This window comes from Schistocerca cancellata, chromosome 6 (genome assembly GCF_023864275.1).
Source record: "Schistocerca cancellata isolate TAMUIC-IGC-003103 chromosome 6, iqSchCanc2.1, whole genome shotgun sequence".
Classification (NCBI taxonomy): domain Eukaryota; kingdom Metazoa; phylum Arthropoda; class Insecta; order Orthoptera; family Acrididae; genus Schistocerca; species Schistocerca cancellata.
Genome location: NC_064631.1, coordinates 627068261 through 627140349, shown reverse-complemented (window position 1 = coordinate 627140349; position 72089 = coordinate 627068261).

Sequence of the window (72089 nt, the reverse complement as noted above, 5' to 3'; positions counted from 1 at the left end):
CATATTCATTACTACGGAAATGCGATCATTCTCTGTAACTATTACTCTGCCATTGGTTGTCATACGTGTGGTGTCCGTTTCGGTCACGATTTACATTAAAAGAATAGCCTTGTCGTGTATTATTTCTGTCATCGCGGAATTGTGACGGATGTGATCTGTAATTGTTGTGCTCCTGTTTTCGCATTCCACGATTGTCAGTGTCAATTTCCAGTTCTTGTAACAGTCCCTGAAAAGCTTCAATGTCGTCTTTGCAACGTCCTGCCAAAATAATATGTCGTAAATGTTCAGGTAATTTGATTAAGCAAATGCGGATGAGTTCTTAGGGGCTGTATGGGTTTGACAGGTACTGATTCTTGTGCAACATGTCTTCAAAATATTTCACAAGACTGGAAAATTCAGATTGTTCAAAGTGTTTCATCATGATGATGCTATGTTTTACTCGGTCTTGTGTAGCTTGAGACCAATATGCTGAGAGGAACGCATGGTAAAATTCTCCTTCACTGTGACAATCGTGAATGACCGATCGCATTTTTTCAGCTGGTTCATTCTCTAAGTAGCCACACATAAATTCTAATCTGTGCTCTAACGGCAAGTTGGGAGGAAAACAATGAGAGAATTGGTGGAGCTATGCTTGTGGATGAATGTCGTTGCCAGAATTCTTAAATGTTTTGAATTTACGTGTAGTAATGAACAGCTTATAGTCAAAATCATCATGTCGGCGAGTCACATGTCGGTCATTGTTACGTCGTTTCGGCGGTTCCATCTCAAAATTCGGTGTGCCTTGCCAATTTATTTCATAATTTCCGAAGTGTCCTATGTTATTATTTCGTGGTTGTTCCGTATTTCTAAGTCCCTCTTCCCGTGTTGGAGCGCGAGTGTCCTCTGAAATACGTAATTTTTGTATTACTTGTGCCAACTGATCTTGCACTTCCCGGATTTCTCTTTTGTGTTGCGTATTAATTTGATTCTGATGTTGTTTGAATTTCTTAATTTGTTCATACTCTTCTGTATCAGTGATGGCTACAGGTCTTGTGTCATTCAGATCATCATCTACCTTTGTAGATAAGTTAGTGAACTGACCTGAAAGTTCGGCTACTTTATCCGTTAGTGAAATTATTTCCTTTGTGTGTTTTTCTGAACCAAGTTTCAGAGTGTCCATTTGTATTGAAACCGTATCTACTGTGTCCTTTAAGTTTTTCTGAGCTTTTACAAGTTGCATAACCGAATCGGTAGATGCAACTGAGTCAAGTTTAGATTGCCAGGTGTCGTGATTTTCATGAACAATAGTTTACAGTTCTTTCATGGCTGCTTCGTGATTCTGTAATGCATTTTCATGACGCGAAAAAATAGGTTGGAAATGCTCACAAATTTGTGTTTTTACGTCATTACAGACTTTTTGACATTTCGATTCGATTTTATGTAACTCAGTAGTTAAATCTTCACGTGTTTGTTCAATTGTGGTGTCTAACTTTTGAAGATTTTGTTCCATTGCGTCTAACTGTTGCTGTGTTTGTCTCTGGTGTTGTTCCATTGTGTCTAACGTTTGAAGCTTTTGCTGTGTTTGTCTCTGATTTTGTTCCATTTGTTGCATTATCTGTAATAACAATGCATTAGTGTCTGGAATCTGTTCCTCTACGCTTTTCGGCAGTGCATTTGCACCGGCAACATTCACATTTTGACAAGCAGAAAATGTGTCTTGACTTATTTGAGAAAATGGTGAGGATGCAAAACCTGAATCTACGGTATTTGCAAAATTGTGTCCTGTCACTTCGGATTCCTGAGGCGAGCTGTTGCCGAGCGATCGATCGATAATGCTTCCCCGTTCACTAATTGTTTCACTGCCTACGCCATTGTTTGCCGCCCGCTCCATTTCCCTATGCACAATTACCAAATTCCTATGTTGAACAAAAGTTACTTCATTACACGGTGGCGCTAACACACTGCTTTCGTCTTCACTGTCATTTCTCAGTTTACTTTGGAGCCTAGTATTACGTTTTTCACACGCAGTTATTGTCACAATATTTCACACGACAACACAGAAAAACACAATTTGAAGAGCAAAAATAAGGGAACACATTAACATAGCACTGAAAATAATATCTAGTTAATTGCAAGCGCAGCTGCGAAATACTTGGTGCAACTTTACATGCGTGCCACACCTGTTTTACTGTACAACGATGAAAAATTGCAACTACAAAGGAGATTCTCTCTACAATTACGCGCTAGCAATAAACAAAATCTACACTAATTACACAAACTACAAGAAAATATCAGAAGATTCCAGTGAGGTATCCTCGGCTAAGGGTCGACATATGAAACGTCCCATTTGAACAATTATACATGACTTTGCGTAAACTGACACAAAATACTTTTAGCGCAACGCAATCTGACTTTCAAAATCCCTACAAAAGAATGGCCCTGACTAACATTAACCTATACCTTTCAAAAATCACTTACCTCACAAAAATCTCCGTTACTCGAACTACTGCAATACGGCGAGCGCCACTACTGCCAGCTAAATAAAAGATTCAAACTACTGAAGGCACTAACTACTGATAGGGATAGTTACCAAATGAAAGATTTTAATAGAGAACAAACAATGTATTTACCTTAATAGTCATCAAAAGTCATAATATATACAGCAGTTCATGACATCCATTTTTACAAACTTTCAAAAATCTACCATCTCTCTCCCCACATCCACCTCTGCTGGCGGCTCACCTCCAACTGCTCAACGCTACGCGCTGTTCACATCCATCTGCCCAACACTACAATGGCAGACAACAATGCAAACTAGCCACAAACTGCACACAGCACAGCCAGTGATTTTCATACAGAGCACTACGTGGCGTTAGCAATATAAAAACCTAAACAGCCTACTTACACCATTAACAATAACACCAAGATAGCTTACGAAAGAATGCTACAAATTACTCTTGCATTCATAGAAGCAATGAATGAAATTTTTGTTTAGAGCAATTGATGGCAACGACGCTGTACAAGGGGTAGACAACAATAAGGAAACACCAGTAACATGACATATTACCATGTCTGATTCGGTGCAGGAAGACCATCAGCATTCAAGAAAGCATACAGTCCTCTCACAGCGGATGATTGCTACTACTGAATGGTTATCAGAGGACACTGAAACCAGTCCTCCTGCAAAACAGTGGCAACTTAGGTAACTTTCTCTCCAAGGTGGAACGCAGGGGCTCAATGATATTGAGATCTCCTGATTATGATGGCCAGGGCAGACGCGACAACTGATTCTCGTGCTCACAAAACCAGGCCTGCACGATACGACCTATGTGAACTTGTTCTGTCGTCTTAGAACACGCCATCACAATTAGGAAATGGATACTGTACCTTGGGATGAACGAGATCAGCCAAAATGATCACATAATCATTAGCAGTAATGTGACATTGCAGACTCATCACGAGACCCATGCAGTAGAAAGACACGGTTTGTCAAATCATCGCCAAACCCCCCATGTCATGTTTCACTCTTCTGTCAGAATTAGAAAACAATGTTGTCCTCTTACTTTTCGTCACAATCCTCTTCTGTTACCGTCAGTTTTGATCACTCAGCACACATTTTCTCCCGCGTTGTGACTCATCGGATGATGGTTTTTCAGTTTTCCTGCATCCAATATACATCTTCGATTCGGTGTCTCTAGAAACACAAACAACTTCGACTCCCTTGGTTACGAGACCATCCACCATACTAAAACCAACGATTTACCCACTTACGAATGCACTGAGCTCCGACATAGTGGACTCTCCACACGAAATACTCTTATGACCTTCAATGGCACTTTAAACGTATTGAGGATATTGGCCTGATGTCAAAGACAACAGTGCAACTTGCAGGCATTTGTGTTCAACCATGATTCTCTCGTCGTATTACCATTTCTTGGCCGCTCTTGCAGATAGCAGAGAACAGAGAAATAAACAGATGTGTGAAACTGGCCTAAACTCCATGTGATAACCTAAGAAGGATTTACAATACTGATCTTCTGGTATATCTACAAACTCCCTACCTATGTTAATTACCAGTTTCGTTTAAAGCATGAGACATGGCAAATGAATTAGAGAAATATAGTGTACAGGGTTAGCAATGGAGAGATGAGGGTTCAAAATTATCATGAGAGGCACAATACTCAGAGGGCCATAGTCACTGGTTCCCAGGTAGATGCCGTGTTTCTTGACTTCCGGAAGCCGATTGATACAGTTCCCCTTAGTCGTTTAATAAACAAAGCAAGAGCTTATGGACTATCAGACCAATTGTGTGACTGGACTGAAGAGTTCCTAGGTAACAGAACGCCGCATGTCATTCTCAAAGGAGAGAAGTCTTCTGAAGTAAGAGTAATTTCAAGTGTGCCGCAGGGGAGTGTCGTAGGACAGTAGCTATTCACTATATATATATATATATATATATATATATATATATATATATATATATATATATGACCTTCTGGATAACATCGAAAGTTCACTGAGGCTTTTAGTATGTCGAGAGGTTGTAACAATGGAAAACTGTATCTGCAACGAATTGACGCATGGTGCAGGGAATGGCAACTGAATTTCAAGGTAGACAAGTGTAATGTGCTGCGAATACACAAAAAGAAAGATCCTTTATCATTAGGTACAATACAGCAGGTCAGCAACTGGAAGGAGTTAATTCCATACATTATCTGGGAGTAGGCTTTAGGAATGATTTAAAATGGAATGATCATATAAAGTTGATCGTCGGTAAAGCAGATGCCAGACAGAGATTCATTGGAAATATCCTAAGGAAATGCAATCCCAAAACAAAGGAAGTAGGTTACTGTACACTTGCTCACCCACTGCATGAATATCGCTCACCAGTGTGGGATCCGTACCAAACAGGGTTGATAGAAGCGATAGAGAAGATCCAACGAAGAGCAGCGCGCTTCGTTACAGGATCATTTAGTAATCGGGATAGCGTTACGGAGATGATAGATAAACTCCAGTGGAAGACTCTGCAGAAGAGACGCTCAGTATCTCGGTACAGGCTTTTGTTGAAGTTCCGAGAACATACCTTCACCGAGGAGTCAAGCGGTATGTTGCTCCCTCCTACGTATATCACGCGAAGAGACCATGGGGATAAAATGAGAGAGAGTAGAGCCCACACAGTGGCATAGCGACAATCTTTTCTACCACGAACAATACGAGACTGGAATAGAAGGGAGAACCGAAAGAGGTACTCAAAGTACTCTCCGCCACACATCGTCAGGTGGATTTCCGAGTATGGATGTAGATGTAGATGAAGAGAGCAATGAAATCGTCGGTAACTGACAAGAGTAAGACGCCATTTGTTACCATGACGAAACTGTAACGCAGAGTAGATGACATCAGATAAGACGCAGACGCCATCAGACAAGACGCAGAGAGAACATGGAAACTTATAGCTGAAGGCCAACGAAACACGTTGAAGTCTGGAAGTTGATATGCAAAGCCAATTTAAACTGTATGCAGTACGTGTGTCCCGTCTGACAGCGCCCGTCCTCCGGAGGAAATGCGTGGTACGGAACGAATGAATATACGATTACAATAAACATTTGCACTGAAAAAATTATAACATGCTGAGCATCCACAGGTTAGTATTGCGACGGTCTCTGCCGAATTCAGAGAAGTTACCGCTTTCGCGTGTGTCCCGCCTCTCCACTAGGTGGCAGGAACGGCTGCACGAAGCCTGCAATAACGGTAGACGACAGTGTCAGCTGGCGACTGGCTTCCGGCTCGCGTGTGTGAGGTAGCGGAAATTACGTCGGTAGTCGGTCTTTGACTGTCAGATTGCTTGGTAAGAAGAGTTCCCTACATAACCCACAATGTAAGAGACATATCAGTGGATTTGTGGCAGTGTGCTTTTGGCCGTGAAGCAGAGTTGCGCCTTGGCTCGAAATACATATCAGAACTTGGGCTGAATGTGGAGGTAGACACGATATTTCAGCGGAGTGGGTGAAGCTTCGTAAAGTGTTATTCTGTGCAGTCGGAAGCACAAAATCGCCGCGACGAGCAAGGAGGTGCTGATCCTGTGTTTGAAATTTCCACACGGCTTTGTGGTAAATGGAAAGCTATCGGGGAACCAAAACTAAGAATTTCTTACGTAAATGGATTTTATGGTGAGCATCAGTTCTTGAAGTCTCACACGAAGCAATCAGCGACGCCTCTTTACTAGTAACTCTCAATGGCGCCAGTTGTTTAAATAGCGAGAACTGAGTTCTGTATTTTCAGTACATTTCTTAAAGACGCGTCGTCGTTGTTATAAATTGCTTTAAAGCAAAATCACTGTAATCTTCAGCGACGAAATTTCATATTTGTTACTCAGTACATAAGGTATCAAGCGAAAATTCCCTCTGTATTCATCTTTAAGAGTGCAGCTGTTCCTTTTCGACTTTATTTTAGTTTAGTACTTTTATTATTTTAATAAACAACGGCCAAGTTAGTCCGCCCCCCCTTTCTCTCTATTTTTAGACTAGTTGGTAAAATCAAATACATGTCATAAAGTTCGCTCGAGCGTTAAACTGATTTAAATATATCATGTTCTGTAACTTATGTACACTGAAGTACCAAAGAAAGTGGTACAGGCATGCATATTCCAATACTGGGATATGTAAACAGGCATAATACGGCACTAAATGGTTCAAATCGCTCTGAGCACTATGGAACTCAACATGTTAGGTCATAAGTCCCCTAGAGCTTAGAACTACTTAAACCTAACTAACCTAAGGACATCACACACATCCATGCCCGAGGCAGGATTCGAACCTGCGACCGTAGCAGACCCGCGGTTCCGGACTGCAGCGCCAGAACCGCTAGACCACCGCGGCCGGCTAATACGGCACTGTGGTAGGCAATTCCTGTACAGGGTCTTACAAAAAGGTACGGCCAAGCTTTCAGGAAACATTCCTTACACACAAACAAAGAAAATATGTTATGTGGACATGTGTCCGGAAACGCTTACTTTCCATGTTAGAGCTCATTTTATTACTTCTCTTCAAATCACATTAATCGTGGAATGGAAACAACAGCAACAGAACGTACCAGCGTGACTTCAAACACTTTGTTACAGGAAATGTTCAAAATGTCCTCCATTAGCGAGGATACATGCATCCACCCTCCGTCGCATTGAAGACCTGATGCGCTGATGCAGCCCTGGAGAATGGCGTATTGTATCACAGCCGTCCACAATACGAGCACGAAGAGTCTCTACATTTGGTACCGGGGTTGCGTAGACAAGAGCTTTCAAATACCTCCGTAAATGAAAGTCAAGAGGGTTGAGGTCAGGAGAGCATGATGGCCATGGAATTGGTCCGCCTCTACCAATCCATCGGTCACCGAACCTGTTGTTGAGAAGCGTACGAACACTTCGACTGAAATGTGCAGGAGCTCCATCGTGCATGAACCACATGTTGTGTCGTACTTGTAAAGGCACATGTTCTAGCAGCACTGGTAGAGTATCCCGTATGAAATCATGATAACGCGCTCCATTCAGCGTAGGCGGATAAACATGGGGCCCAATGAAGACATCACCAACAATGCCTGCCCAAACGTTCACAAAAATCTCTGTTGATGACGTGATTGCACAATTGCGTTCGGATTCTCGTCAGCCCACACATATTGATTGTGAAAATTTACAATTTGATCACGTTGGAATGAAGCCTCATCTGTAAAGAGAACATTTGCACTGAAACGAGGATTGACACATTGTTGGATGAACCATTCGCAGAAGTGTACTCGTGGAGGCCTATCAGCTGCTGATAGTGCCAGAACACGCTGTACATGGTACGGAAACAACTCGATCTCCCGTAGCACTCTCCATACAGTGACGTGGTCAATGTTACCTTGTACAGCAGCAACTTCTCTGCCGCTGACATTAGGGTTATCGTCAACTGCACGAAGAATTGCCTCGTCCATTGCAGGTGTCCTCGTCGTTCTAGGTCTTCCCCAGTCGCGAGTCATAGGCTGGAATGTTCCGTGCTCCCTAAGACGCCGATCAATTGCTTCGAACGTCTTCCTGTCGGGACACCTTCGTTGTGGAAATCTGTCTCGATACAAACGTACCGCACCACGGCTATTGTCCCGTGCTAATCCACACATCAAATGGGCATCTGCCAACTCCGCATTTGTAAACATTCCACTGACTGTAAAACCACGTTCGTGATGAACACTAACCTGTTGATGCTACGTACTGATGTGCCTGATGCTAGTACTGTAGATCAATGAGTCGCATGTCAACACAAGCACCGAAGTCAACATTACCTTCCTTCAATTGGGCCAACTTGCGGTGAATCGAGGAAGTACGGTACATTCTCACGAAACAAAAATCATCTCTAACATGGAAAGTAAGCGTTTCCGGACACATGTCCACATTACATCTTTTCTTTATTTGTGTGTGAGGAATGTTTCCTGAAAGTTTGGCCGTACCTTTTTGAAACACCCTGTATAAGAGACAAGTGTCTGGCGCAGTTCTTAGACGGTTACTGCTGCTACATTGGCAAGTTATCGAGACTAATGTGAGTGGTGTTATAGTCGGTGCATTAGCGATGGGAGACTGCATTTCCACAGTAGCGATGAAAATGGGGTTTTCCCGTAAGACTATTTCACAAATGTACCGTGTAAAACATCAAATCTCAGACATCCCTGCGGCCGGAAAATGATACTGCAAGATTGGGACCAATGACTACTTAAGAGAACCGTTCAGCTTGACAGAAGGCAAGCCTTCCGCAAATTGCTGCAGATTTCAGTGCCGGGTCATAAACAAAGGGCAGCGTGCGAACCATTCAACGAAACGTCGACGACATGGGCTTTCGGAGCGGAAGGGTCAATCATGTACCCTTGATGACGGCACGACACAAAGTTTTACGTCTCGCCTGGGTCGATCTGCACCGACATTGGACTGCTGATGACTGGAAACATTATGCCTGGTTGGACGAGTCTCGTTTCAAATTGTGTCGAGCGGATAGTTGAGTACGGGTACGCAGGAAGCTTCATCAATCTATGGACCCTACATGTCAGCAGGGGCCTGTTTAAGCCAGTGAAGACTTTGTAATGGTGTGGCGCGTGTGCAGCTGGAGTGATATGCGACCCCTGATACGTCCAGATACGACACTGACAGGTGACACGTACTTCAGAATCCTGTCTGACCACCTGCACCCATTGAAATTCATTTTGCATTTCGACGGAGTAGGGCAATTCCAGCAGGACAGAGCGACACCCCACAATTCCAGAATTGCTACAGAGTGGCTCCAGGAACACTCCTCAGCTGGCTACAAAACCCCCAAGTATGAAGATTATTGATCATATCTGGGAGACCTTGCAACGTGGTGTTCGGAAGACATCTTCGCCCCCTCGTTCGGATATGTCAGTTCCCTCCTGCACTACTTCAGACATTAGTCGAGTCCATGCCACGTCGTTTTGCAGCACTTCTGCGTGCTCCCGGGGGGCCTACACGATATTTGGAAGATGTACCAGTTTCTTTGGCTGTTCAGTATGTATGCAAAAGCGTAAATGTTGTACCGTTTCTGTCTTAGACTAATTGCTGTTTTAATGTTGTTCTAAAGTTAACTGCCCGAGGAGCGGCTTATGGCAGCCTCACGTTTGTGGGACTTGGGTAAACGGTCTTAATTAATGTGAAAATTTAATTTAATGTGAAAATTGGATTTAATGTGAAATTGAATTTAATGTGAAAATTGAATTTGAATTTTAGAATATTTTAACCCTATCTTGTAAATCTTCAGTTATAATAAAATATCAGTTTCTAAATTTAAGGGTCTACAGGGAACAGTTATATACTTAACTTGAACATAAATTGCCCTTCCTCCTGTTCTATTTTCTAATGTATCGTTGTGATGTTTAAATACTTGCTATCTGACATTTGGTTAGGAGAGTTTAAGATTTAGCGTTCGTGCTAGTAGAGTCAGACTGTTCAAGTATTTTCTCTCTCTCTCTCTCGCTCACACACACACACACACACACACACACACACACACACACACACAAGCACGCGCACGCTTGCTTGCGCGCGCACACACACACACACACACTTACACCTACACGCACACAAGTAGGCTCGCGCGTGCCCGCGCACTCACACAAAATTAAAACAGTGTCTGATGGATAAGATGGAGTCGTCAATTAAATATAATTTCAGTTGCTGTTTGAAGCCGATTTCATTACCTCTTAATTCTTCGTACTACTGGGTTAGCGGTCAAAGTTTTTAATCGCTGAATTCCACACACCGTCTTTGCCACACTTTAGTTAAGTAACGATTTGCCTAAGCTGATCGCCGGTTGTGCACCCCATACATGAACAAATCAAATTGACTGAGTAATGTTTCACTGTTGACTGAGAGACTGCTAAACGTAGGATTTCTGTTGCAATAGATTCACGATTGGCAGTTGTCTACAGTAGCCCACAGATATTTTCACAGTACCATCTCAGGGAATTTCAGGATGTAGTGCTGATTGTAGATTTCGTCTGAAGTCACCGGCAGTGCGTATTCTTCCCACACTTAAAATTTTAGAAAGTAATTGTTGGTAATGATATGAGACAAGAGTCAGTCAAGATTATTCGACATTCTTGCTTCTACTGCGGCCAGTGGTAGGATATACTGCAGATACTTAAACCTAACAAAATTAGAAGGAGATCGTATTAATGGAACGTATGTGAAGCACTTCAGTTTTGTTGAAGCAGTTTTACTGTTACCTCTAGTGCAGGGAACCTGTAACAAATATAATGCAAGAATTTCATAGCGAACGTCTGAAGATTAATTACAAAATACTAATACAGTGATAATTAAAATACTGAAAGTCATGTTACAAATTCGAAATAAGTCCATAGGACCAGAATTTAAACTGGGGCAATCGATGATAACGAATATGTGGATGGGGACGTAAACCGAATAGTATCAGTTGTCGTTTGTGAGTCTGGTAAAGCAAATAGTGTTTACAAAACAAACCCTTTGATTTACCTCAAACGGAGAGGTATTAATCAGTGTATATTAACATTTTCAGATATGGATTTGGCGTACGAGAAAAGTATAGAAATCTAATTTTCTCACAGGGAAATTGTAGAGATGCATTAAAATCGGATGGAGCTGGCAACATTTGTAGGTTGGGGAATGCGTGGTATATGGACCAAGGGAATTCTTTGGTTACCTTCTCAGAGACAATAAGATAGCCTTTCTTATATACAATGGAATTTGGACTGCTGGCGTCAGGTAAGACTGGAGAAATATATGGATGTATAAAACTGAATATTGTGGAATATTTATAATTCTGTAAGTAATTTGTATCCAGTAGCCGATATCTATTGGCTGATTTGGAAAATAATGATACTAAATTGTTGCATTAAATTTCAATAACACTTACCTTGATTTAAACGTGTTTTTTAGTAACACAAGGAAAAAAGAAATGATTGTGTGGGATTATCTCCAGGAAGACATGCTGTCTTCGGTTATTCTGCCATATGGTGCACGGCTGTCGATTTGATGTCACTTCGATGCAGCGTGTGACCATGAAGATGTATTAAAACGAGGGAACGATATCTTCGAACGAGGCCGAGAACTGAATCCAGGGCACCTAGATCTCGAGCTGCGAAAGAGAAATTAAAGGCTATACATTTAAATTAATAAAATTTACTTGGGCCGATATCCTTGACTGGTGACACGATAATTTGGATCTCGTTATCTGAGGTAGAACTCTTTATTTGATCACAGTTCTCCCTTTGATGTGTTAGAGCAATATTATACTGATTGTTACAATGAATGAACTCGATATAAAACCAAGACTTGAGGAGTTCTCAGGAGCACAAATATTTACTGGAAGTCGCGAGTGTTAGAGCTCATGAGGAATGCAACGAAACTCCTGTGACCTGAACTTTTAACCTGTTGCATCATTTACTAAACCCTTTCTCTGTCACGCAAGGAGAGGAAAGGGCACTTGTCATTGTTTTTTCTTCTTCCAAGAATCTGTATAGAGACGTAAGTTGATTGCAAATGGAAGTATAGCCCTTACAGTGTTCAGATATTTATTTCAGTTTTGTTCCTTTTCTTAGCGTTCAGTACTACTACGTTTCTACACAGAGGAAATAAATGAGGCAAGGAAGTATCATATTGTACTATGCCAACCTGTTAGCCGCGAAACACTTCCAGCTGCAGATCGCTGCAGTCTTCATTCAGGCGGGGTTAGTGAGTGTTAAATATACTTAGTTGCGTAATTACTACGTGGGTTACATACTCCACTAACGTGCTGTTTCCTCTAGCATTTCAAACACGATATATCAGTAACTTTTGATACAGTATGTAAATAATTCAAGACTCAGAAAAAATAACAATAACAATGCTTTTGTTTGCGGCATCCTGCTGACAGTTTTATATTGTTACATGTACTGAGACTGGCATGAGTGCATTCTACGAGTACTATTTAAATGTAGTGAAATTTAATAAAGCATACAGTATGTTCATCAGTACCAAAAGTATTCACGAATTTTTCCTGTACAGGCTTAATTTAAGACTGATTCAAGTATTAAATAAAGAATGGATACTAAATTAATCACATTAGATACTCACTGCAGCAAGTAAATCTTTCATACACAGCTAGGAACATTGCCCAGTAGGGAATATACATAGAGATAACCAAATTATACTCCAGTACATCTAGTTTAATACTCACAAAGAGAAGTCCCCATCGACTCTTTGAAACTATCTACATGGTGATATAGGTTAAGATACCTGGTATCACACAACGCAGCCATGCAGCATGGTGGTTCCCCATTTCGGGGTCACTGACGAGAAACATTCGAAATTTTGTGTGACACTCAACAACATTAAAAAAAATTTCATCATATTGTCTAGTTGCGTGGTGTGATGGTTGGAATGAAACTTAACTTGCTACAGGTTGTGGGTTCGAATCTCGTCAGGTGCCATAGGTTTTATTTTACTTTTAAATCTTTATCGAAATTACTTTGATCATCGTACTTTATTCATTTAATTGTTTTAAAGGTTTGATTTAAAATTTCACCTGTGCTATTTTTTCCATAATGAATAATTATTTAGGTTATATTTTAAATCTTTGAACGACGATTACCTTGCATGAAAAAGAAGAAAAAGAAATATCTGTTAAGAAATATGTATGTTTTTCACATCATTACCGGAATATAAATACACTCCTGGAAATTGAAATAAGAACACCGTGAATTCATTGTCCCAGGAAGGGGAAACTTTATTGACACATTCCTGGGGTCAGATACATCACATGATCACACTGACAGAACCACAGGCACATAGACACAGGCAACAGAGCATGCACAACGTCGGCACTAGTACAGTGTATATCCAGCTTTCACAGCAATGCAGGCTGCTATTCTCCCATGGAGACGATCGTGGAGATGCTGGAAGTAGTCCTATGGAACGGCTTGCCATGCCATTTCCACCTGGCGCCTCAGTTGGACCAGCCTTCGTGCTGGACGTGCAGACCGCGTGAGACGACGCTTCATCCAGTCCCAAACATGCTCAATGGGGACAGATCCGGAGATCTTGCTGGCCAGGGTAGTTGACTTACACCTTCTAGAGCACGTTGGGTGGCACGGGATACATGCGGACGTGCATTGTCCTGTTGGAACAGCAAGTTCGCTTGCCGGTCTAGGAATGGTAGAACGATGGGTTCGATGACGGTTTGGATGTACCGTGCACTATTCAGTGTCCCCTCGACGATCACCAGTGGTGTACGGTCAGTGTAGGAGATCGCTCCCCACACCATGATGCCGGGTGTTGGCCCTGTGAGCCTCGGTCGTATGCAGTCCTGATTGTGGCGCTCACCTGCACGGCGCCAGACACGCATACGACCATCATTGGCACCAAGGCAGAAGCGACTCTCATCGCTGAAGACGACACGTCTCCATTCGTCCCTCCATTCACGCCTGTCACGACACCACTGGAGGCGGGCTGCACGATGTTGGGGCGTGAGCGGAAGACGGCCTAACGGTGTGCGGGACCGTAGCCCAGCTTCATGGAGACGGTTGCGAATGGTCCTCGCCGATACCCCAGGAGCAACAGTGTCCCTAATTTGCTGGGAAGTGGCGGTGCGGTCCCCTACGGCACTGCGTAGGATCCTACGGTCTTGGCGTGCATCCGTGCGTCGCTGCGGTCCGGTCCCAGGTCGACGGGCACGTGCACCTTCCGCCGACCACTGGCGACAACATCGATGTACTGTGGAGACCTCACGCCCCACGTGTTGAGCAATTCGGCGGTACGTCCACCCGGCCTCCCGCATGCCCACTATACGCCCTCGCTCAAAGTCCGTCAACTGCACATACGGTTCACGTCCACGCTGTCGCGGCATGCTACCAGTGTTAAAGACTGCGATGGAGCTCCGTATGCCACGGCAAACTGGCTGACACTGACGGCGGCGGTGCACAAATGCTGCGCAGCTAGCGCCATTCGACGGCCAACACCGCGGTTCCTGGTGTGTCCACTGTGCCGTGCGTGTGATCATTTCTTGTACAGCCCTCTCGCAGTGTCCGGAGCAAGTATGGTGGGTCTGACACACCGGTGTCAATGTGTTCTTTTTTCCATTTCCAGGAGTGTAGATTATTTCAACTTTTGTTTTTTAACTGATAGTTGAGTGTTTTCAAATAAATGAATATTGTAATATATAAAAATAATTAAATTTATATTCACAAAAGAGAATGATACAAAGGAAAAAAGAAATCTAAAGGTTCGTACTGTGAAGTGACAAAAAAGTAAAAATAAAAAATTACATTTAAACCAATTAATTGAATATCAATCCTGATCGAACTAATTTCGATAATGAGTACTGCCCTGATGACATTCTAACCTACAACCTCCTGCGTGTAAAGCCACCAGCCTATACGTTACAGCACGCAACCAGACTGTGCGAAGTTTTCTTGTTTTTTTTTTTTTTGACGCTATTGAGTGCCATACAAAATTCCAAAGATTTTTGGTCAATTACTCGCAAACGAGGGTCCACCAAAGTGAATGGTTCCAGTGTGTGATACGGTATCTTTACCTAAATCACCGTACAGATACATTTAAAAAAGCCGATCGCATCGCCTAGGACCTCCATTTTTCAGTAAGGATGATATACACTTTTGCAGAACAAATACATACAGACTTTTAAGATTCTGGGGTACCACAAATGTATACGAATTGATCAAAATGTTGTTAGAGCTACTGGCTAGTGTTCGTTACGTGAGAGAAGTCACACACTTCTTCACACTTTCCATGATGTCCATCACAGATTTGCTTGCATCGTATACGGCGCTAACCCATATTACAATGACTAAGGTGGTAATCGAAAATTTGTATGATATTTACGATTTGTTGTATTTATGTTTTATGGAGATGATTCCTACATACTTCGTGATATGCTTTAGCACACTTCGTATGTATATGTGGAGCACATCAATCATCTTAGTAATGGTGATCAGGAAGTTGAAATTACAGTAGCTTTTTTCTTCACGTGTATTATCATCATATTCATCGAATTCATCGGTAAATATATTTGATGTCTATGAAACCTGTTATAAAAATTCCAATCCCAAAGAAGTCAGGTGCTGACAGATGTGTAAATTACCGAACTATCAGTTTAATAAGTCACGGCTGCAAAATACTAACACAAATTCTTCACAGACGAATGGAAAAACTGATAGAGGCCGACCTCGGGGAAGATCAGTTTGGATTCCGTAGAAATATTGGAACACGTGAGGCAATACTGACCCAACGGCTTATCTTACAAGCTAGATTAAGGAAAGGCAAACCTACGTTTCTAGCATTTGTAGACTTAGAGAAAGCTTTTGACAATGTTGACTGGAATACTCTCTTTCTAATTATGAAGGTGACAGGGGTAAAATATAGGGAGCGAAAGGCCATTTACAATTGGTATAGAAACCAAATGGCAGTTATAAGAGTTGAGGGGCATGAAAGGGAAGCAGTGGTTGGGAAGGGAGTGAGACAGGGTTGTAGCCTCTCCCCGACATTATTCAATCTGTATAGTGAGCAAGCAGTGAAGGAAACAAAAGAAAAATTCGGAGTAGGTACTAAAATCCATGGAGAAGAAATAAAAACTTTGAGGGTCGCCGATGACATTGCAATTCTGTCAGAGACAGCAAAGGACTTGGAAGAGCAGTTTAACGGAATGGATAGTGTCTTGAAAGAAGGATATAAGATGAACATCAACAAAAGCAAGACGAGGATTATGGAATGTAGTCGAACTAAGTCGGGTGATGTTGAGGGTATTAGATTAGGAAATGAGGCACTTAAAATAGTAAAGGAGTTTTGCTATTTGGGAAGCAAAATAACTGATGAAGGTCGAAGTAGAGAGTATATTATGTGTAGACTTGCAATGGCAAGGAAAGCGTTTCTCAAGAAGAGAAATTTGTTAACATCGACTATAGATTTAAGTGTCAGGAAGTCGTTTCTGAAAGTATTTGTATGGAGTGTAGCCATGTATGGAAGTGAAACATGAACGATAAATAGTTTAGACAAGAAGAGAATAGAAGCTTTCGAAATGTGGTGCTACAGAAGAATGCTGAAGATTAGATGAGTAAATCACATAACTAATGAGGAGGTGTTGAACAGGATTGTGGAGAAGAGAATCTTGTGGCACAACTTGATTAGAAGAAGGGATCGGTTGGTAGGACATTTTCTGAGGCATCAAGGGATCACCAATTTAGTATTGGATGGCAGCGTGGAGGGTAAAAATCGTAGAGGGAGACTAAGAGATGAATACACCAAGCAGGTTCAGAAGGATGTAGGTTGCAGTACCTACTGGGAGATGAAGAAGCTTGCACAGGACAGAGTAGCATGGAGAGCTGCCTCAAACCAGTCTCAGGACTGAAGACCACAACAACAACAACATGAAACCTGTATATATTCTTCACAACTTTAATAACAATGTATTGTACAGTTACACAGCGACTCTGTCATAGTTTAAATTTGCAAATCTGTAAACGTTAGATTAACGAACTCATATACTAATTTCACAATATGTGAATATCTCTGCGTGGATGGGGTATGTGTGTGTCAAATTACATCTTTCCTGCAGTGGTCTCGTAAATGAAAGTTTGTACAGTTTCAATATATATGAAATATAATAAATAGTGATCTGATCTAGAATCGAATGTCTGCAATGACACAGATGCAGCATGGGTAACTGGACTCTGCTAGGATTTTACTCATGGATATTAAATGTTAAAGATGGCAGGTGCTTTCGACACACCTCTCTTCCACTTTATATACTCAGTCGAGCTGCTAATCCCATGATCTATTGTCAATGAGATTATTAAAGGTTGTCGATGGTGGTTGTAACGCTGAACTGGGTCGTAGCTACTTTGATGCGGTTACTTGAGGTGGAGGAGAAGAACACTTTTATTCCGGTCGGGCAGCCAAGGCTACACCGAAAATAACAGAGTGTTAATTGGACCACAGATCGTGACGTCTAGAGTCTTTACAGTAGGCCCCTATCGATGTGCTGGGATTGGAGTAACATTTCTATCCCCTATTACGGAGAGAAAATGTACAGTATACGAAGTGTGCACAATTGGCATAGCAGTGCTTTCCGAGCTACAGTTGTTAGTTTTAGTTTTGTTGGTGAAAACTCCAGGTCGAGCTTTTCCGTAGTCTGGTAGATAATATGAGGAGCAGAGATTCGGTCACAATTATTGGAAGAGTCCGGACGAAATTCAACAGTGAACTGCGGAAGAGTCAGAACGAGATTGAAATCGGATTTCCGGACTTGGAGTACTGGTGACCAGGTTCATCTGAACGATTGGAACTCATAGAGGTCCACAGTCTGACTACACTCCGAGGTACAATAGGTACAGAATCTCGACTTTTGTACACGAGCATAGTGAGCATTTAGGAATCATTAATGAGATCTCTTACTTGACTAGAAACCCATGGCTGCAGCACTTTTCGTCCGATTCATGTGCATTGAAGTAGTTTGTTTCCAGATTTTTTTCACAATCACTGTCATATGAGCTAATTACAGACATATCACATCATCCGTTTAAAGTCACAATTAAATTCGAATCATCATCCTTAATTCAATTACTCAACTGCCATTCTAACCACTTTACTTAAAACAAGACATAGTATAATCAATGTATAATGTTGACTTATATTCCATTTAACTCATGGTATTATGAATAAATCTGTCGTGCTATTTAAATATCTCATTCAAGTTCACAACATCCCTTTATCGCTTTTCATTACTTTACTTACTTTTGTGGGAGCTTATAGGAACTGTCTTGCAATAAGAAACACAATGTGTCAGCTTCTGCTTCACTACACAGGGCTAAATTTTATAATCGTTTCTGTTACAATCCGGTTTGTTAAACTTTCCTAATCGTGTCACTGAAATGGTGGCTCTGTGTCTTTAGAGTGTCCGAGACATGGTTAATTAGAGGTACCTACCTTCCTACAAACCAGGGAGAAACGTTACAGCGGCATAAAGGAAGAAAAATTAGTATTCACTTGTTCTTCATAAATTGTCATGGAAATACGTCAATTGTTGTTGCAAGCATGTGAGATACAACTACTTTCTATAACAAGATTAATGTGAGTAGATGTTGAGGTATCAAAGTGAGAATGACGCCAAACACTGATTTCTCAAACAATATACCTTAATATTACCATTACGTATTTATCATTATACTGATGTAAAATAATAATAATTGTTAAAATTTATGATTCTCTTCGTAATTACAAATATTTTCTGTTTTCTGTTTTGCTAGGGAACGTAGAATTTTACTGAGCCACCGACCAATTACAAAAATCCAGGTGCAAGGTCCAATGTTAAATATCTAAGACTAAATCAACTTCAGGGGTGCGGGAAGAGCCAAGTTAGAAGGTAAACATTTAGGCGTGTATCCAAGTCTGCTCTTATGCTGTCAGTAATCCAAATTCAGCTATTAGGAGTAATAGCTTTCACCAGTGGCGTACAATGCAATGGCAACAAGCTGGTTGTCTTTGATTGTTAAATGTTCTACGAAGATAGACACTACTGGATACATTCATTATATAGTCTCTACTATACGTAAATGCTTCGAAATAAAAATTAGAATAGTTGTAAAACAATACTAGATTAGAAAAAAGGAATCAAGATATTCTCTTTATTTAATCTTTAATGAATATGGTAAATATTGCCAAACAACAAAAACTGGACACAAATGAGTTAAGTAATGTTGATAAAGATTGTGAGGAGGAAGAATCGTCAGTTCAGATAACTAAAGGTGATGATCAAATGTCAGAAATTTTAAAAGAAAATACACTATGTGATCGAAAGTATCGTGACACGTGGCTGAAAATGACTTATAAGTTCACTGCGCCTCCATCGGTAATGCTGGAATTCAGTTTGGGTGTTGGCACAGGTTAGCCTTGATGACAGCTTCCACTCTCGCAGGCATACGTTCAGTTAGGTGCTGAAAGGTTTCTTGGGGAATGGCAGCCCATTATTCACAGAGAGCTGCACTGAGAAGAGGTATCGATGTCGGTCGGTGAGGCCTGGCACGAAGTCGGCGTTCCGAAACATCCGAAAGGTGTGTCTATAGTATTCATGTCGGGACTCTGTGCAGACCAGTCCAATACAGGGATGGTGTAGCCGTGTAACCACCCCGCCATATGCCGTGTATTATGAACAGGTGCTCTATCGCGTTGAAAGATGCAATCGCCATTCTCAATTTTTCTTCAACAATGGGAAGCAAGAAGGTGCTTAAAACATCAACGCAAGCCTGTACTGCGAGAGAGTCGCAAAACAACAAGGGGTGCAAACCCCATCCATGAAATACACGACCATACCATAACGCTACCGCCTCAAAATTTTAGTATTGGCACTACACTCGTTGGCAGATGAAGTTCACCGGGCATTCGACATACCCACAACCAGCCATACTATCGCCACATTGTGTACCGTGATTCGTCACTCCAAATAACGTTTTTCCACTGGTCAATCGTCCAATGTTTACGCTCCTTACACCAAGTGGGGCTCCGTTTGGCATTTACCGACTTGATGAGTGGCTTATGAGCAGGCGCTTGACCATGATATCCAAGTTTTCTGACCTCTCGCCTAAATTTCATACTACTTGCTGTGGATACTGATGCTGTTTGGAATTCCTGTGTGATGGTCTGCATAGATAACTGTCTTTTACACAGTACAGGCCTCTGCAACTGTCGGCGGTCTCCGTCAGTCAACAGACGAGTCGGCCTGTATACTTTTGTGCTGTATGTCTCCACGTTTCCACTTCCCAATCACATCGGAAACAGTGGTCCTAGGGATGTTTAGGAGTGTGGAAATCTCGCGTACAGACGTATGGCACAAGTGACACCCAATCACCAGACCACGTTCAAAGTCCGCGAGCTCCGTGGAGAATCCCATGCGGCTCTCTCACGATGTCAAATGCCAACTGAGGTCGCTGATATGGAGTACCTGGCAGTAGGTGGCAGTACAATGGACCTAATATAAAAAACGTATGTTTCTGGACGTGTCCGGATGCTTTTGATCACATAGTGTATATAGATCGACCTTTACAATGACAACTGACCTGATCCATGCGATTGATTTTCGTCATCACAGATTAGAATGTAGGAACCACAGACTAATTAGCTGAAAATGGTCAAAAATAATGATATCTAGTAATTAATATTTCAGTTGGGCAGGAAGAATTGAACAGAGCAGTCTGATGGATATATACGTAATCTGGTTAAATATACCGTCGGAAGAAATTAGTACACCCTTTGAGAGGTTTCCGGTTAAGAGGATTTATTGTTACAACAGTGCATGTGAGCTACATGAAATTATTACATTTACAAATGAGTGGGACAAGCGGTTCTGAAGTACCAGGTATCGATCTACGCTGAAACAACAATATATAATACGCGGTGTAGCCTCTACAGGCGTCAATACAGGCGCTGTCTCTGGCATATAGTCGATCGTACAGTCAGCAAATACAGATGGAATACGCTATGCCACGCCTGGTCGACCTCTTCACATAGTTATGCAAGATTTGTTGTTAGACGGCTGCACGGGTCACTTCTCGTGCCATTTGCGCGATTGGAGACACGTCTGGTGATCGTACTGCCCAGGGAAGTTGCTGCACATCTTTCAGAGCACGGTGAGTTTCACGGGCCGTGTGTGGCTTCGCTTCTTCCTGTTGGAACAACGCATCGCCTGGATGTTGCAAAATGACTGAAGTACATGACAAACCTCCTGTACTTACCGAACGGTGGTTAGTGTCCCATCCGGAAACACCAAACATGAACGACAGTTGTCGCTTATGACAGCCCAGACCGTAAGGCCCGGGGTGGAGGCAGTGCGTCTTGGAGGATGCACTCAACTAGACAGCGTTCACCAGTTCTACGTCGTACATGCCGACGCATATCGCTTGCGTATTGGCATAATCTGCTTCTATCGCTGAAGACCACGACCTCCCATTCCGTATTCCAAGTGTTCCCCTGACGGCACCAGTCAAACCGTGCCAGTCGATACTGTTGTGTGACTGGAAGACTGGTTAGATGTGTACGTTTGCGTGATCGCGCTGTTAATAACCCAGAATGCAAAAGTTCTTGTTAACAAGTCTTCGCTCACAATCCCTCTTATCTGTGCTGTAGTAGCTGTACAATCCGCCACTGCTCAGTTACAATACGAATACTGCCCAGCTTCCATGCTGCGTAGACGTCCAGAAACTCGTCTACAGATGTGAGAATCCTCACGTGACCAATGATACCAGTGTCACTGCACAACTGTCGCAGCACGTCCTCTTTGGGTGTCAGTTCTCCGAAGGGACCATCCCGCCGCTCGGAAGGCAACGATCTGTCCCCTTTCAAACTCACTCAGTTGTCTGTAAGAGGCAAGAGTGTGTCTGTCTCGTATGGGTGCGTACTTACCTCACACGTTCGCACCACTCATTCCCCCTGAAACGGTGAACAGAGACAGCGCTCTGCTAGCTATGACATCACGTTATCTGCTGGCGGACTATGTTCAACCTGTTATCAGCAAATCTACTATCTCCCGGCCCTCCCGGTTAGCCGTGCGGTCTAACGCACGGCTTTCCCGATTGGGAAGGAGCGCCTGCTCCCCAGCACGAATCCGCCCGGCGGACTTGTGTCGAGGTCCGGTGAGCCGGTCAGTCTGTGGATGGTTTTCAGGCGATTTTCCATCGAACTCGTCGAATGCGGGCTGGTTCCCCTCATTCATCCTGAGCTACACGTTGTCGGCGATTGCTTCGCAAACAGGTTCTCCACGTAGGCGTACATCACCATAACTCTACCACGCATACATAAGGGTTACAGTCGTGTGGTGTGAGACGTTCCTTGCGGGGAGGGGGGTTCACCGGTGGCCGAACAGTACAATAACTCTCAGAGAGTGCTTCGGTGTGGGGCGGCGGAGGGCAGAAGTGGACTGCGGCAATCGTCGTGGGGTTGTGGACCACTGCGTCTGCGACTGGGACGCAGCCCCTCCGTCTTTTCTAGGCTCCTGGTTAACATACAGTACAATAGAATATTATCTCCCAGGTGTCATATTCCATCATCGGATCAAAATCTACGTCTTTGCAGGTGTACTAATACTTTCGTTCCATCAGTGTAGTTTTCTATTTAGGCTTCGAAGAAGGACAAAACAAATGTTGAAATTATTGAAACCAAATTTACTGAATGGCAATTAAGTGTAACTAACAACTTAAATTACAACACCAATAAACTTTTGCATCACCTCGGTTCTGGGAGTTCCAGAGCCTGTACAGAAAATTGGAATAGAGATCAACATAATCATCATTTCCGCACATTTCCGCTCACGAAAACCGCACATTATATATTGTACCACCATCTTCAGGCCGGCCGGGGTGGCCGAGCGGTTCTAGGCGCAGGTTCGAATCCTGCCTCGGGCACGGATGTGTGTGATATCCTTAGTTACGTTTAAGTAGCTCTAAGTTCTAGGGGATTGATGACCTCAGAAGTTAAGTCGCATAGTGCTCAGAGCCATTTGAACCATTTGAACCATCTTCAGAGGTGACAGTCCAGATTACTGTACACACCGGTACCTCTAATACCAAGTAGCAGCTCCTCTTGCATTAATGCATGCCTGTATTCGTCATGGCATACCATCCATAAGTTCATCAAGGCACTGTTGTTCCCGATTGTCGTACTTAGCGGCTATTTGGTGTAGATACCTCAGAATGGTTATAGGGTCGTCCACAAACAGCCCTTTTCAATCTATCCCAGTCATGTTAGAGAAGGTTCATGTCTGGAGGACATGATGGCCACTGTAGTCGAGCGATATCGTTGTCCTGAAGGAATTCATTCACAAGATGTGCACGATGGGAGCGCGAATTGTCGTCCATGAAGACAAATGAATCACCAATATGCTGCCGATATGCTTGCACTATCGGTCAGATTGTGACATTCACGTGTCGTACAATTGTGACATTCACGTGTCGTACAGCCGTTGCGGCGCCTTCCATCATCACGGCCGTACTTTGGCCCCACAAAATGCCACCCCATTTTGCGGGAACCTCAACCTAGCTGGACAGTTGGTCTAAGGCATTTAGCCTGACAGGTTTACCTCCAAATACGTCTCCGACAATTGTCTGGTTGAAGGTATATGACACTCGTCGGTGAAGAGAACGCCATGCCAATCCTGAGCGGTCCATTCGGCGTGTTGTTGGGACCATCTGTACCGCGCTGCATGGTGTCGTGGTTGCAAAGAAGGACATCGGTATGGACATCGGGCGTGAAGTTGCACATCATGCAGCCTGTTGCGCACAGTCTGAGTCGTAACACGACGTCCTGTGGCTGCTCGAAGAGCATTATTGAACATGGTGGCGCTGTTGTCAGGGATCTCCGAGCCATAATCCGTAGGTAGCGGTCATCCACTGCAATAGTTACCCTTGGGCGGCATGACCGAGGCATTTCATCGACCGTTACAATCTCCCTGTATCTCCTCCATGTCCGAACAACATCCCTTCGGTTCACTCCTCGACGCCTGGACACTTCCCTTGTTGAAAGCGCTTCCTGGTACAAACTAGCAATGCCGACGCGATCGAACCGCGATATTGACCGTCTAGGTATGGTTGAACTACAGATAAAACGATCCGTGTACCTCCTTCTTGTTGGAATGGAACTAATCAGCTGTCGGACCCCTCAGTCCAATACGGGCTGCTCATGCATGGATTTTACACCTTTGGGCGTGTTTAGTGACATCTCTGAACAGTCAAAGAGGCACTGTCTGTGATACAATATCCAGTGTCAACGTATACCTTCAGGAGTACTGGGGGCCTGGCCGATGCAAAACTTTTCTGAAGTGTATTGAGTAGAAACAGGAAAAAAAATTAAAATGCATCTTGGTGCAAGTTACACAGGAACAAGAGGCCTTTAGAGGGCGAGTAATTATGGAACTCAAAGGTTTAAGAAAAGATTCTTACGACGAAATGCCAGTTGAAAAATATAAAATCAGTTAAAAAGGGACTTCTAATTTACGAGAAAATATCTTATGTAGGGAGTAACTCTTGAATAGTACAAACACGACTTGTCAATCTGCCCCAAGTTACAACAGAACTAAACAGCTCTGTTACAAGATACCGGCTCAGATTGCCGTCGAACAAACTTATCGCAGGAAACCGTCTCGGCGCTAATGTCAGTACTGTTCGAAGAGAATCTGATATGACATATACAAATCTAGATATTTTTACAAAATAAGTGAGGGATACAGTAAGCAGTATTTATATATTAATTTTGGTGTGTACTGCTACATTCGCAGACACACCTACATAGCATCAGAATTGTTAGTGGATTTCAGCAAGTGGAAGTTGCTCTTTGGGCACAGATGCTGCAGAATCTAGCGATAGCTATGAAGATTTTGAACATACTTTCCTTGTGCCATACTGGCCGAGGAGTATGCAGAAGAGACTTTGTTAGAAAGTATTTAATCCAAAGACATGCAATCTAAAACATGGAGATCTCTGGAAGTACTTAAATACATATAATAATAAAACAAAATACTGGGATGTGACATTTTATGGTTCCTTGCGGTGAGAGTTAGCAATGGAATTAAGGGGGAAGCCGATCAACATCTCAGAAACCAATCTAGACGAATTTGTCAGTGTTTGATTCATTCGACATTGCACAAGAAGGCGTGAAGGCACGAATGAGTAGCATGCGTCACATTACGAATGACCGAGTATATTCACCAATTAGTGTAAATGATATAATAATAAATCAGCTGATAGTGATGGCAATTACTATCACAGTGTCGATGGTAACAGGCGAACCAACTTGCCACGCAAGCTGAACAACTGACATCTGCCTACGTGACTCCGCACTACCAAAAGGAAATTACTGTGGCTGTGATACAACCAATACAGATCCAGCTATTAAAATCTACGTGAATGGCAAGATCACAGGCAGAGATGGTACCGGATACAGAATAGGAACAGTCGTACTATGGAGGTTACAATCAAGCATTTTAATAAGTTTCCTATTCCTTCAAAGAGGTAAATTCCAAGCAACCAGATGAAGCCAAATAATGATGGTCATCACTATGAGTGGGGACAGTGATAATAATGTGAATATCCTCTCTGACATTAATGAATTGACATACATGATGAATTACATCAGGAATTAAATGAATGTACTAGTCAACCTGCAAATCTATCAGTCAATTATCAGGCATTTGTGACTGGGTGACGGTGTAGTGATTCTTTTAGGTATCAGAGCCACTGTGTGTGTACTGTCCACCAATTTTCGTAAGAAAGTACAAAATATGTCAAGGTATTTACTTAGTCACCAATTGTGGCATCCTGTGAGCAGTTGGACCCAGGTCAAAAAGTGTTCGCATACATTTCCCTGTAATACTTAGAAGTGTAGTCCTTCAGAGGATGTTCCAAATGGTTGATAATTTAGTAGTGCTTTGTATTTAGGGATCTTCTTTCTGCTTGAGAGAGACACAAGAATTTTCTCCTTCTCAGGAAAGTGCTATATAAAGATAAATGATGAGAATGTGACAGCAGATTCATTGCACACTGATGCTGATCAGATCTCCTTTTGCAAAATTCATAAGGTGAAGATCATTCGGAATGTATATGAGATCAATGACAGTCATCGCACTCCGGAATTGAAGCTACAAAACCAAATGTGGACCAAGTAATTACCAAAGTTAGTTAACGTGATTGTTTAAACGCTATTGCAATTTAAACCCAAAAGCATGAGGAACTTGGAATAGCTCGAGACTACGAAAGCCATCTTCATAATTAAAACGTTTTTCTCTGTTTGTTAGAATTATACGTTCTAATAAATTTTTAATACCCTAAAGACTCTCTTAAAAGACGAAATTTTTTCAGTCAATTTGGAGCAGCAACTGATGTTGTATATAGGTGTATCTTAATTAAGATAGGTAATAAATATTATTCATTAACTTGTATCAGTAGAACTAGCACTAACATGTGCACAAAGCTCTGTATACTCGTATGTGTTATAACTATAACAATCTTATTTCTGACAAACATACGAGGGGGGGGGGGGGGAGGATTTGATTTCTGTGCAGGCTACAAAACAAAATTCACCTACCTCAGAACGGCGTCTGCTCGACGTCCCTTCACTCGGAATGGAATGATCATGAGAATAGAATGACCATGAGAGCAGATTTTTTTTTTATTTTGATTTCTGCGACAATGATTTTATATCAGCTGGTCTGCCTCATGTATCGTTATATCCAAATGATTTATGCATGTTACGCTACATTGAGATCCGATGATGGCACCTTTAGTGTATTGGAAGCGGTCATCTAGTAAACAATGTTTAAGCGACCTTGGTTTGTGAATTATTTATACTTCATTGTTACATTAGATTAATTTCCATTTTCTTCATTTATCTCATTTCTTACTATTAAACGGAATTGGGGGTTGAAGTGGGGAGGGGATACTTGTGTCCTCTTACTGTTCCATTAGTGTTTTCTCTATAGCCCTTGTTCACCACGGAAGCTGTACTACGAACGTAAGTAGACGTTTATTCATGCACCCACGCTCCATAGTAGACAGCTAACAATCCAGGTACCTAATTTAAATGGTTTACTTTGTATTTGTACTATTATTATCTTTTGAAAAAGTTATCCGTTCCAGTTTAAAGAACTGGAACGTATCATTTTCCAAAGTATAGTAAGTTGGCAATCCACATACTTGAAGGCTACCTCGGGAAATGTCTGGAGCAAAGTTGAAAGTCCAAAAGACGACGAAAATTGCAGAGAGATGTACAGTAAGTGCAGTTGACCGTGAATATAAGTAAATGGCTATGTAATGCTTACAAATGGTTGGAATGGCCAGTTATTGTTTGACAATACCGTAGACAATACATCATTGGAAGGTACGTAAAGTGGAATGAACTCATAAAGTCAGTTGAATGAAGTGTAGGGATCCGGAATACAGAACACTCATTCGACGGTATCTGAAAACTGAACCTCCAGCAGCTATGATTAATGGAGAACAAGGAGAGCATTAACCATGTCACGTTACCTCAGAGCTTCGTTTAGGAAGCACGATCGCTTTACTTGTATGTTCGTCGAATCCTTGTATACCACTACAAGAGGACTACGCATCACGGAAAACTCTATTTCTTTTTTAATATTCTGTAACATCGTTCGAACAAACTGTCAGAAAACACATTACCTCCTCCGAAATAAATCTCATGAAACCAATGCGATGGAATTATTACAAACCCTTACTTATACTTTCCATGTAACCTTACTATTTTGAACGGATATCTGAACATGATTAAGTCCGAAACGCGTAAAATTACACTGAAGAGCCAAAGGAACAGGTGCAGCTGCCTAATACCGTGTACGGCCCCCCGCGAGCACGCAAAAGTGCCGCAACACGACATGGCACACAGTCGACTAATGTCTGAAGTACTGCTGGAGGGAACTGACACTATTAATACTGCAGGGATGTCCGTAAATTAGCAAGGGTACGCGGGTTTGGAGATCTCTTCTGAACAACACAGTTTAAGGCATCTCAGATAGCTGAATGATGTTCACATCTCGGGAGTTTGGTGGCCAGTGAAAGTGTTTAAACTCCGAAGAGTGTTCCTGGAGCCACTCTGTAGCGATTCTGGACATATGGTGTATCGCATTGCCTTGTTGGAATTGCTCAAGTCCGTTGAAATGCACAATGGACATGAACGGAAGCAGGTGATCGGACAGAATGCTTACGTATGTGTCACCTGGTAGATCCTCCACCAGTCTCTACAGTCACCTGCTGACATGCAGGTTTCACAGATTCATGAGGCTGTCTCCATACCAGTGCACGTCCATCCACTCGATGCAACTTGAAACGATACTCTTCAGAACAGGCAAAATTTTTCCAGTCATTAAAAGTCCAATGCCGATGTTGACGAACCCTGGGAAGGCGTATAGCATTATGTCGTGCAGTCTTCAAAGGTACACCAGTGGGATTTCGGCTCCAAAGCCCATATCGATGATGTTTCGTTGAATGTTTCGCACGCTGACACTTGTTGATGGCCCGACATTGGAATCTGCAGCAGACCGAGGAAGGGTTGCACTTCTTTCAGTTGAAAGATTCTGTTCACTCCTTGTTGGTACCGTTCTTGCAGATTTTATTCCTGTCCACCGCGATGTTGGAGATTTGATGTTTTATAGGATTCCAGGTATTAACAGTAAATTTGTGAAATGGTCGTACGGAAAATCCCCACTTCTTTGCTACCTCGGAGATGCTGTGCGGCGCTGAGTCCCATCGTTCGTGCACCGACTATAATACCACGTTCAGACTCAGATCTCGATAACCTGTCACTGTAGCAGCAGTAATCGCTGTAACGACTACAACAGGCATTTGTTGTCTTATATATGCGTTGCCAACTGCAGAGCCGTATTCTGCCTCTTTACATATCTATTTGAATAAGCATGCCCATACCAGTTTCTACGGTTCCTTAGTGTACAAGTAGTAGAGTCATTCCATGTTGAAGCATGACATTTTGATTAGCGACTTCATGTGCAACTGCGTTTCTTGTAGGGCGTTGTCGGTAGTCGCTCTTTCCATAAAGCTCTCGCGTATGTGACGGGAAGTAGTAATGGGGCGAAAGAACTCTACAACTCTTAGCCACTCACTATAAGTAGAAGCTCGGCACTGTAGTATTGCTTTGCATCGAAGTTTGACAAAGACGATCTCAAGTTCAAAATCGTTTTCCCTTATTGTCCGCACAAGTTATTTATAGTGCAAACGCTATTTCCTGTTCCACCTATACCCTGCATTGAACATTGTATTGTTTGAAGTGTGTATTTGAAAGGTAAAGTGATTGATGTTTGTTGAAGGATCATAATCGAAGCGATTCAGACATTTTGTAGATTTTTTCTCTGCAAACATTTCCATAGTTAGATTATTGATCAACTCTTCACGTGTTCAATTCGTAAGTATCCATCGACGACGATTTAATTGTACTAACTTAGGTCGTGAGTGATGATAAATTTTTCTGTGTACATGCTTTCGGCATTTCGGTCTCTTAAACCTGCTGTGCTGTGCCTTAATGCACTCCCTTAACGAGTGATGTTTCAGGCTACTAATATTCAACAATAATATTAACGCTAATATCTACTTCTTTGTCCAGCCATCAGAGGACAATAGTGGAATCCTGAAGAAGATCTCAGCATAGGAGCCAAAGCATAAAGAAGCTTTGAAGAATATTAAAGAGGAATATAACTCTGCCTAAAGACTCAGAAGATTATAACATCAATGACAACGGCCGCGGCACCGGCCGGTGTGGCCGAGCGGTTCTAGGCGCTTCAGTCTGGAATCGCGAGTCCGCTACGGTCACAGGTTCGAATCCTGCGTCGGGCATGGATGTGTGTGATGTCCTTAGGTTAGTTAGGTTTAAGTAGTTCTAAGTTCTAGGGGACTGATGACCTCAGTTGTTAAGTCCCATAGTGCTTTGAGCCATTTTTTATTATTTTTTTATTTTGAACGGCCACAGCCGCCTAAGGATTTGTACACAGTTCAGTCTGAATAACCACCTTTTGAAGCGCCGAACGTTGCTAGACGAGAAACAAGATAGTCGTTGACGTACCGACAGGGATACGGAGCCATGCCAACACTAGAACCTTTGCCGTCCGCGAAGTTTCTCAGCTGAGTATCCACGGTACGAACAGCCCGACTGAGGTAGTCTCACAGACACTCTATTGGGTTTCAATCCAGGAGAATGTATTAAACTCACCCTCAAGTGAGCTGTGCTACACGTTTCATTATCCTGCTGTTCATTATCGTTCATTATCGTGCTGAGGATGAACAATCAGCATGTGGGGGTGAAAAAGATCCCCAAGAATAGATTCATAATCATTTTGATATGCTGTGCCCTCTTGAATGACGAAATCCACTCACATTCCGCTGACCATAACGCTCCCTCCGTCAACCTAAACTTGCTTTCAGAAGTTTCACACCGTACACGTCAACGGAGCATAAAGTGTCGTTCATCTGAAACGGCCACCTGTAGTCGCTCACTAGACATCAAGTTGCCTTATTAGTGGGCCAATTCCAGTTGTCGTTACTAAAATGGTTCAATGGCTCTGCGCACTATGGGACTTAACATCTGAGGTCATCAGTCCCCTAAAACTTAGAACCACTTAAACCCAAGTAACCTAAAGACATCACACACATCAATGTGTTTGAACCTGCGACCACAGCGGTCGCACGGTTCCAGACTGAAGCGCCTAGAACTGCTCGGCCACGCCAGTCGGCTTTTGTCGCTGATGAACAGTGGTTCTACACTGATGGATGAGCAAGGCACCTGTTGCGGAGGCCCATATGCAGCAACGTTCGCTGGAAGGTCGTTGAGGAGATACTGTTCGTTGTCCTTTCGTTCATCTGGGGCGATCAATTGCTCGACAGTTACGTTTCTGTTCTCCCGAAGATATTTCTACAGCCGCCGTTCACCTGTGCATCTATGGCCCGTGATGCAATCTTGTTGTCTCTTCGCCAGTTGAGGAAAGGGTAATTTTGCCATGCACGGTATACTTTAACCACGGTGGCACACGAACAGTTAATAAATCTATCGGCTCTTTAAATGCTTCCACCATTAGAACGAAAGCCAATGATGGTGCCCTTTCCAACGCCAGGTAAGTAACTCCGTTTCCGCATTACAACGCCTGCACTGTTGTCTGCGTCCCCCTACATGCTTTGTGGGTACTCCACTGCTAGGCTACCACCTGCCGTCTATGAGCGGATTTTGCACGTTGGTATCGAACATAGGTGGTGACCATATTAATCTGACTGTACAGAGAATAACAATAGCATTCGGCATCTACGACTTATTCGACCACTGTGTACTGCTTTTAGAGTACCACCGACAACACCTTGGCAGCAAGTAATTGTTTTGTAAAACAAAAGCTGCTGTGTTTAATTTGTAATGTAAACATTATCAGTACAGAACAGCAATATCTATACACTATCGCTCAAAAGTTTTCGAAAGCCCTGAAAGTAAGATTCAAATACGAATAAGCTATACTGTTTCCCCAGTGTCATGCTCGATATGACGTTTAAGAGTAGTGTTCCACGTTTTTAAAAATGAAATCGTTCAGAAAATAGCTTTCCGTTGTTATGCTGTTCAGGTTCAAAGCATTGCAAGCCGCTAATTTTCTATTTTGGCGGCATAATATAATCTTTTCTCCCTATGCGTCGTTCATAGGACGTCAACAAATCTGTAAACACGGTTACAGGTATGAAAGGGGCATGTACTTGTGCATTAGATATCAAAGAGTGAGCTTCAGTGAGTGCTCAGTCTGAACATCAATAACAGGACGAATAAAAGAGATTTCAACAGAAAGACATTCAGCAATTGTGTCTTTACGTGAAGCCGGTCTTAGTATATGAAAAATAACACATCAACAACATACACTGTGTGATGAAAAGTATCCGGACACTACCAAAAGCATACGCTTTACATATTAGGTGCGTTGTGCTGCCACCTGCTGCCAGGTAATCCATATTAGTTGCCTCAGTAATCATTAGACATCGTGAGAAAGCAGAATGTGGGTGGGGGGGGGGCACTTGTGTCATATGTCTGTACGTGAGATTTCCACACTCCTAAACATTTAAACATCTTTAGGTACGATGTGATACTGAAGTGGAAACGTGAAGGGACACGTACAGCACAAAAGCGTACAGACCGACCTTGTCTGTTGACTGGTGAAGCCCGACAACAGTAGCAGAGATTCGTAATATGTAATAGGCAGACATCTATGCAGACCATGACACAGGAAATCCATACTGCATCGGAATCCACTGCAACTACTATGACAGTTAGGCGGGAGGTGAGAAAACTTGGATTTCATGGTCGAGCGGCTGCGACTGCTCATAAGCCACACATCACGCCATTAAATATCAAACAACACATCCCATGGTGAAAGGATTGTAAACATTGTACTATTTAACAGTGAAAAGCCTTGTGTGGAGTGGCGAATCACGGTACACAAAGTGGCGATCCGATGGCAGGGTGTGATGGCAGAAATAATTTTTGGCTTTCCCCATGCTAGTGTTAAAGGCCTTCTGCTGTTCCTTAACTGTACGTATTAATGATTTAGGAGACAATCTCAGCTGCCGTCTTAGGTTGTCTGCGGATAATGCTGTCGTTTATCGTCTAGTAGAGTTATCAGAAGAGCAAAACAAATTGCGAAACGATTTAGAAATTAAATCTGTAAAATGCGAAAACTGTCAATGGACTCTAAGTAACGAAAAGTGTGAAGTCATCCACATGAGTGCTAAAAGGAATCCGTAAAACTTTCATTACACAGTGAATCAATCAAACATAAACGCTTTCAAATTTATCGAAAACCTAGGAACTATGTTTACGAACAGTTTAAATTGGAAAGAACACTTACAAAATGTTGTGGGTAAGGCTAAACAAAGACTGCGTTTTTTGGCAGGACACTTCGAAAATGTAACAGGTCTTAAAGGGACTGCCTACACTATGCTTGTCCGTCCTGTTTAGGAGTAATGCTGCGAAAATTTGAATCCTTACGAGGTAGGATTACCGGAGTAAATAGAGAAAGTTGAAAGGAGAGCAGCACGCTTTGTATTAAGCAGAAATAGCGGAGAGAGTGTCACGGACATGATACAGGATTTGGGGTGGACATCATTGAAAGAAAGGCGTTTCTCGTTGCGGCGGGATCGTCTCACGATATTTCAATCATCAACTTTCTCCTCCGAATGTGGAAACATTTTCATGCCGACGACCTACAAAGTGAGAAACAATCATCATAATAAAATAATGGAAAACAAAACTCGCACGGAATGATATAGGTATTCATTTCCTGCGCGCGCTGTTCGAGAGCGTAAGAACAGATAATTATCGTAAAGGTGTTTCTATGACCCCTCCGCCAGTAACTTAAGTGTGATTTGCAGAATATACATGTAGATACAGATGTAGGTATCAGATATAAGGTTGTTCTCATTAGAATAGACAGCGTACAAATATCGACAACAATATTTCAGGTATACATCCCGTCGTCGCAAGCAGATGGTGAAGAGACAGACGATGTATATGAGGATACTGAACGGGTAATTTAGTACGTAAAGGGAGATGAAAATCTAATAGTCTAGGGGGCTGGAAAGTGGCTGTCGGGGAAGGAGTACAACAATGGGTTAAGTCAGAATGTGGGCTTGGTAAGAGGAACGACAGAGGAGAAAGACTAACTGAGTTCCGCAATAAATTTAAGCTAATAACAGCGAATACTCTAAGAATCACAAGAGGTGGATGTTTACTTGGAAAAAGCTGGGTGTGTACGAAAATTCTAGTTCGATTACATGACAATCAGGCAGAGATTCTTGCATGAGATATTGGACTGTAAGGCATACCCTTGGAGCAAATATAGACTCAGATAATAGTTTAGTATTAATAAAGAGAATGTAACAGAGAAGAAACCCTGTGTAACAGAAGACACACTTCAATGGACCGGTGAAGGAAGGAAATTCAAATGTGTTCAGAGAAATTCAGGAACAGAGTAAGAAAAAGTCACCTAGGAATGAAATAAATAGGAAGCGTAGGTCAGTTAAGGCGAAGTAGGTGCAGAAAAATGTGAAGAAATCGAAAGAGAAATGGTTGTCGGATGGACTGAATTAACATATAGAAATGACAAAAGAGTCTTAGGTGAAATCAAAAGTACAAAAACGAGATTAACGCTCGAGCTAACTTTATGAATTTTGTTTTATTTTACAATCGAAGCCAAACGTTAAAAACGTGTAGGGGGGACAGGACTTTCCTTGGCCAGTGTTCATTGAAATAATAAAAATATTGTTAAAAGGGACAACTGCGCTGTTGATGATGAACAGCAAATTTTTGCATAAAACCTTAAGTCCTCAATAACATATCTGAAGCTCTATAGCTGAATATTACTGTGCTTTTGCTTTAAGGTAGTTTACAAGAACAAAAACGTTACCTGCTTAAGAAATGAACTCAAATTACAAAAGTCGTTTCTCTCTTTTTAACCAACAAGCATCTCAGGTGACACAGTATGCTACTAGTAAACAGGTATCACCTATTACTTCACGTGACGTTACAAGAACGGATGCCCACCATAAAATCCTTGGTTTTTGTTCCCGTATAGCTTTCCGTCTACCACGAAGCAAGTTGGAAATGTCAGACAGAAGGTCAGCATTTCCTTCCGTGCCGTCCGCAACTCGTCGTCGTGCGGTAGCGTTCTCGCTTCCCACGCCCGGGTTCCCAGGTTCGATTCCCGGCGGGGTCAGGGATTTTCTCTGCCTCGTGATGACTGGGTGTTGTGTGCTGTCCTTAGGTTAGTTAGGTTTAAGTAGTTCTAAGTTCTAGGGGACTGATGACCATAGATGTTAAATCCCATAGTGCTCAGAGCCATTTTGAGCCTTCCGTGCCGGCCAATCTTGTGGTTCTGACAGCATAGAACAACGAATGGTAAATGTAAAGGTTTTTTTTTTTTAGGGATTCTAGTCCGATTCATTTACGTGATTTCGTATTCTGAAATGTTCCCATATCAAACTTGTACAATGACTGTGGTAGGATACATTAAAGTACAACACAAGTGCACACAGTTCTGTGGATTCAAACTAGTAACGAGACAGATGACCATCATAGGTTGTTTTTACAACGACTACTGACAGAGGCAACGCATGCTGTCAGTCTGGTATGAAACGTTGCTGGACGTGTGCTAGTGTATCAGCAGTGATGTCCGAGCAGGCTGTAGTAGTAGTCACTGCACGTCATCGAGTATAGTTGGTACGTCCTTGCAGACAGTATATTTCAGCTTACCCCACAGAATAAAGGCTAGAGCCGTTAAACAATGGGAATCGGGCGACCAACATACAGGTCTTCTCTGACCAATCCAACGATTTGGAAACAATTCGTGAAGACATGCTGTAGGTCTTTGGGCACTATGTGCTGGACAACCGTCATATTGGTAAGATAGGTTCCTTCTAGTTTCCTGTGGAACACCTTCTAGCAACCGTGGAAGATGCTCTGTTATGAAGCTGTGTTATTTGGGTATGTTCAGTGTTCTATCTATGAAACAGGGATCCATGAGCTGATGGTTCACTATCATACACCACACGTTTACACTGCATGGACGCTGACGTTCGACCAGGTATAGCCAATGGGGATTGTCAATAGACCAGTAGTGCATGTTTCGGCGGTTTACCTGGTCTTGAATGGTTTAATGTGGTTTTATAACAAAACGAGTTACTTGATACATCTGGAGTATCCTGCAGTAATGCCATGTACAAAAGGTTACCTGATTCTCATAATGGTTTCCATGCAGCTCTTGATGGAGAGCGATGTGACACGAACGGAACCTATGTTGATGGAGAATGTGTAGGACACTTGCCTGAAACATGCCACTTCCTCGAGTGTTTGTGCAGAAGGTAATCTGCGGATCAACTGCAACAGCAGCAAAAACACTTATTTCCCCTTTTCTTTCGTTACTTCTTTAGTTTTGTCTGGGTAATACACTACCACCTTTATGTAACTTGTTTAAGGGGTTCATAAATAGATGCCCAGACAGTTTACGTCTATTGGAATATCTTGCAGCTTAAACAGTACAAGAATGAACTCCATTCTCTCTACACTCTCCTTACACCATAAGCATGTTGGTTTTTTCTGCACTGGTAATTCCCATCGTTCACTCACGACCTACTGCTTGGACTGTCGCACATTAACTTACATCATGGTGCAAATACACTCAAGGGAAACACAAGTACACTGTAAGCCAACGTAACAACGTTTTAAATAGCAACTATGCAGTTTGAATGGCACAAACACCAGTTTGGAAACTTTTCAAAATACGATATCTCGTAAAAGACTTCCACTAGAATACAGCAACAAAAACCATTGAAACCCTAATTTAACCTACTTTTAGTTTGATAAAGTCAATAGGGATTGGTCCATTTAAAACAGTGTGTGTATTTGCACAAATGTACAATTTATAAGTGTTATTACAACATCACGCAAAGTAGCCACGAAGTCGCGAGACTGAAATCACTCTGTTCCGTCTTTTCTTTCTTTTTTTTCCTTAATCGCATTTCGGTTGTCTGAGAAAGAACTCAGTCTGTTGGAGATCAAAAATAGTTTCCTTACTTTCCAACCCACCTATAATAACAGAAATCTCCACAACAATTTCGCCACATAGGACGCGGCTGTGTCAGGATCACGTTTACGCCAGGGAGTTTCCTGGCCCTGCAGCTGCCCCAGGCCGGCCGGAGTGGCCGAGCGGTTCTAGTCGCTACATTCTGGAACTGCGCGATCGCTACGGTCGCAGGTTGGAATCTTGCATCGGGCATGGATGTGTGTGATGTCCTTAGGTTAGTTAGGTTTAAGTAGTTCTAAATTCTAGGGGACTGATGACCTCAGAAAATAAGTCCCATAGTGCTCAGAGCCATTTGAAGCGGCCCCCGGCAGCCGGCTACCGGCAGCACGCCAACCGCGACAGGGGTCGTAGGACCAGGTGAACGTGACGCTATGAATGTATCGATCAACTGTCATTTTCTAATTTGAAGTTATTTTACCTTGCAGTTGATTTATGGATTTTGCACGATCGCAACTTGTGAACGATGTTCAAGCGTTGTAAAATAGAGTTGGAAGAAAGGCAGCATCTGCCACATATTGTTTGTTCCGGGTATAACAGAGGCATAAAGGTAACAAGAAACCTCGAAACACTAGCACTGTATGCGGAGCGAGCGCTTTTGAGCAAAACACGTCGGCAATGGGATTTACTATTTCAAGAAACGTCGTTCGTCTGTCATGACTCATTTTCTAAATTCAGGAAGCCTTTATAATTAAGTGTCATATGTGATCAACCACGAGCAGTTAACCGTAGAATACCATTTGCATTCAATAGACAAAGTTCAGGTGCGAGGTTTAGGAGTACAACAGGCTCTAACTGAAAGCAACAAAAATCAAAGGGACGACTATTACCGCACTTTGACATCTTAAATATTACTTCTTCAGGAGAAATTGATGGTTGAGACGTAAAGGAAAGACATCTACCTGAGCAGAGGGCAGTGTGTTCACAACGTTTTGGTGCTGGTGGCCCAACAACTTTGTTGTGCACTACGAAACTCTTCTCCGGGTCGTGTTTATCACAGCTGGTGTTTGCTGTCAACAACTAAGAACTGGTAATTCAGCTTATCATGGTCTCGCAATACAATGAGAGTCTCTTCGCATAGAACAGAAAGCACTGTAAGACGAGCATACCTATAACAACAAGAGTGTATACGATATTAATCATTCTGGGCTTCGAAGCGGTCTGTGTTTATTTCCTATTCTATGTCAAACTGAATCAGGTTGCAAATTTGGCACTTAATAGTTACAAATTATTTATTGATTTTCATCCGACTGCCCATGCTCTCTCAGGAAACGGCTAAAGCGTCTGGTCTTCAGCGACGCTACCGTGATTGTCTCATCCTTGTGGTTCCAGTGGTGGCTATAATTGATAAACTGCAACGTAAAATACAGGGTTAGTAGTATTTTCCTCATGGAATGGCCTCCGTAGACCCAAAAGCATAAAGTGATATGGAGATGTCACACCATTAAAGAAAATAAATCACATTATTCAGTCAAATTGTAAAGGAAATACCTAGTGAGTTGGTCAGCATATTTCCATGTCATCCTGAAAGTAACTCGGCAGTCACACCTTTTTTGTCTGATTTATAGAGTGGCTATTCTGTTGTTACTCTGAAGATGAATATGTAAGCTAAACACTAATATTTTATTCTGGTGAATATACAATATCTCCATTCCTCGAACTACACAATTCAAAATGCATTTAAAATGAGTGAAGTAAATGTGTTTATGACTGATAAACAATATTACAGTAATGTCTGACAAGGTGTGGCGAAATTGATCAGTCATCTGGCGATGCTTCATAGATAAGCGAGTGACTGCGTGTGAGATCGCTCTCTAAGTTTTTATATACTTTTAGGTTTCAGATACATATTTTAACGGTTTTTGTGATAATATTTACTATATAAGTGACTTATTAGTGGTTTCTTCATTCACCTCTGCCTTTACTGTGGTGCGACGTGATATTTGTGAGTGTTTCGTATCGAGCAACGTAACCTCTTACCTGTGTTTATATTCCGCGCTGACCAGTTGCAGCTGTATCGGCGCATCGAAAGCTAAGTACTAATTAATTGTTTGTGTATAGTGGTTTATTTAGGAACTTTAGTAGTCTTCAACCGGTGTTTTTTGTGTTTTCTGGTGAAATAATTTCAGAAGAACCTTTTGGGAACTGTTTTCAGCTTCGTTACTGTGTCATTAGACGTTTGATTCTCCTTCTGTATTAGATTTTTGTTATATTCACATTTGTTGTGTATTAATACTGCTAATAATAGTAGTTACTTCCCTTGCAGAGTAAGTTTGTGATTACTGTAGTCAGGTTTTTAACATCTTCTTATTGTACTAGCGGAACTTAGAAAAAGAAAAATTTTACCATGAGTGAGAAGTGTGGGCTTTGCCGTAGGTTCGTGAGTAGTGGATTGCGTTGTGAGACTTGTTCGAAGTATTTTCATTGGGGGGAATGCAGTGGGGAAGCCAGTGGGCATTCTGGTGAGATCCTCTCCTGGAACTGCAGGTTATATAGCAAGAGTAAGTTGATAGAGGAGCAGGAGCGTAAGATCTGTGCCCTTCACGTGCAGTTGAAAAACGCACAGGAGGAGCTAGATAGGATGTGGAGGGAGAAGGGGGTTGGGGAATGGGAGCTGGCTGTGAATTACTACTGTGAATTACGAGAGACATTGTAATTTATTCGTAAAATGACCACCTTCTAGGTTACGCGAAAACGTTAATTATGCAACACTATTGTTTATTACACACGAATTACTCGGGCATCCACACTTCCATTAAATATGTAGTGAACTACGGTAATTCATTTCCAGTCCTGAAAGTCTGTCGACTATCACTGTGTTGCCAAACACTTCTCAGACGGCACTTTGTATGTTAACTGTTTGTCAGACAATACATCTAGTGGGACTTTAACGGCATCCTTTCGTAAGTCATTGTCTTTTCAGGTGACTAAAACAAGTCAAATACCTGTGACTCGTAGTGAAACATCTATAGATCCAACAAACTAATGGCCAGTGTATTGCATAACAATGAAAGCTGTACTGCAGCAAACTGTAATATGTAGAACCTGTGTACCGACTGTCACTCCACTTGCGTAACAAACGGATATTTTATTAAGCAGTTTTCTGCAGAATTTACGTATTTTCCAGATGTAATCATTCTGTGGTTCCTAGGTAATAGTGAGGTAGCTCCATCGCGTATTGGACTGAGCAAACTGACGGGTCCTTCCTTTCAAATGTTAACGGATTTTGTTACATTCTCTGTTTGCTCTTGATGGAAACGTGACATGGTATAGTATGAAAGATGTTCGTTGTCACCCAGGAGTTCATAGGTCATGAAGCAGGATGATACAGGCAGAGCCTCATAAGACTTGCAGGTCGCAGGAAGGGAAGACAATACCACGCCATCTTTATTTAACTAGTCAGCGCTAGATTAAACACAGCAACAATAACGTCATGGAAAGCTTGACATCGACTCATTTTCCCAGCATCCGTAGCATTCTGATTAGACAGTGTCACTGTCATCTGTTAGGGTTGGTGAAATTAGATTGCTGCTGATGCTTTGCTAAGAAAGAAGAAAAGCGAATAATAGTTGATAATTTACATTTTCAGTATTCCTCGATTCTTGTGTTTGATCTTAATAAATTTCCTAAAGTTTCACAGTAACGGGCCCTTTCGGCTATCAGATCTCTCCATCCTCGTATGTCCCCATACAATAACGAATGAAGTAACACAAGGTTCGTTCGGAAGAAAAACTCAATGTCTGCAAGTCCATATATAAGAATTTGTGAGTGGTTGATATGTGTGCAAGGAAAGAGACCGTTATCGTTTATAACGTTTCCAATTGGGACTGCGTTTAGAATCTGGTATCTTCTACATCTACATCTACATCTATACTCCGCAAGCCGCCTGACTGTGTGTGGCGGAGGGTACGTTTAGTACCTCTATTGGTTCTCCCATCTATCCCAGTCTCGTATTGTTCGTGGTAAGAAAGATTGTCGCTATGCCTCTGTGTGGGCTCTACTCTCTCCCATTTTATCCTCATGGTCTCTTCGCGAGATATACGTAGGAGGAAGCAATATACCGCTCGACTCCTCGGTGAAGGTATGTTCTCGAAATTTCAACAAAAGCCCGCTCCGAGATACTGAGCGTCTCTCCTGCAGAGACTTCCACTGGAGTCTATCTATCATCTCCGTAATGGTTTCGCGATTACTAAATGATCCTGTAACGAAGCGCACTGCTCTCCGTTGAATCTTCTCTATCTCTTCTATCAACCCTATCTGGTATGGATCCCACACCCGTGAGCAGTATTCAAGCAGTGGGAGAACAAGTGTACTGTAACCTACTTCGTTTGTTTTCGGACTGCATTTCCTTAGGATTCTTCAAATTAATCTCAGTCTGGCATCTCCTTTACCGACGATTAATTTAGTATGGTCATTCCATTTTAGATCACTCCTAATGCCTGCTCCCAGATAATTTATGGAATTAACTGCTTCGAGTTGCTGACCTGCTATATTGTAGCTGCACATTACACTTGCCTATATTGAGATTCAATTGCCATACCCTGCACCATGCGTCAATTCGTTGCAGATCCTTCTGCATTTCAGTACAATTTTCCATTGTTACAACCTCTCGATATACAACAGCATCATCCGCAAAAAGCCTCAGTGAACTTCTGATGTTACCCGCAAGGTCATTTATGTATATTGTGGATAGCAACGGCCCTACGACACTCCCCTGCGGCACACCTGAAATCACTCTCATCCTTCACAACCCGAAATTGTTTATTTTCTCACTTCATACTAAAAAAAGTGCTGTGATACAAGAGAAGAAATGTGTTATATGCTTCTCAGAGTCGGTACTTGCTTGTGTACTACAATCGAGTGATGAAAAATGTGGTGCCACAGCCAGACACCACACTTGCTAGGTGGTAGCCTTTAAATCGGTCGCGGTCCGTTAGTACAAGTCGGACCCGCGTGTCGCCACTATCAGTGATTGCAGACCGAGCGCCGCCACACGGCAGGTCTAGAGAGACTTCCTAGCACTCGCCCCAGTTGTACAGCCGACTTTGCTAGCGATTGTTCACTGACAAAATACGCTTCCATTTGCCGAGACGATAGTTAGCATAGCCTTCAGCTACGTCATTTGCTACGACCTAGCAAGGCGCCATTACCAGTTACTATTGATGCTATTGATGCTGTAAACCATGTACCGTCAAGAGCGATGTTCACCATTTATGGATTAAAGTTAAGTATTCCTCAGCTACGTCCTTTTTTGCTAGTCTAATTTCCTTGTCCTGTTCTAGACCTCACGCCAGCCTGCGTAACCTAAAACGCGTGCCTTTCGGCTTTCTCTCAAAACCGGGTTGGCTCTCTTGCCAATCCACAACAAAAAGCTCTTTAGTTCATTTTGAGAGTGTTGCATACATTGTAATGTAATCTTCCTTTGCGAGTAAGTGCTGTTCCTACTGGGGTCAGAAGAATTTCGTCAAGCATTGGATAATATTCTGATGACTAATGACCTGATACAGGTTCCATATGCTCCATCAGATCTAGGAATAGTGCTTCACTTGAGCTATGCGAAGAATGTGCAGTTAGTGGTATCGGCACACTGCATTCTGTGCAGAGACGGTGCCTTCCAATTTGCATCTTAGTATGTGCTGGAGTGTCTGTCGGTCAGTCAACATAAACAACATCCAGAACGTACTGTCGTCGCTAATTATGGTACAGACGTAACACGTTCCTCACGAATTTAGTGTAAAGTGCAGGACACCGCTTCGGTAAACATTAATTTTGTAATCTGCCATCGCAATAACATACTTCACAGTGATATTTACTGTCATTTGTATTGTCTCATTAATTTTACCTCATAATGGTATTTGTGTGTGCAATATTGTACGAAACTTATTTTCCTTCCCATTAAATGCCCTTTGATTTTTATTGATTATAATCGTGTCCCTCCTATCAGCAGTAAAAAGTCTTCTTTTTTAGTGAGACGAGAGTCGTCGCACTGACCGAGGATGGGAGTTACTGCCAGTTTGAGGAGTGTGGAAAATGTGGGTCCCAAAAGGGGCATTAAGACTGGTGGAGAGAATATGTCACCACAGGCCCTTACAGGGTGTAACAGTGGCATTGGATGACCGCATGTGTCCAGTGAGAGAGACGACCGACCTCTGCTCGACAACATACGGGAGTCCGTTCCTCAATTGCCGGCACCTAGGAGAGATTTCTGGGTTTCCTGGCAGTGCAAGAACTGTAAGGAAGAGGTTAAAAGATAATGGACTTCTATGCCGAATAGCTGCTTAAGCAATACTTGATTATGTCTCAGAAGGTCGACAACATCCCTTTTACGGGAGAATACATTGCCTTTGACAGGAGCAATGTCATATTTCCTGACTAGAAAATCTTTCATTGTGTGAGCAATGCCCTGTTTCAGATTAGATATCGATAAATTGATTCTGTTTAGTATCATATACGCAAGTGTTTTATGTAAAACATGGTTTACGTTACTGCAGTACAGAACACCCTTCATAAAATCGGTTGTTCTCCTTTGTCGATATACTTCTATGACGCTGCATTTTTTTTCAATAAATGTTATCGTTGAATTTGTAAGCGGTTTTATTAACATCGAACGGTTTTTACGTCACTAAGTATGCAGTCCGTGAGGAGAGACGTTTAGTCCGAAGCATCTCGTGTAAAAAGAGAGACTGGGCGCTATTCTATTGCTGTCTGGGACTGTATCTCGGCTCGGGGAGAGGTCCCCCGTGGCAAATTCATGGCATTCTCAACGCAGACGCCTACGTTAATATTCTGGAGAATATAACAAAGCCAAGTGTTGAGATACTGTATCCTCAAAGCGAAGTCCATTTTCTGCAGCAATGTGTAGCAAATAACGTAATTGTGTTTTCATATTCATTTATGATTATGATTATTATTATTGTCGTATTTACTAACTAGGATCACGTAAATGTCAATTGCTCTTCTTTCTTTGTCACTGTTTCCTATTATTTCAAGTACCCCTTCATTTTCTCCAGTTTTTTTCTTTTCCTTCTTCTGTCCATGTTGCTTCTGATTACTTACTCTTATTGCCTTCAAGGCTTTCTAAATTCGATATTTTATTCTTTCCCATTGCTCCGATTCTTTGATGTTGTTTCTGTTAGTTCTTTACCCCCTTCTTAACTCATGCAATTGTTGAACTATTCTTCGAGAAGTAAAGGAATATTCGTTTCGTTAGCTTGTTCGCATTCGGTCGGTAGATATGTCCAACAAAGGTTAATCTTAGCTTTCCCATTATGTCAAATATTTTCTCTATATTTTTGTACATCTCCTCATTATTACGCATTTTCCAAGCATCTGTAATATGTATTGCACCTACGTTTTTCTAATAATACCTCTATTACTTGTATGATTATGATTGTGATTATTATTATTGATATTATGTCGTCCGCAAATCTGATACGGTGTACTTTAGCACCACTAAAGCAGATATTTAATGTTCACGCTAGTATTAGCATCACATAAACACAATTTATGAGAATTTTTACAATGCTGGCTCTAGTCATACTCCTCAATTTCCATTGTGCGGCTGCTGCCGATGAGATTTATTCAACGAGCATTGCTGAAAACCCAAAAGTTCAAATCGTCCAGAGGTGTCTGTATCTCACAACGAGACTTTTAGACCTGTAAACCAGAAATTTTGACAAGTCTTAAATATGGTGGAGAGGGGTCTGTTCTGAATACGCGGCTAGCGTCTATTCATCAAGTTTCCGAAGAAATTGATTTTGAAGAATTTGGCATACCACCAACACAGCTTTGTTCCAGCTAGTGAGAGAAGCGCAGTGGCTGTAGGTCACGGTTATGATGTTGACGGTACAGGTTTTAATCTTGTCTGCGTACTTTTCTCATAAGTTTCGTTACACACAATATCATTAAATAGTATATGTCATGCAAAATTATTCCAGAATAGTGGCTTTTGCCGTACTTATTTCATTAATAAAAACACCTGCTCTTCAAATGTGTATTCTATTCGTGGCACGTATTTACAATTCGAATGTTTGGATAACGTTCGCTTGATTGATGGGTAGTGCAGACTGATGAGGCACTTTCAGGTCAAATCTTCCTAGATGATAGAAAAGCAGGCACTTGCACTGTAAAAATTATCCCTCGAACATGTGTTCTACTTTTAAAAAAAGTGATGTTTATTTCTGCAGGCAGGTTAAAAGTTTCACGAAAAAAAAACTTGGAAATGGAACCGACTCCCTAAATACTAATAGAGAAATCGTTTCGATAGAAGAATCCACCAAAATAAATCCTTTAATTTTGCATCAGTTTAGCGTGCCTGCTTTCACAGCAATTATCAGATATGCGAGGTTCACATAGAAGTTGATCGCAGTAATAAAGATTTTTGTAATTTATGTGAACTACGTTTCCCGTATCACTTCTAGAAATCCGTGTACCTGGAATGCAGTAGCTTTCATTAAATGTGCGTGATGCTCTACGAAATTGTGCTTCAGTTGCCTCTGTGACAAATGCCGTCAGTAGTTCTGTGGTAGTACAGCAAGCGACAGTAAATAAGAAGTTTCTGTAATCCATTCCGCAACAAACCGGATGTCACGTCTGAAGAAAGTTTGCCGTAATTATTGTTTTATTAATGAAATGACTATTTCTAAAATGACTATTTTTGAATAATTTAGCATTAAATATTCCATTTACTAATATTCTGTACGATTAAACTGGGAAAATAGTACACAGTCAGAATTCGAACCTGCACTGTACGCATGACAAACTAACGTCGATGCGCTTCTCTCAATTGTTTAACACAGAGTTTATATTACTGGCATAGATGGTGTGCTAAATGCTTCAAGTAGAAGCCGTTGGACGAAGCGCCACTAACCATTTACTCAGGACTGGTTCCTCCACAACATACCAAAGACTTATCAAAATCCGTGATTGAAGGGTCCGGTGGTCTCCTTGTCAGTTCGATACCACATCGAATTGATCTGATTCAGCTAGTCTCTCTCAATCTGGCTTTCAGGCTGCAATTCTTATCAGATAATGGACGCGGTAGATACGCTCGTAATCAGAATGTTTAACTTACAACAGATCCTTCAGTTATGACTGGACTAGAATTGTTAGACACTATTAAAAAAAACAACATTAATACGGTGTATAAATTACAAATATTTTCTTCAAATATAAATAGATGAAATAACTAGATATCTGTTTACTTACAGAACCACAGTCCCTTTAATCAAAGCAGGGCCATTCAGGAATGATTTCACCGTCAAGACAGAATAAAACTAATGTGCTTCGATTCAGGGTCAGTGGACCTCAACCCTATTGATAACATGGGGGCGGAGGTATCTAGGTCATTGCCAGTTGGGTTTAGAAGTGAAAGCGACCTTTGGGAGAATTTAGAAAACTCTTTTTGGGAAGTAAACCATCACGAAACACTTTCAATGCAATTATCGGATTCAGTTCCAAGACGCCTTGAAGAAATGCTACGCAATTACGCTGGATAGGCTGGCAGCTAGAAGCACACTCTCCCCTAAAAGCCATGCCGTTGCTGTTCTCATAATCAGTCAAGCGATGCCTTATAGTAGCTGTTCGTGATAAAAGTCCATTATCAACCAACCGCCTTCACACAGTACATACACTGCCAAGAAACTTATAGATCTTTCCTAGTTGACGACAACTGAGGAATGAATTGGCGCATATGCTGTCGAACAAATATTGGACGTCTCTGTTACTGGACACAATGGTTGTACGTGTGTGTGTGTGTGATTTAAATACGACCATCAGACCAACAATAAAAACTGCATTAAATACATTGTGCACTGTTTTAACGCATCGGAAAGCTACAAAATAATATTTACACAACCCGTATTCTGCATATTACCTTAATTAAACAAGTCGGGAATGTATTACGTCTGTAACATGTTTAGCTCTGGATAGAGTGACTGGCGACAGATGCAGTGATGTACAATTCTCAAAGAGGTTATACTGACTGAGCAACGGATACTGTAGCCCACGCTGCAATACAAACAGAAAGAGATCGTCTTGACGCTGAACGCTGTGTGTTGACATCACTATCTGCACGTTCTTTATGTAGCCGAGGTGAGACTCATTCCCCAGACCCAACGGAGCATGTGGAACCAGTATCACGTCTTAGTCATCAGAAAACTAACCAGTGGCTGACAACTCTCTTCTTTCCTTAATGGAAAGAGAAACTACCCGGAAAGGTTGTATCTAAAAGTACGCTACACCCACAAAAGGAATTAAAGAGCTTTTCTGCACTAGATAGTTACACACAGGTAAATAGCTTTTCTGAGAAGCATTTACTTCATTTCCTTCTCCACATCGACTCATCTGTTTCTGTATGAAGTGAGAAAATAAAAATTTTAGGGATGTGAAGCATAATAAGATAGCCGATTGCAGTCCCGATCGGAAACGTTATAAAACCCAAGAACCTCTATTCTTTATTGTATAACTACTGCTCACAAATTCGTATTTATGGATTTGCGGAACATTGTGTTACTTTACTCATTATGGTATATGGTAAGGGGACATTTAAGGATGGAAAGTACCGTCGACCCTCCCCCCTCCCCCCCTGCCCCATACTGCAGCGAACATCTCTATACGTGTGCGCATTCAGCACTGACTCTCAGTTGCCACAACCCTTTACGGAATTCACACATGAGGAAATACAAGTGTCAATTTATTCAGACAGCATTCTTTAAATCAACAGGACATGGACTGAAAATCAAATAAACGTCGGTTTCCAAGTCATGTTTTAACATAATGGATTGTTCTCAAAGCAGTCGAGTGTTCCGGCAGTTACACTTGGAAAATTCCCGTACGAATAATTTGATAGATGAAAGGGCCTGTTAATGTGAAACAGATCAAATCCCAGAATCCCATACTGAATGTGTAAATTCTCGTATATAAGGCGGTTTTCACCTTTCTTGGCAAAGCACCAGCAAATATTACAATGAAGCGGCGTCACGCTTTCCATTGGCTTAGCATGGCGATTGTGTTGGTGCACTTAATCTAGCACTGACTGCTTCAATAAAGATAACATGGTGATGTCTTCCCTTCTAATGACATGTAAATCTTATGACGCTCTTCCTATATCATTCTGCTCCATGAGCTATGCACTGCTGTGTGACTACGAACAACATCCCTGCTACACCACCTCACGCTTCCGCCAAGAACAAGCAGAGAATGGAGCAAAAACTCTTAACATTTGAACGAATCACCCATAAATCTGCTCACTCAAATATTCCAGGGTAGTTCAGGAACTAAGATCCGTTTGGTAACAAAAAATATATGGAGTACAGGCAAGGAAAGAAGTTTATTTCACAAAAATGTACAACAGTTACACTACCTTTGAAAATTGCTCCAGTAGCTTTCCAGGCATTTCGGGGCGTACAGTGAGCGCGTAAAAATGCCTAGAAAATCGTGTCAGTCGCCAAGTATGTGGGCCAGGTGCGAGATTTCGCCTGATGCCCTGCAGCCCACATACCGTAACTGTCATGTTGTTCCTACTTGAAGCTAATTCTCAGTCGCACTCAGTAGGTGCAATGAAGATGCCTCTGCAGCGTTTTCGATGCTCCTTGCTCCTGCAGCGTTTACACCCTCAACTCTGCTCACATGAACCGCTGGCTTTGTAGACTACAGTTTGGTACAGTCAGTGACCTATAGACCAGCGTACAGTACTGGCGGAAAGAACTGGAGGATGTCTTGTATGACGAGAGCATTGCAAAGTTGGCTCAAGGCACAGACAAATGTCTTAGTCCGAGCGGCGACTATATAGAGAAGTAGCTGGTAGATGAAGCTATCTGTTGCAAATAAAACATCTTTGAGTTTCACAGTCGTTTCCAATTCGCGACCGAAGGGAACGAACTTTCCGAAAAGCCCACATACAAAGCACCTACCACATGAGTACCAAAAAGACAATGAATTAATGTATTTACCATGAGAATTTATTCAGAACGAAGATATATTCATTTTGCAGATAACTGCTTAGGCAAATCACTGTCTGCTCTGCAACTGAGGTGACAATCATTACACATGTACTATATGTTACAGATAGTTAGGTAATCAGTTTACTCCAATATTACTTCCACTGCCATAAAATACACAGCCCATTAGTATTTTGGATCAGTAGATGTTTCACTATGAGTCACAAGTATTTGACATTTTTTAGTCGCATCACAAGACAAAGAGTAACGTTTAAGTCCCATTACATGTATTGTCTGATACACACACACACACATACACACACGCACGCACGCACACACACACACACACACACACACACACACACACACACACACACACACACATATATATATATATATATATATATATATATATATGATTTTTTTTGAGAAGTTTCGGCAACCCTGTGATAGTCATGTACTTTCAGGACGGGAGCTGATTTACCATACTTCACTAGATATATGTCTGCAATTTTGATGCTTGAGTAGGTCGTGCATAATAAGCAATAGAGAAATGGAAAACTAACTTTTCCACATAACCTACAAGGAGGTCAGTTTATGAGTGAATTGCGATGTCTCTCGTAATTTACTGTATAGGAAACCTCCTTAGATTTTTAATTCAGTGTTGCTATTTTGACGCGCCGGCCGTGGTGGCCACGTGGTTCTAGGCACTGCAGTCCGCAACCGCGCGACTGCTACGGTCGCTGGTTCGAATCCTGCCTCGGGCATGGATGTGTGTGATGTCCTTAGGTTAGTTAGGTTTAAGTAGTTCTAAGTTCTAGGGGACTAATGACCTCAGATGTTAAGTCCCATAGTACTCAGAGCCACTTGAACCATTTTTGCTATGCTGACAACGTTTAAGTACCGCGACTGTCTGGAATAATTACGTCGAAATCATCGTCACATTAAGCATCGCAGCAGTGTAATGTCATAAACACTCATCCAGTGAGCCATGTACGCAGATGAAGTGTGGGATGCAAGAAGTGTATGTGAACAACTTGAAAGATCCCATTAGAAAAATTAATGAATTACTGTGCTGGAAAACGTCTTACGTAATTTGCTTTTCAAACAGCTGAGCCGAACTGAACGTACTCAGACATTTCGCTCTTTACCTATTCTGATCAACACTAAACTGACACACAATATGTTTAGCGCAACGAAATCTGACTTTAAAAAATCACTACAAAAGAATGGCCCTGACTAACAATAACCTATACCTTTCATGAATCACTTACCTCACAAAAATCTTCATTACTCGAACTACTGCAAAACAGCGAGCGCCAATACTGCCAGCTAAATAAAAGATTCTAACTACTGGAGGCACTAACTACTGATAGGCATACTAAGGAAATCAAAGATTTTGATAGAGAACAAACAATGTATTTACCTTAATAGTGTTCAAAAGTCATAATATATATTTCAGTTCATGATATCCAGTATTACAAATTTACTGTATCTGATGGACACACGTCCAGATCATCCACTCTCAAAACTCCGCCATTTCACTCCCCACATCCAGTACTGTTGGCGGCTCACCTCCAACTGCGCAACGCTACGCGCTGTTAACAGCCAACTGCCCAACACTACAATAGCAAACTCCAACAATGCAAACCAGCCACAGACTGCACACAGCACAGTCAGTGATTTTCATATAGAGCGCTACATGGCGTTACCAACATAAAAACCTAAACGGCCTACTTACAAACTGACTTATAAAAAGTGTGTCACACGATATTGCAGCACAACTGATGGAACATTATCTGTAACCAGCACAGGCCGTGATCTCAATCACAACAAACTATCAGACAAGGTTCCAGGCCAGCAGAAGGGACCGCTGGCAGTCGATTTCTGGCATTGCTTCCCCGCAAATACTCCAACAACCACTGCAGCGGGGAACAGTGAACCGACAGTTTCATGCTAAGACACTTTATCTTTAAGTAACAATCTTCATTAAGCATAAATGCCTGAAGATCAGCAAAACATGCTTGAGATGGGTTGCAAAATGTTAAACATACAATAAATAATTATAACAGCTACTCTCTGCCTTGCCCTGTGCTACAGCAATGAGTGGATGTTCCCATTCTCGACGATATCTCACTAGCTGTGTATTGCTGAGCTGAAGCCATACACTCAGATCCCACTACAAACGTGTGTTTAGAGCCAGATGTTTTTCCTCTGCGTCAATATGAACTGAAAACGACTACAACGAAATCAACCAAAAAAGTTCTATGACACCTTTCAGTTCATAATCTCCAGATGACTGATAGAGTTCGCGACACTATTCCAGTTACTGCTATAGTATTGTTTATCAGTCATAAGCACACTTATGTCCTTCATTTTCATTGCATTTTGAATTGAGGAGCTGGAAAAATGGATACATTGGTTATTGACCATAACAGTGTTCACATTACATACTCACCTTCAGAGTAACAGCAGAAAAACAACTCAAGAAATCTGTCAAAAAGAAGCCGATAAGATAGGTATAAAACTGCATCCCGTGACATATTTTAAGGAACATCCACGGTTTTAATAGTGATTGGGTGGGAAGGAATCGGTATGAATTACAGTGTGGTAGACTGTAAAAATTGTTTCCAGAGTGAAGTGACAGTTTATTGTAAAAGAAGAAAAAAGGAAAACGAAAGAAAAGACACTGACAAAAAGACGTGACGAAATGGCATATCGCTGTGGCAAGCTGATATATTATAGGTCTGTGTTACATATTGGGCTCTAGGACGTGGATGCTATTTACCAAATGCTGAGCAAGAATTACGTCTGAGCTACAACCCGATGTAGTGGTGGTTAAGCATCATGAATCAGTTAGTCTGTCAAGTACTAAAACTGTCTGCCTATCTGTGCCATCTTTTTACACCATGATAATCCACATCTGAGTATTGTGGCAGTATAGAGGCGTCGTATATAAATGTTACCATTCAGTTCACAACACAGACGGTGAAGCACTGCATTGGAAGTTAGTACAAGATCAGCATCGTTAACGTATTGTCATATCGGTATATGTCTAACTTAAGCATAATGCATGCTCAAAAGCTCTTCAACGTGGATGCTCTTCGCTTATACTGTATTGTTGTACTGTAATCATCACGATTAGATACTTGTCTTTCTTTCAGTATTGTTAGTCTTGCTTAAGGATGATTTATTCCAGACAGCACTGTCTGAATTTTCGCCCCTTATTCCTTGTCCTGTTGACAACTGGTACCCTCTTCACGTTAGCAGCAACTCGAATCGAACAAATACTGCGCATATTCGCTGGTGCAAGTTTTTACGCAGTTTTTTGAGCCCACTATCCAGCTAATTATTTGTTTGGAAGGTATCCTTATGCCTCGTTTATGAAGCCTCTCGTTGGATGTTGACGTTTTGCAATGAAAATTGAGCTGTTCTTTCATTTATGTTCTTCAGTTTCGGGGACGGTGTCAATGAAAGATATCATAAGAAAAATGTTTTCAAAGTATGTAATGATCAAGAGACGTATTACTTTGCCGTAATGTTCGCAGTATAACCACTTGATTCTATTCAGACCTGTATATCACGTTTGGCGAGTTAGCTTTACAGTTTTCAATGCGCTTACAGAAATAATTGGGACAGTTAACTGATTTATGACGTTTAATCTGCAGTCCGAGCATCTGAGTATTATTAGTACCTACGCTGAAGTACACAAACGCGAATAAAATGCATTGACATAGATTTTTTTTTGTATTCAGACTTACATTCCCTTCGTCTTTCACACGCAAGAGATACCCGTTTACACGTCAGAATTCACATCGCTTGGTGAAACAAATTCTTGCTGCTCGTAGTATTACTAAAACTTGGCAACAATGTAGGCTATGTTTGGCAATTGTGTGACTGCCGAGTTAGCTGCAAGATGACACATTAATATGCTTATAAATTCACTTGATATTTCCTCGTCACTTTCATAGAATAATCGGAGTTATTTACTTTAAACGTGTGACATCACCGTATCACTTTATGCTTTTGAGTCCAGGGAGGTCATTCCACGTGGTAATTGCTATTAATCTCGTAATCTACGTTGCAGTTTATCAATTTTATCCACCACTGCCACGGTAAGGAAAAGATAACCTCAGCAGTGCTTCAGTGTCACTGTGGTAACATGGTTGCTTCCGAAACCAACGCTGCTTAGGGAACGATTCCAGTCTCACTGAAGGCCACATCTTTTAGCCGTTCCGTGACAGAGCTACAGGCAGGCAGATCCACAATCAGTAAAAAAATTCTTACTGTTAAAGTCAAGTTTTAATCCTGTTTCAGTTTTATGTAGGACGGCAAATAAATGCAGACTGTTTAGAAGTTCAGAATTGTCCAGAATGAGTAATATATTATTCATTCGTACTGTTACAGGCACGCTTGGGTTACAGTACTTTTTGTTTTATTAAAATAGACTTTCGTCATTTTGTGACCACGGTAAGCTGAATTACAGTTCTTTTTTGCTAGTAATAAACACAAGATCTGATAGACAGGACCCTGAGGAGGGTTTCGGTGCACAACATCCTTATTTAGACACCAGCTGCAAAATATTCACACTTTCCTTCGTTCGGTGTGGATGTGTGTGATGTCCTTATGTTAGTTAGTTTCAAATAGTTCTACGTTCTAGGGGACTGATGACCTCAGATGTTCAGTCCCATAGTGCTGAGAACCATTTGAACCATTTGAAACTTCGCTCGGGAAGATGTGCTTACTTATGTCCCAGCCGTCGATTTCCTCTTAAGAAGGTAACATAAACGCATCGTAACCTGACACCTATAGCAATACTGTATAGGAATTCTCGGCGATGACGTTGAAACCAACATACAGTAATAGTCACCCAATCATGTTTGTTGCTTTCAGTTAGAACCTGTTGTACTCCTACACCCGACTTTTGAACCTTATTACTGAATGCATATGGTGTACAACAGTTTAATGCTTGCAGTTCATCACATATGTCCGTTATCGAGACTTCCTGAATGTAAACTGAATCATGACAGAACGAACGACATATCTTGACACAGCAAAATCCTTTCCTGACGTGTTTCGCACAAAAGCACGTGCTCCACACACAGTGCAAGTGTTCCGAGCTACCTTGCTGCCTTCACACCTCTGTTAGATACAAAGCAAACAATTTGTTTCAAATGTTAGACTGTTTTACACTTGCGACTCTATTTTATATCTCTTGAAAAATGTCCATAAATTTCAAGCATGCAAAATCCAATATTTAACTGGAAGATAAAGGAACTTAAAATTAGGAAATGACAATTGCTAAACAAAATCGTAACACCATGTTCACCTGGTCGTAAGATGCCTGTCAAAGTTGGCAAGTGGTGTGCGGCCGGTAGTCGAATGTTGGTGGCTGCTGTAGGGCAAGGAAACTCCCGAGCATAAACTTGATGTTGATATCCGTATGGCGGAATTATTGCGGAGATCTCTGTTATTACAGGTGTATTATAAAGCTGAGGGAAATACTTTTGAGCTCCATCAGACTGAGTACTTCAGCAGACAGCCGAAATTCAATAAAAAATTCGCGGTCAAGTCCTCTAGAGGCTTTTTTTGTTGTTGTAAAAATATATGAGCCTTCTAGTATTAAACCTGTGACCTCTTTAACTGCAGTTTTTTTACCGATACGCAATTAAAAAAGAAAGAAAAGAAAGAAATGCAGAGGGCTCGATCTCGCTAGGTCTTGGCTACATTGCACGACTTTTACCAATTCCTTTAATTTTAATACAGCAATGAACAGACAGTCAGCTTCAGGCCAGGTGGATACAAGGTGGGCAGGTGTCGAAGCCGGAGGCCAGGCCACTGTGGCATTCCCTCACCTGTCACTGTGCTGGTCCCACGCATAGGGGATGTGAAATAAAAACACCGTCCCATTTTTTATAATTTCTCAATTTTTTCTTTATTTTTGTTGTTATTTGTTTTAAGAATAGAAAACACGTTAGACAAAAATCCCACAAATCCGGCATTGAAAAGGAAACTAATTTTTTCTCTAAGAAAAACATAATAAGAAGAAGGCTCCAGAGGAAATAAAAAAATTACTCGATTCCTTCACGATCAAAAACAAGGTTCAATGTGTTTGCAAATAAAGCACGATATCATGGTAGCCTCTGTCATGTCAATATATTGGCGATAAAACAAGAGGGCCATGATCGTTGTCACACCCAACTACGTGGGTGTAATATCCGAGGAGTCAAACGATCAAATTAGTCTTTGTCCGAGGGAAACCGGAATATTCTGGACACATAAGAAGTTCAATCGATAAAGCGGTTTCCGCTGATCGGGTGAGGAAAGCCAGTTGTCGGTAAATCCAATGCCAGTGTTCATGTCCACAAGAGACAAATTCGTGTATTAATGTGTCGGGTTGATGCCATGTGTCGCAAAGACCGGTAGGACTAAGACTAACGCGATGGAGGTCTTCATTGGTCGGGATCTGATTGTGAATGGCCCTGTTCCACAATGAGAAAACTTCCATCGGGAGGATAGGAAGACTAACGTGAAACCGCACTATTTTCCAGGATACCAATGGTGCAGCCATTTCAACTGGGGGAGGAGGCATGATTTTACCTCCCAACGAGACGGCAAGGACCTGGTGGTAAGGTGTGTCTGATAAAATGCCAGCTGCCGCAAAACTTAATAGAATAGAAAATTCAAGTACGTGTCCAATTTAGTGTTGATCCTGCCAACATGGGCAGGTGGAGTCAGACTTGCCTGTCTAAGACACGTAAATAAGTGAACTGTAATAAATTGAGTTGGTCGAGTACATGTTAAAATGATACGTCGTATAAATAATACTGAAGCCTTCACTTTGATATTGGGAAGTCTCAACACTCCAAGGCGACGTGAAACCACTTCATGCCGGCCCGCATCTCGTGGTCGTGCGGTAGCGTTCTCGCTTCCCACGCCCGGCTTCCCGGGTTCGATTCCCGGCGGGGTCAGGGATTTTCTCTGCCTCGTGATGGCTGGGTGTTGTGTGCTGTCCTTAGGTTAGTTAGGTTTAAGGGGTTCTAAGTTCTAGGGGACTGATGACCATAGATGTTAAGTCCCATAGTGCTCAGAGCCATTTGAACCATTTGAACCACTTCATGCCGGAGTACAAAAATATGACTTTGACAAAGGAAACGACCCGATAATTGCACCAGTTTGCACGCCATCATTACGGGAAGAGGGAATATTTGTGCAACACAGAACACTTTGCTCCACTTTGTGAAGAAGACTGAAGGAACGGCGTTTTCACGAATTGTCCCTTCGATTCGATTCGCCCATCTGAAGTGTGCAGCCATTTTATCGGACAGCGATCGACGGTGATTCCAAACGATTTGTGGCGAGCAATAACCGTTGCCCATGGAATGACAACGTGTTCAAAATTCTGCATTAGTAATAGGGTACATTTCCGTTCATTAATGAGGGCCCCAGAGAGAGAACAAAAGGAATCCAATATGTCTTTTCCCTAGGATATGTTATCGACGTGACGCAGTTATACATAACATCATCCGCGTACGCTCTTATCGAGAAGGTTTCTCCAAATATTTTCCAGCCACGTAATTGATCAGCAATACGGCGAAGCGGAGGCTCTAAGAACAAGCGACATGGAGAGGGGCTCCCGTGCGTTAAGCCCCGTTGGGGGAGTAAGTCGTCCGTTTACTACGACAGATGCGGGAATACCAGTAAAAATACTGAAGGAAACCTGACACGCAGAATGATTGAGACCGGTCACCTTGGGCACCTGCATCAACAAACCGTGCCTTATTAAAATCAACAAAAACTGAGGCTCTAGACACAGACGTCGCTGCAGCCAACGAGACAACGCCGCGGCATTGGACTACAGAAGTCAGAATCGTGCGCACAGGCAGACAACTATGGTGCACAGCAAGTATTGTCTCCAGCGGCATCGACAAACCGCTATTAACAGCCCGGGCGACAATTTTGTGATCGAAATTAAGCAGTATGATCGGGCGGAATTGATGTCTGGACTTCCAACTGTCTTTAGAATTAGAACGATTTTACCAACCTTGACCGGGTCGGTAATCAAAGCACCCTGGATCACCTCATTTACCAGTGACGTAACGGAATCGTCTGTAAGAGGCCAAAGATGTACATAAAATTCTTTAAGAATACCGTCGAGTCCCGGCGATTTTTGCCGTGGTGAATCGACATAAATCGTTGTGTATCATCGCAAGTAAAGTCACTTAGAAAGTCATCATTTAATGCGGAAGTAACCACATAATCGAGAAGATCAGTAAACCAATCAGGGACAATCCAATCATTAGCAGGATCATCATAAAGGTCGGTGAAGAAATTATACATCGCAGTGGAAATAACATGTTGGGATGTCAGTGTGTGACAGTCGGTGTGAGTGGGGGATACATGCTCGTTTGCGACGCTTCCGCAAACGTATTAGGAAATATAATGAGGTTAGTTCATCCTGTAGAAAGAAGCGGGTTTTGATTACCCCCTGAGTCCTTCCAGTTGTTGCCTCTTTGTCAGAAGAAGCTTCGCCTTAAGATGGCGGTCATCCATAGTCCATATAAGAAGGATAACGGTCCTGCTAACACAAGCTACGGGCACAAATGTCTCGAACGATAATCTCCAGGGAAGATTCCTTTAAGAGGGATGTGTTGAACATACAGGGCAGACGATACAGTTTTACTGGTTGCGGCACATGATTTTAAGTTACAGTTACGGCACCGTGATCGGTGAAACAAGCGGATTTCACGTCTATCGCTAACAGTTGCCCACGTAGAGCGAAAGCAAGATAAATCGACCGAGTCGGCTGCTGGAAGTAGCTGTAAAATGCACATACGTCACTAGAGTCGGATACAGACAGATCCACGCATCTGGTATTTTTGAATAACGCAACAAATCGTCTAGTTCTTCAAAGGAATTAAAATTAGGAGACTCATCCACAGGACGCAAAACACAATTAAAATCTCCGCCTGCCAGAAGTTTCTGCGGGGTTTTACGAAATAAATAAAGTATTTATAAAAATGCGTAGGATCTGTGGAACGACCAGATCCTGAAGGGGCATTAAGAAAAAGTAAGGTCACAAACGGTGCAGCCTATTTCTCGACCGTAATCAAAAGATTCGAATTCAGTCAGTGGTATACTCTCTCTGTAAAATAAGTCAGTACCAGTAAGAGAATTTAGGAGACGCATTAAGGAAAGTAGAAAAACTGGGAAAAGAAATATTGTCAAGTAACACTTCGTTCAAAAATATGATGCCTGCGCTCGAATCGTAAATAAGTTGTCGCAGCACCGCAACTTTAGGCTCGGAACTAATTCTTTCCACATTCAAGGTAAGAGAGGTATAGGCCTGCACCTATTGACTGCCATAGCCATGTAGTTGATTACTTGCAAATAACTATTAATAGTCCATGGCAGAGAACGGATGAATCTGAACGTAAAGAGGTGTATCCCCTTCTTCCGCCCTCTTTGTTTTTTTCTCCTTTTTTTCTTCGTGATGGCGCGCGCTATAGTTGAAATCGTTTTTGTGCAGGAAGGCGACTGCAGCGCGGGGCAACATTGGGAAGGGGGGTGGGGGGGAACGGAAATCCAGTTTCAGGTATAGAGGAATCAACGGAAACGTAAACTGACGGAACGACTTTACTCGTGGTCTAGTGGACATTCCCGCGTCACACGCATGGCGCTGTGTGAGCTTCCTTGTTTGTCCTCAGTGTCATGTGAGTCGTCGTCAGAGTCACATTGTTCTTTGTGATTCTATATATGCGCCGTGTTGTCTGCCACGATTCCCACGAACATTCCTCGCACAGGTACTGTTACTTTTATTTTTGACAAATCGATGCGTCATGTGCAGCGGAGAACGGTTCCACACGGCTTGCTTCGATTGTTTGCGTTTTATGTCAAGTTTATAGATTCGCTGCAGGTTGACCGGATCCTTTTGCTATGTGGACAAAAAATCCCTTTAACTCATCGCGATGGCTCTAATTGCATGGCTACGTCGGTGAACGCGGTGGTAGAATATACGAATGTTAGGGTGTGATTGCGAAGAGGCGCATGCGGTCTCGGAAATGAGGTAGGAGGGACAGTTGGACGCTTTAGAATCTTTAACAGCAACCTACATGTTATCATCTGGTCTATACTCAAGGAGTGGGAGGTCTCATCCACCCAAGCCTTTCCAGCAGAGCAGAGAAGCGAGGAGGAATCACCTGACTCCTCACCATTCTCCGGCCATCTACGCTTCATTTGAAGTGGTGGCGGCGCGGAAGCTACAGTGGCGAAGGTCCTACGTGAGGCTTATGGCGAATATGAGCTAGGATTACTGTGCAAAGGCTCGCCATGCCCCTCAGAAACATGGTTTGGCACAATGTTTTTTACTTGGGGATCTAGATCCGCTAAAGTTAGCCGTCACAGTACGCTGGAAACCTATACGGATGTGTCCACTGTCATTAAATGTAAAACAAGCCCCTTCGTCTCCGTTGTAAATTATATGTACCCGGTATCCACACACCTGAGAGGGAATATTCCGATTGCCCACCATGTCCGCGGATCGAACCCCGCTACAATCTTGTAAGCGATGCTCAACGGACCAGCGTTCCCGTCCGTATATCCCCAAACGAAAACAGGGCGTTACATGAACGTGGAATGTTCGTGGGAGTCGTGGACGACTACACGTTGCAAGAAAACGCCACGTGAATATGGAATCACAATCACGAAACGCCGAGAGACAAAAAACGATGTGACGCTGACAACGAGTCTCGAGGTATTAAGGATAAACAAGGAAGCTCTTGCAGTGCAGCCGGCCCGTTTGGCCGAGCAGTTCTAGGCGCTGCAGTCTGGAAAGGCTACGGTCGCAGGTTCGAATCCTGCCTCGGGCATGGATGTGTGTGATATCCTTAGGTTAGTTAGGTTTAAGTAGTTCTAATTTCTAGCGGACTGATGACCTCAGATGTTAAGTCCCATAGTGCTCAGAGCCATTTTTTCTTGCAGCGCAACGATAAAGGCGAGAGCAGGTGGTAACCTCTCACCTACCGAGCGAGGTGGCGCAGTGGTTAGACACTGGACTCGCATTCGGGAGGACGACGGTTCAATCTCGCGTCCGGCCATCCTGATTTAGGTTTTCCGTGATTTCCCTAAATCACTCCAGGCACATGCCGGGATGGTTCCTCTGAAAGGGCACGGCCGACTTCCTTCCCCATCCTTCCCTAGTCCGATGAGACCGATGACCACGCAGTCTGGTCTCCTTCCCCAAACAACCAACCAACCAACCTAACCTCTCACCCGGCATGTGACGCGGGAATGTTGACTAGACCACGAGTCGCTACAGTTTTGCAGCCGCTGAGCAGACAAATCTGCATTCTACAGTGTTTCCAGATCGTGTATATCGCCGGAGTTAGCATTCTGAAGGGCGATCGACTTTATTGGTTACCGTAGGTGAACGACATGGGCATAGCCTTTGCGGCGGGCGGCTGGCAATAAGTTTGTTTTGTCTAAGACTGTGTGTTGTTCAATACACCATTCACACTCATCAATAAAAGTATCTGCAGTTATGTCTAACACCATGTACGTATACGCATGTGTCTGTGTGTGCTTGTGTGCGTGTGTGTGTGTGTGTGTGTGTGTGTGTGTGTGTGTGAGAGAGAGAGAGAGAGAGAGAGAGAGGGTGGGAGGGAGGGAAAGCGAGGGCGTTGGGGGGGTGAGGGGTTGAAGGTTACGAGGGTGGTCAGAAGATTTTAGAGGTGTGCGCTGAGAAATGATCTTTGCGATAAATATTTGGTATGTTGCCCCGTTTTCAATTTATTTAGCAATGAAGTCATATACAAAAGTCAAATAATGATTTGTATCAACCTAGTTCCCAGAAACCCTGAAGATAGACGTTGACTGTTGATGTTGTAACACAGACAAAGTCCCTCTGACTGATCAGAAATGTCACTAAACACGCGCAAAGATGTCAACAACCACGCATGAGCAGCGCCTGTTAGACAGAAGGGGTCCGACTGCCGATCAGTTCCAGTCATTACACCAGGAAGGAGGTACACAGCTCCTGTTGTCTGTAGTTCAACCATGCCTAGACGGTCAATACCGCGGTTCGATCGCGTCCGCATTGTTACTTTGTGCCAGGAAGGGCACTCAAGAAGGGAAGCGTCCAGGCGTCTCGGAGTGAACCAAAGCGATGTTATTCGAACATGGAGGAGATACAGAGAGATAGGAACTGTCGATGACATGCCTCGCTCAGGCCGCCCAAAGGTTACTGTTGCAGTGGATGGCCGCTATGGCTAGAAGGAACCCCGACAGCAGCGCCACCACACTGAAAAATGCTCTTCGAGCAGCCACTGACGTCGTGTTACGGCTCAAACTGCGCGCAATACGCTCCATGATGCACAACTTCACTCCCGACGTCCATGGCGAGCTCAATCTTTGCAACCACGACACCATGCAGCGCGGTACAGATGGGCCCTACAACATGCCAAATGGGCCGCTCAAGATTGGCATCACGTTCTTTTCACCGATGAGTTTCGCATATGCCTTCAACCTGACAATCGTGGGAGACGTGTTTGGAGGCAACCCGTCAGGCTGAACGCCTTAGACCCGCTGTCAAGTGCGTGCAGCAAGGTGGAGGTTCCCTACTGTTCTCGAGTGGCATTATGTGGGGCCGATGTACGCGGCTGGTGGTCATGGAAGGTGCCGTAACGGCTGTACGACACGTGAATGCCATCCTTCGACCATATTCGCAGCATATTGTCGAGGCATTCGTCTCCATGGACTACAATTCGCGCCTCCATCCTGCAAATCTTGGGAATGACGTCCTTCAGGATAACATCACTGGATTAGAGCATGTTCTCTAGATATGAACCCTATCGAAACATGCCTGGGAGAGACTGGAGAGGGCTGTTTATGGTCGACCTGACCCACCAACCACTCTGAGGGATCTTTGCCGAATCGCCGTTGAAGAGTGGCACAACTGTACCAACAGTGCCTTGACGAACTTGTGGATAGTATGCCACGACCAATACAGGAATGCATCAATGCAAGAGGACGTGCTACTGGGTACTAGAGGTACCGGTGTGTACAACAATCTAGGCCACCTCCTCTGAAGGTCTCGTGTATGGTGATACAACATGCAATGTGTTATTTTTCATGAGCAATAATAGGAGCGGAAATGATGTTTATGTTGATCTCTATTCCAATTTTCAGTGCAGGTTCCGGAACTCTCGGAACCGTGGTGATGCAAAACTCTTTTTTTTATGTGTGTAATAAGGCCATTGCGAGCGATCATTCAAGAGATGGCAGAGACGGTGTAGCCAGACACAATGTTCTTTTGGTTTCCTAAAACCAAACAAGAGAACGATACAAAAAGTGGGTATTGGGCGGTAGTAAGAATCGAATCCGAGCCAAAGGCTGAGCAGTCTCAAGACTGTCGTCTACGCCATAAGAACAACTGACACTAACAGCAAATGGCTGGCCGCTTCAGTTTGCCCCCGTAACGCCCTAATTAGCTAACTTCAATGCTAATTACTCGATAACGGCACAACGCACTGAATTCTTTTCTTAACAATTATTTATCAGAACAACACCCTTACATGCTTTCCAGATCGTTCCACACTTTGTTGGAAATAAAGAGGGTGTAGACGACGATAGCATTGGTGATACTATAGATAACTCTAAGGCATTTCATGTGTGCGGCAAACCGTCTGAATTACTGATATGTTTCAATGAACACACTGTGGTTAAACTATGCAGTATTTGTGGTACCGGTGAAATATTATGAGATTACAAGACGAATGTAGTCAGTAACTACAGTATTAGACAGAAGGGATGAGCTGACATGTGTGAATATCAAAAAGCCATGAGTATTATTTGTAAAAACACTCTCATGAATAATTCCAAATTAACGTAAGATAGTGAAAGAACTCTGGGAAGATCACTTTGAATTCCAGAGAAACACTCTAGGCTCTACTGACCGACTTATCTCAGTAGATGAATGGTAAAACGCAATGTTTCGGTTTCAACAATTTTTAGTAAATTCTGAAATGTAGGGAATTCCTTTCTCGATGTTGCCAGGAATTCATTGTTTGAAATGCCAAAAGTGACAGGCATAAGAAGCAGGGAACGAAATGTTACCTACAACTTGTACAGAAGTAAGAAAGTACTAGTAAGACTGGAAGGACATGAAAAGGATGCAATAATTGAGAGTGGTCTGAGATACGGTGTAGAATATCTCCGTGTGTAGCTGAGCAGACAGTCAGGGGAATTAAAGAGAAATTTCTAAAGGTAGTTAATTAATAAAAAGCAGAAATGACAAAAAATAATGGTTTCCTATAACAGTAATTCTGTCAATGATTGCAAACAAGATGCAACATTACTTAATGATTTATTGAAAAGAGGTTGTAGGATTAGTAAACTAGGGTAATGGAATGTAGTCGGATTAAATCAGGAGAAGCAGAGTAAAGCAAGTTGGAAAGTGAGACACCAAAAACAGCTGATGCATTTTGTTGTTTATAAATCAAAATAAATGACTATAGTCGAAGTAAAGCTCCTATAAAATGCAGAGTGGCAACATCATGGAAAGCGTTATGAAGAAAACAGATTGTAATATTTCTGGCTTTGCAGGCATCACATTCGGCTACAGGAACCTCTTTTTAGAGCAGTTGAGAAGGCAGCTGTGGTAAGATGACGTAATGTGGTATCAGGTATCGATGATAGATGTTTTTTTTTTTGGTACGGGTATCGTGAAAAAGACCGCTATAATTTTAGTCCTTCGCCTCGATTGGCTGCTGCGTTCCGAAGTTACGCGCCAAAATGATAATCTTCTATTATTAGTATCTGAAAAATCATACAGCATATTTACTTGAATTTCAAATTAAAACTTCTCTGAATAGCGTCCTATCATTTCATTACTACACAAGTGTTAATACCGAGGAGAATAATAAACAACTGCAAAACGAAAAGACAAACGAAGTACTTTGGTGATCTTCGGATCACGTCTTACTTGGATGGCGAGCGAAGTGGATCGGCTATAAGACCAGAGCTATTCGGCAGTCTTGGAGGATAGACATGTTGTTCGCCGCGGTATCAGTTAAGACTTAATTTATAATGTCTAGTATGTGAATAGAATTGGTTCGACAGTGTCGGAAGACAAAAGTGTTGTCGGCCGCGGGTGGTTTACTTAAGACAATGTATTGTTATTTGCAAACAGAGTTGAGAACAATGTGATACTAATTACGGAGGTATGCAGTTCATTAATTTGTTCAACAATAGATATCCTTTGTGACTCTAAGGTGTAATGTTATTGTGTAGTTTCTTGAGTTCTGCCTAGAAAAAAAAAAAGCCGAGTGGCATTCCGTGTAAACGAAGTGATTGGAAATTTAATTGAATTCTAAATTAATAGTTCCTCGTGCTGTGGCCACACACTTCGTACATCGTAGTGCCTACTGCATCGGCATCCCATTTTACGTCCAACCATCATGGGATGCCTGAATTACAGGGTTTATATACACCAGGAAAACCTACGTCGTCGGTGTTGTAAAAACAACGACTTACTGACGGCCACAACGCAACACATTACCAGGTCTCCACTAACGTCCGCCAATGACCACTACCCGTTCGCGGAGCCTGCAGAACAGCTTCGCCACAGGTCGCAACTAGACTAGGAACAACTTTGTTACGCCAGATACGTGATCGCTAAAAGTTCCGGCAGATACATCCGCCAACGGGCTTTATTAGGAGGCGCACTGCCAGCAAAATGCAGTTCGACGCACCGCTCGGAAGGATACAGAGCTGCCGACCCAGCAGCCACGGCTAGACTCCTCTTCTAGCTGGCCGATCTCTTGGTGTAGTCGTTGAACCTCTTGACGTTGTAGAACTGTTTGTGTTCGCTCCCTGTGAAGAGTTAGGTCTTTTGTATTATTATTATTTGTTAATCTGTAATTGTGTCGATCAACAGTTGGGATCGAGTGGTTGTTTTTTGGATACTGTTTTATTGTTTCGTTTTGGTTATAACACTCCTAACTGCTACTGCTATACCTTAACCTCGAAGCTGAAGGCAGTTTGCAAAACAGAATTATTTTGTTATAGCAATTATGCCATGGTATAAAGCAACAGAGCAGTGTTACCCTCTGAGAGGAATTTTGCTAGGTTAACCGTGTTGTACCTAACGGGAATGGCTTATCGGAATGAAAGTCGGAATTACGTAAATGTTTGAACAGTAACAAACAAAATTTTGCCTATCTGTACTGTTCAACTGATAAAGAATACTGTCGCCAGCCTAATTAGGCAAGAGAAAGATTAACGTTCTCGTTTAAGAAAGTAGATATAAGTAACAATAATGGACAAACACAACCTAGACTTAGCCACACGCGAGTGCAATGAACTCTGACACACACATATGTTTTAAGATTGAAGCTAACAGTTAGAGCAGCACAAACTTTTTGCAAAATTATAACATGTACCGAAACACACTATTACTTTCAGGGCTTACACAAAGTGAATGGTCTTTATAACATTACTATTAATATGCACTTCTAATACACAAGAGAGACAAACTCTTAGCAATCATGAACATATAGTTTTCTACTATTGCAGTTTCCCACTTTTACTACAGCAAAACACAATGTTGACAAAATTGCAAGAAACTGACTCACCTTTTTGAATTTACTATACACAACCATGTGATCATTTACTTTATAAGCCTCAGTCTTGAGAACTTTTAATATTGAAGTTGGCAACAGCACTTTAATAAGCAGTTTTACTAAGAAAATTATTTTCAGCAAGCATCATTGACTTCAACTCACTCTATTGCCACATTAACTTTAACTTTCTTTTTAATAAGTTCAAGAGGCATTAATTAGCAAAACTCTAGGCTTTAATTTCTTTTAGTAAGGACACTCGGATATCACTTTAGCTCAAACGGAAAGGAACCTGAGAGGTGTTATGATGAGGAGAAAAATCAAGGTAGGTACACAAATTCAGATACAAATTACCTTATATTTCAGCACATTAGCACGTCTATTGAGCTGATCCTTCACTGTACATCATTATAGTATTACGTTGCAATGATTGCGCAATGTGGTGACAACTGCATGTCGGTAGGTGGAATTGTAGGCAGAATTGCTAGACTCTGTCATTTCTTGGTGGCGATGATAGATACAAACACCAGAATAGTTCCAGCTATTTATCCATCCATCCGAGGCCTTGGAAAGAAGCAGGAAAAGCCTCTCTTGGAATCAGCACAATATGCATCTTTTACATGGCAGTGCACGGACTCGTATCTCGTCTCCGACTCGTAGCTCGTCTCTGACTCGTAGCTCGTCTCCGACTGACTATCAGTTCCACCTTTTCCACCTATGCCAACCACAATTTGCGTGCGCTACACAGTTCCGTTCCCGAGGGAAAGCACTACACCATTTACATACAAACTAACTAAGAACCCTAAGTGAGGATCAGCAATTTACATAAGAGCAACCAAATGCATTAAATAAAACAAAACATTTACACATTGTGACATCTCTACAAAAAATTATTCACACAAAATTACAATTATATACAGTAAGTTTGGTTCCCTCCAAATGGGACAAAGAATTTTAAATTGCAGATACACTACTTTGCATAGAATCAAATCATGACATCAAAGGTTTGACAAAGAAAAGAGTACACAATTTTATGTTATCGATTCAAACACATTTACAGAAGATCAACAATGTAACATTAAATAAAGCAAAATAAATCCATACAGCATAAGAGCTGTGGTGTTACACATGCCCCATGTTTCGTTGAAGTTTCCTGTAAGGGATACTTCAAGGAAAAATCAATAACACCTAAGTGGTGTTGGCTGCAAAAAAAAATTATTCCATCCAACTTCAGTTGGGAGAAAAAAATATATGTATATTACAAACATACAGTATAAACACTAAGAAATTTCATCCATTTCTTCCAAGACCACTTTCAAATTAAGCCATTTACAGCAATTTTCATTTTCACACTGCTTTAAGGAAACTAATTTTGCATCATTACACAAGATATCTTTAAGCATGTTCTTTTCATACACATACAGTTCAAGTAACAGACAAACAGTACAAAAATAATCTGCATATATTAGAATATGCTATAGCCTACAAATAAAATAAAGGAAATACACATATACAACAACACAGAACATTCTAACTTAGCAAAGCAGAAATTTGTCTTTCAATATTTTTAAAGAAAGTAAATATTCATAGACACCCAAGCTTACTCATGGTCACAGTACGTTTTGCAAGGTTCGACAATTAATGAAATATTGAAAAATTCAGTTTGCATCCACATATGTACAAATATTTAAACAAACAGCCATGGAAACCTTTTCCAACTGACTCCATAAATACAAAAGTTACTTTTCAAGGTTTTTGTTTCAAAAAAATTTTAACTTTAAAGCTGCTCTTCATTAATAGCAGTCCAAAATATTTGTTGCAGATAAGCACACTAACATATTCAGAGCCTATCTTTAATCACCACTGCTGTGTTTTAAAACAAGGCACTCCAAAACTTTAAGTTATTTCAAAAAACCTAATATCAAAAACATCTACATCCATTTAAATAAGAATGCATATATATTTTATAATAACTTTTCACTGACTTCAATGAGAATAGTCAGTTCATGACACATTGACCAACAAACCTAACTTACTTCACTGCTTGCCTCAACACTAGCAGTCCATGTTGCTCATTCTGCCCGTTATTAGTTTGGCAGTCTTTATATGTAAACATTTAGACACAAAAACACAATTTAGATTAAGAATACTAAAATACACATTTTTAAATTGACACACTACCCCATCCTCTAGGTTTGGCAGTTCGTGACCACTTATCAACTTCTTGCCCCACAATGGCAAGTCCTTTGGCTACTGCTCACATAGCATATTTGGTAGCCCTCAACTTCAGGACCACAAAATTTTATTGTTTTGTCTTGTTTTGCTGCCCATTAACACATCTTTGAGCAGTTTATTGTCATCATCTCCAGGTTTTTCATCATTCTGTCACACTTTTGGTACAATTTGCTTTAATGATATAAAACATAAAACCTGCAACTTCGAAACAGCAATTAGACACTGGTAACAAAACCATTACTTTTCAAATGACAAAATCAGGTAACATATACATTAATCAAGAAAATTTTAAATATCATATTCAGGATCAAGTTAGGATAAAGTATTTTTACTACTCATTTATCATGGCTTTTTCACACACAGTTAGGTCATTACACACATCAAGACCAGGGCAATAATTTCATATCTTATTGCAAGTTCTTTCTGCCAACCCTTTGTGGTACTAGACACATACATCTCACACCTACTTTACACTTTTTAGTCAGGTTCATCTCCTCAGATTTAAACACACATACAGTTTTTCAACACCATATTTACACCTATTTTCAAAAACCTTTACATTTAATCATATTATGGCATTCATTTACCTTTTCTTTTCAGTAAGCTATTCATTTCCCATTCATATTTCTCTTTCCAATTACTTTTCCATTACATTTTCTCTTTAACAATATCCAGAATACTTACATTCATATTGGTCATTTTCTAGTGTACCCAATTTAATTATTCATTTACTTGTCCACAAACAACACACAGTATCTTACATTATTTCCACACTATTCAATACACTCTGATAGAGAAGAAGGAAAGAAAATAGTAAAAGTTCTGAATGATGAAGAGGAAGGTTGGCAGCACGAAAAGAAATGGAAGTAGTGCTGACAACAACTCAGGTTCCTGGTGCTCGTCAGGCACCTGAAAATGCTAAGAGTGCATGTCCCCTGAGGCTTGAACAAACCTCATCTGAGGACATGTACCTTCAAATACACAACATGGTGCAAACATAAGCCCTCTCTGGTTTTTAAGTATATTAGAAATTAATTATTATTTTGTGGAGTTCTTTGCACTCTCATTAAGTTACTACAATCATCATTATTCATGAAGTTTTCAGGTTTCTCACAGTACATGGCCCTGTCTTCATAATTAGACTGGCAACAGTAAGTATTCAATTGAAAATAAACAGTTTCTAAGCTAAGTCAAACAGTACACTACAGTAAATAAACAACAACCTGCCACAGGCCTCAAGATCAACAAAACAATAATCCACCTTGAGGTAACACTCAGATATAATAATAAGAATAAAGTCATGCATTAAATTAACAGTATATATACATACAAAATCCTGCCCCCAGTCTCTTTATTAACAAGGCAGTCTTTTATGGTTCATAAAATAGTCACTTAAGTCTGGTGGCTTTTTAGGCCTCCTATCTTCTACATGTTTCACTATGCTATTCAGATCTTGTCAACGTTTTGTTTCATCAGGTGGCTTTTTAGGTTTTGGAATTTCAAACTCTTTAGCAAGGCACAACATTTCCTGTTCTGCTCTTATTTTATCAGGCGGTTCTTTTTGTTCCTGTACTTCACACTCCTTCAAAACATCTGTTAAGGCTTGCCCCAGTATAGTATCATCTGGAGGTTCCTGCAAATTATGCCCCTGTGTTACATTACTAAATAATTCCTTCGGTTTTGGCCCAGTTCTACTTCCTGTAACTTGCTTTGGAAAAATTTCACAAATTTTCTCATACCCTCTTTCAGTAAAAGTATATGCACCTTCATTTACACCTGAAAATTCATCTTCACTGAAGTCATCACTACTCTCTTCCTCACCATCAGATTCACTTAAGTACGCTACTTTTGAACAACAAGGAAAGTTAGTACATTCATTCTTATCTGTATTCATATACCCTTCATCGTCTGAACTACCACTGATTTCATTTTCGTCATCAGATTCGAGCAGGAAAGCAACCTTTAAACAGTGGAGCAGTTCAACACTCGATGTTTCAGCAACTTCGTTTTTCGAATCGTTTTCTACACAAGGCACATCGTTTGGAGACTCAACCACTCCTGTGGTATCACTTTGAACGATATCAGCCTTAACTTCATACTTAGTATAATCGTCATATACTTCGATAACCTTCATTTCATTTTCTTCCTTACTATCAGTTTCAGATAATCGTGCGAAATTCCTACTAGAATCTTCTGCATTATAATCATAAAACACCTTTCCATCAACAACAATTTTGCCTGCACTGTTTATAATGCAATGTTCACTAACGTTCTCCTTTACATCATTTTCACCTATTTTTAATTGTGCACACGTCTTTTGCGTGGCATATTCTATCTCCCTTTCCTCTTTATTCATCATAACCTCCCCCACATCTACGTCTTTTACCTCATACACATCATTAACAGTGCCAATATTCCCCTTTTCACTCGCCTTTTCTGTCTCCCTTTCATTCTTTAATAAAGTCTTTTCGCACGATTCTGATACTGAGTTATCCTTATCATATGACATATTATCTTTATTTCCATTTTTACGTTCGTCTACTACTGAAACCGCCCAACGGAAGTGTCCGATCCCGCCTCTTCTGTTTCTCTCTACGGCAGCCATCTTGTTCTGACGTCTGCCATTTGTATGTGCTGCCAAGTGCAATGTACGGTGCTCCCGCAAGCGCTGCCCCGAGCACAAACTGTCACGTGACTTCGCACTGGGAACGCCACTATGTATCACTCCGCGCCCGTCTTTCATAGGCGCGTCTTTAACCTTCCTGCCCTGGGCTTTATATCTTTCCTTCTCAAATTTATTATTTGACATCTTTCCTTTGGGCCCAAAACCAGTTTCCGCGTGAATCCGGCCCGTAACACACGCGGTTTTCAGTTTTCCCTTTCGTCTCTAGTTTGGAAATTCCGCGCCATGTACCCTCTGCTGCGCGTCGTATAATTTCCTCTACCTCTCGCACGACCTCTTTGAATCGCGTTTACACGATATCTTTTGTTTTCACGTCGTTCATTTTGGTCATTACTTTCTCGCAAATAATTGTGGTTTTTGTGGGGACGAGATTCGCGATTTCTTCGCCAGTGATCTTCATCCTCAACCCTTTCCAAAAAGGCAGAAAAACTTCTATGGGTATCCCAACATATCGTTTAGAATCCTCAGGCAATTTCTGCCAAAGAACCCAAACGATTTCGGCTTCAGTTCTTCTTGCTTTTAGGTGTATTAGCTTTCTGTACCATGATTCGGAAAACTCTTTCATGGTTTGCCTACCTCTGACATCTTATAGTGTGGCCATTAGAAATTCACGCCACAACTGGTCTTGTTTTTGTTCTGACCAGTATTCGTCAATAAATTTTTGTTTAAAGGTTTCAAAAGACATCTGGTTAGTATCAAGATTCAACCCCCACCTTTTTGCTTCTCCCCTTAATGCACTGATTACAACATTAATTTTTTCCTGGTCAGACAAATATTCAGGAAAATTTCTTTCGCAATTCTTTACAAAGTCTAGGGGGTGCCATCCATTATGCCTCTTCGCAGGGTCGAATTTTTCCTCGCCCTCTAATATTTTACTGAAAGGCATTTTTTTCAGTAAAATGTGTAGGGCCTGATTGTATTTTTCTTTCCAAGTCATACATTTTGCCTTGGATTTGTGAAGTGTTATGTTCACACTTCTTTTCGCAAGTAACAATCTGTTTCGCTAGTTCCCTACTTTTTTCTGTTGCAGATTGTTTAATCTGTGCAAATTCCGCATTACATTCTGTTTGTATTTCGGATTTAATACCGAATACCTTTTCGTCCACTTTAGTACAGACTAAGTGTTCTATTTGATCTTGAATTTTAATTACTTCAGAGTCAAACCTTTCGTTAATGTCATCAATTTGTCCGTGTACATTGGCAATATTGCCATTGATGACAGTAATTTCGCTTTTAAGGTTTTTAATTTCTTTACTCACAATGTCTACTTTTACATCAACCTTCTCAATCTGTTTACTAAGATTCTTGCCCTGCTCTTGCATTTGTTTACTAATATCACTACCTAGTGCTGCGTTTTGTGCTGCAATTGTTTTGTGCCTTAATATTATCATTTTCTACTGCATTTTGCTGTCTTTGTTCTACATTTTGTTGCCTCAGTGCTGCAATTTGATGCCCCTGTGCTGCAATTTGTGCCTTAATATTGTCTTTTGTGCAGACAGTAATCTAAGCAAGTCAGTCAGATCTAGTGTCTTTTCACTTTTAGATTCTACTGCCTTTTCGTGTTCAGATCTTACACCCCTTTCTGGTTTTGGTGATTCAAACATATCCCTCGATTCATCAGCATAGCCACTGTCTTCGACTACATCGCCTACATTGTATTGCTTAGTACTCGCTACACACATAGCTTCGATCTGTTTATTGACGTCTGCGTGATAACGTAAGTAATTTAACTCGCGCGTCATGCCATCTGTTGGTGTGCTGCCTGAACTGCTCTCGGTTGCATTATGCTCTCGCGTGTCTAGTTTTATTTCTAGTTTCCTGTCCATTTTAGCTATTATTAAGTACTGATACCTTTTATTTTTAATTTAAACTGAACTTTCACTACCAGTTCTGTCAAGTAATGTACAGGTTCGTGCCGCTGGACATTTAATGTTCACTCTATGTTTGTAAAATGCTAACTACTTATAATTTTTTCCGTTTG